We start from the raw sequence: 72,089 nt of genomic DNA, 5'->3' as shown, positions 1-72,089 counted from the left end.
GAGTGACAGTGGTACTAGTAGTAAAGTCCTAGGGCTCTTGAATTAACAAACTCTGTGACAGGCATTTACTTTGGAAAACATTTGGCCTATTGCACGTGAACAAACACAATGACAGTGTTCAGTTAAATGAACTTACTGCAAAACCACCACCCACCAAGCTCAAAAGTAGTAAAAAAACAGGTATGCTCAGATAAAGTTTGAAAAAGTATATTTATATCCCTAACAAAATAATCTCCCGCAAGACCCTCCCTAACCCCAACAAATAAATAGTCCTTCAAAAGTCCCCAAAAAACCCAACTCCCATTTCCCACCCCCCAAAAGTCTCTAAAAAAAGGGGCAAGGGACACTCTAGGGATGCAAGCTGTTAAGTTTGGCCTCCAGGGCATCATGCCTTAGGGCCAGGGCATCATACTTCTCCTGGAGGGTGGCGTGATCTAGGCGGAGGCCCTCCACCACATTCTGATACTCGTTCCATTTCTGGACCTCCGCCTCTAGGTCGGACACTCTGCGGAGTGCACGGCGCAAGCGAGCCTTAACAGTACTGTGAGGTGCAGCCTTTGCTGCTCGGCGGTGGCGTCTTCCAGCACGGCTCCGGTTCGCTGGAGCACTGCGCTTACCGGCAGAACGTGGGGTCACGGAGGAGGATGTTGATGTTAGATTTGATGCACTGGAGTGCGTGTCGTCCCCCTCCAGTTCCACCAGCCGCCGATATTCGGCAACAGTTGCTTCCAGCCTCTGTTGCCGGGCCAGTACAGCCAGCATACTCCTCGTCGGTTTGGAGGTTTTAGTATTGCCAACTATATGAAGAAAGAAAGACATAATATGTAACCAATGCTCTTTAAGAATATGATTAACACAAAATAATTCAGCAGGAAGTTGTGTCACAGTACAACTAGCAACTAGCCAGCGCAGTACAAAACTATTCAGGCCAGTATCATGGGCGTCCGCAGGGAGGGGCAAGGGGGGGCGCTTGAATCACCATTTCCCTTCCCACAACTCACTTGTATCCTTGGTTTTGATGCTCTTTCATATGAGAGAGATCTGGCAGAAGCCCAGGCGATATGTCTGTTTCCCTCTCTCTCTCTCTCTCTGTCTCCCTCTTTATGTCTCCCTGTGTCTCCCTCTAACTCGCTGTCTCTCTCTCTCTGTCTCCCTCCCTCACCCTCCCTCTGGCTCCCTCCCTCTCTCTCTCTCCTTCTGTCTTCCTCTCTCTCTGTCTCTGCCTCTATCTGTCTGTCGGTCCCAGCCTGCTGTAATTACCATATTGTAATTTGTCACTGGGCCACCACTGGATACACATCATATCCTATCTAAGAGTCAGATAGTACCATGATCCAGCTTACCTGTACTCGCCACCGCCACTGTCTCCTTCCTCACAGTCTGTACTTCTTGGTCTGACTCCTCTAGCGCCGCCTCCTCCCCAGAGTGATCCTCGGACTCAGAGTCAATGATCACCACCACATCCGAGCTGGCCCCGCCACCAGATGTTCCACCTACAAAGTAGATTTAAGAATGTTAGATTACACCACTCACTAGTATTTGGTCTATGAATGAAAAAATGTGAAAACAACAGAAAAATTAATTGACTGTCTACTCTAGTCTAAAGTAAAAATGTCCCTCCTTCCAGGGAAGGCTGTTGTCTTGCTTCATTTTTTTGTCACAATTGTTGAATGCTTGCTTAATTTTAACACACACCATTTTTCTCTGAACAGACAGAAACTGGACTTCTAAGGACAAGAGCAACATCAACTTCAAACCAGGTGAAAGCTCGGCTCGACCACAAGAAATGTGTTCCATTACTCATCAACTCAGCACCTAGCACTTTTCCATTTCCGACTAACTTTATTTTAATATATGTGTTTACTTAAACTTTTAATAAAGCTTTTAAACTTGAATAGACTCTGTCGTTTTTGGTCCTCCAGACTAGAGTGACTGAGCGAAAAGTTTTGCAATTTTTGCAAGGAGGAGTCCGTGCCGCTGACACTACCAGGTTTATTTATACAGTGTGCCAAACACGCCACTCTGAAATATTATTACTCTGGTCTTTGGTGTCCATAGTTCGGTTTGTGGAGAATTGTCCCTGCAACAGTAGGATTATTGATTTTGCTCCTATCTAAACACTATTTAGAAACAATTAAATTAGGAACGCTTGGACAACAATAGGTCCTCTATATTTAAATGAAAACTTACTGGGGCCAGCAAAGGAGCACTCGCCGCCCTGGCCTGCATCCTCCTCCTTTGGAGCCACTGCATCCGATTTTTCGGTCCGCTTGCCCCTGGGCGGACCTGACGTACAACATGAGAGAATTAACAGAAAACATTGATGATTGCTGCTTGCCGATGTCCTTGTCAACCAAATCAAACATTTAGAAAGAACAAGAACCAACTATTTCATCCAAAAAGAGGGCTACAAAGGAAGGACTGCACCCGAGCCTCTACTCTAGGGGCAGATTTACAAGCCCCTTGCAGCTCTTATGCTCCATTCTTGCGTCAATTTTGTGACGCAGCGCCACAACAAGAGAGGCGCCATGGTGTGGCGTATATTAACAACGTGACGCATATGGGAGATGCATCCCATTCTAAAACCCTGCGCCATTAGGGAGCGTTCCAGCACAAGGGAGGGCGTTCCTGCGCAGGAACGCATGCTAAAAGTGGCTATGGGGAATATATAAAATTTCAATCAGTCATTTAGGACAATGATGCGTCACTGAAACCCTGCGCCTGCATGAAGCAGACTTACGGCTTGACGCAGCATTGCTGGAGCTGCGCCATCGTTGCAACGCAACTCCATCAATGAGCCGCCTTTACGGCACCGATGCGTAACGCTTCGGTGACGTTTTGGGACCATGGTGTGCAGCATTGTAAATACGGCGCACCATGGGTGGTGCTGGCGTGCCGCACACTTTGCAGGGATGCGCAGGTAATTGCTAATCTGACACTTAGGGGCATACTTACGAGTTCTGAGCTGGACACCTCCAGATGTGCACCAGAACAAATGCGTAACGCAAAACTAACCTTGCGTCACGGCAGATGTGCCGCTATTACAATGCGGCAAACCCTGGCGCAAGGGTAGGCAGATGCGTGACGCATCTCGTGACGAAAGAGGGGCGCATCTCTAGAGTCGCATCGCGGGCGCGATGCAACTATAGCAATGCTCAGGGCTGCCCAATACTCAACATACCGCATCAGTCCTTACGCCTGCTTCAAGCAAGCAGGCATAAAGAATTGACATAGCAGCGTCGCGGAAGTGCCTGCGTTAAATCTTGTAGATTTCACGCAGGCACTTTTGCGAGGCGCACAGCTGCCTGACCACCACCCCCCCCCTTGCATAGGAACGCACCCATTGTGGCGCAGGCCCAGGCCTTCACGTGGCGCATCTCCTTAGATGGATCACGTTGTACATGACTCGCAGGGATGCGCCACGTTTACGTCGCTGTGCGTCAGGTAAGGCAGCGTAAACGTGGAACAAGGGGCTTGTAAATCTGCCCCTTTGTGTCTAGCATTACGCAGTTCTGTAAAATACACTCATACATTACTCAGCCCAATTAAATGAACACAAAATAGAAAACAAATAAGCAGTGGCACCGCCACAGAGAAGGAGAACAGTGCACCTGAAATGCACAGAAGATTTGAAATATTAATTTACCTCTCTTATCAATGTAATCAGCAGCATTATTGCTCTTTGTAAAAAAAATAAAAGCAAACATTTGCAATATAACACAGTCACACAGAGCAGGAGAAAAAACAGAGTAGTGAGTGATGAAAAAATTGCTACTACTACTCACCAAGCCCGGGGACCTCCACTCCCAGCACGTCTAGCAGGTCACGCTCTTGGTCCAGGATATCGGTCCAGCGGTGGGTGACTTGATTGTAGGTGCGCTGGACCCCCGTGATCTTAAAAAGGGCCCGGCACACCTGCCCCCACCGCTTCCGTCGCTCCTGGCTGTTGGTGTAACCAGCAGCGATCCTGCCGCCTTCCGCGATGGTCCTGGGGAGACGGCGCTGCACATAAAAAACAAGTGCGCCCACCTCCTCAGGGCTGAAGATCTCCCGGGGCACCACCATTTCCGCCCTCAAGCGACCACACGGGAGCCGGGCACGGGCTGCGGTGCCCGTCTTGGGCAGCTTGACAGCTGTCTTGACCATGTTCTGGGCAGGTGTTAGCAGTAAAGAAGAGACAAAATGAAAAAGAATAAGAGTAGGGAAGAAGGAAATAAAAGTTTAAAAAAGTAGTTGAAAAGTAAACAAAAGTAGCCTAAAACACAAAAATATAGATCTAGAAAAATAGAGGGATAGAAAATAAGTTAAATAGATCAAAAATATATTAAAACAAGCAAAGGATGGCAGAGATATACAGAGGATAGAAACACCATACCCAGACACACAGGAATGAATGAAAAACAAGATGGCGGCCCGATCACGTGCGCGTAAGTAAGTTCGCACGCGATTTCTCTCGCGAACTCGTGCGAACTTGCATTCGCAAGGCGCTCATTGCGCGAGATTACACATAGCGGGCAGAAACGGAAATACGTCACGCAAACAAAATGGCGGCGCCCATACTCAACCTTGGGGTAACTCGCACGAGTTCGCGGCTTCCACAGTCGAGTTCGCACGACGCCGCGCCTCGCGAATAGGGCGAAATAACCGAAAAACGAGTTTTGCAAAAGCAAAACCAACGAGCAGGTGCAAAAGTTCGAGCTCATCATTTGTAACCATTTACCTGTAGTGCTTCCTGAAGGGGCCCTCCAGAATCCGGTTGCCTACTTGCAACTATTGTGTGACCCTGCTCTGACAGTCACAGAATAGTTACAAGTATGCCATTGCATCCTGTTATTGCAACAAAAAGGAAAGGGAGCAGACAAGCAGGTGCCAGCCTTCATTAATGTCAGTTGGGGCAGGGCAGGTGGTGTTGTTTGCAAAACTTAGTGCAGGTGTGCTTGGCTTTGCCACAATAATGTACACTCACTAGTCAATCAGAGGGTGCTGTGATGACACCGAGGGTGGCATGGGTGTGCCAGCCAGAGGGTGGCATGGGTGAACCAGAGTGCCAGTGTTGACAGAGGATGGCAGTGCTTTGCTTTGCCCCAATAATGTACACTGGTGAACCAGAGGGTGCTGTGATGACACAGAGGGTGACATGGGTGAGCCAGAGGGTGGCATGGGTGACCAAAGAGAGTGCCAGTGGTGACAGAGGGTGGCAGTGATGAAGAAAGCCTTGCAAACAGGCTGGGCACGTAGAAAAAACAAGTTCGCAAAACTGGCGACCCGACAAGTAAGTTCGCAATTTGCAAAATTGTACAAAACCCTTGCGAACTTGCAGAAACCCGTGCGAACACACCACCCCCCCAAAAATACGCAAATCCGCGAGAATTCGCGGATTTTGCGTATTTTCGCAATCCGCAAATACGCAAATCCGCAAATTCGCGGATTGCGAATCCGCAAAATGCGCCCATTTTTAGATTAAATGCATTATGGGATTTTGCTTTTTAATGAATGTTATTATGTTTGCTATGTATTGGTGGCATTGTTATCTGGGGATGGGTTTATTGTTTTTTTTACAGGTGCCTTGTTGGTGTGAATTAGGTTTGTTATTTTTGGATCTGTTTTGTTTTAAAGAAAAAAAGAAAATAAGTATTTGGGGCTATACAATTATTGTTGCCACCTGTCAAGACTCTCTCTCAAAGAGGGTTGTCCTTTTGACTAAAGACCCTCCTGGATGGTGGCAGGAGCTCTTGAGTGAGAAATTGACAGAGACAAAAACGTGTTTTGTACTTTGCTTACAGGGGCTTTCAAATAAATTGAACTATGGGACTCTTATGTACAAATCGGCTGTTGGAAATGGGGTCTTTAGTTGCACCCTGTCCAAGTAGGGACCACTACCCTTGTAAGATGCCCACCATAAAGTAACTTGTGCTCACCCTCTGGTAACTTGGTACAAAGCAGTCAGTCTTAATTAAAGAGGCAACGTGTAAAGCATTTGCACTACACTAAAAACAGTAAAACAGTAAAATCAATACACAAAATTAATCCACAGAGGATAGAAAAATAAAGCCTAATTTAATGACCAAACCAAGATCACAATGTCAAAAATCTGATAAGTAGAACCAGAGTTATGGATTTTTAAAGAATATCTTTCAATTATAGTGCTTAGAGTCATAAAGCATCAACTGAGGCTCTATGGTTGCACAGGACCAGGTCAAATCTGGAAAGTGATGGTGACCGCAATGGAGCACGGGTTGGATACAGAAGCCATGCAGGCCCCACTGAAACAGTACCTTCATGGAGGACAAGCGCCGACGTCAAGGAGCAGCTGCATGGACTGGAGCAGTTGTGGCCTCAATCTACAGGGAAGAGGGTGGGCGTAAAATTTAAAAAAATCAAATGAAACAGAGTCATCTGCACCTGATCTCTTTGTTTCTCCAACTGCAGCCCAGCCACCAGGAAACTCCCTTGACCAATCCTGGTGCTGCTCTCATACAGCATGAAAGCAGTGCACTGATTGAATACAGTGGCCTCACTCGGAGCTCCACAGCGCTCTTGAGGTCTTCAATTGCTCTAACCCAGCTGTCTTAAGATTAGAGATGTGTAAAGTGTACATGCGTGGCTGGCTGTCAAAGACGGCTGCCTAAAAAGACATGTACACTTTAAACTGTGAATACAAAACAGGGAGGCACATAGTCAGAAGAGCAATGTGTGTTGTTGTGGATACAATACGTGGAACAGAAATAACACTAGGCTGAAATATTCCCATCAGCCCTCCAAACGTGGCGGAGGCATCGTCATGTGGGAAGTGGATAGTGTATTCCAAATCTCACCCACCCCATCAAAGATGGTGCAGAGATCGGAAAACTGTGATGACCTTCAAGCCACAGTGTATTTCAGAGTGGTGCTAATGGATGTGCAGTGCTCAAAATAAAGTGAACAAAGGAAATGTTAAAAACAACTACAAGAGCAGAAAATATGTTTATTGGATACTGCTCTGGTGTCGTGGTTAAGAACAAGCGCTTTGTAGTCTGAGATTATAACTACCGTAAGACGCTAAGCAGTGTGGTCAACATGTTTCAGCTGTTATCCAGCTTTCGTCAGGACCAGAAATAGTAAAGATGCGACTGCAATAATGAAACGGCAATTCTAAATTAAAAAAGTAATCCTACCAGTATTTTGGAAGCCCAATATTAGCTGGAGGAGACTCTAAATGAATTGTCCTTTTCCTAAGGAAAAAATGAAGTGAACAACAGATATCCTTAGTGATCCATAATTGACAAACACAACACACACACAATAAATAAGAACATTTTCCTTACTGCAACAGAAGGTCAAAAAGTACTCCTGTGTAATACCAAAAGTGGTTCTAAAAGACTTTTTAATTGAATTAAACTTACCCAGCATTGTGTGGGAAGCAACCTCACCTCACCCGGCACCCGCTCGGGAAAATGAGGCCCCGCTCTGTTGAGATAGAAAAAATAGCCATAAAGTATAGCTTCTACCATGTGAGAAGATTCAACATGTAAAACATGGCTAATACAGAATAATTTCTATCAGTGAAAAAAACTCAATTGTCTCAAGTGGAAGAACACCATACACCAGAACATGGACTAGACTAGTGCCAAAATTTAAATGAACTGTAAGCAAAAAAGCCCAAGCCCTAAGAAGAGAGTATGGGGAGAGGGAGGGAGAGCGCAAACCTACCTGTCCGTCGGTACCTCAAGCAAGCATCCGAGTGGGAGTGGAGGTAGCGGACAGGCAGGGAGCATGCCTTTTATCCCCGTCTTAATTGGCCCATCAGTGCTAATGAGCGTCTAAGAAACGAGCAATCAGATCGTTTTGGCAACCCCAAGTCGAAAAATACATACTGCGCATGCTCGGGATCAAAGCCCTTTTCTTCGAGCATGCGCTGTTGTCAGTGAATAGTGGTTTTTTAGACGTTTTTTAGACCTGCGCGGGAGCCTCGCAGGCAGTGACAACCCCTCGCGCATGCGCAGTCTATAGGTTGTTTCAACACAAAGAGTGTTTTTAAGCTGGGGCATGCGCTAAGGCCCGTAAGCGTAAAAGGAACAATAGCGAAGGCTCGGGGCGTGTGAGGTGTAGCCGCGTAATGCGGAAACTACAGGGCTGCAGGGACCGAGTAGTGCAGTCGCTGCTCGCATGCGCATAGTGCAGCTAAGGCCAGGCACGCGGAGATGTAAAGGTAGACCCAGGATATTAGTTATTACCTAGCGCGAAGCGCAGGGGGGATATACTGAATACAACAGTTACATATACCAAACCACCTCATGACACATGGACACAGTGGTAAATTTGTGTAAAGAGGACATGATACTGGCAGCTTACAATAATAGCTAAGGCCAGACACGTGGAGATGTTAAGTGACGGTAGACCCAGGATATTAGTTATTAAATAGCGCGAAGCGCAGGGGGCAAACTGAATACAGCAGTTACATGTACCAAACCCCCTAATGGCACATGGACACAGTGGTACACTTATGTAGGGAGGACGTGACACTGGCAACTTACATGGGTAAGGGCCTAGGACAGGTGCAACGAAAAGATGATATTCATGAAGAAATATTGCAGAGACGAAAAGAGACTATGGTGAAAAAATGTTCTCATGCATATTTAGTGATTGTTAACATGGCGACAATGACATGTTGCAACCGCCCTGAACATGTTGGTGCGTTGTTGCCAATTAATGTATCACCATCTTACAGTGCCGTCCAGGCAATATCATCATTCAGACCCCTTTTGTCACTATTAAGTGAAAAAATCCATTTCTGCTCTTTCACAAAAAGGAATCTGGTTATGTCACTAATGTGGGATGGAATGAAAGGCTGTTCCAGAATGACCCACCTGAGGTCGTCTGCGGAGTGTTTTTGGGTGAGGAAATGATCAGTAAGTCTGGTCGATTGTTTTTGGCAACGGATGGTGCTCTTATGTTCTCCAATCTTCAATTTTATTTTCCTGGTTGTGAATCCTATGTATCTCAATGAGCAGGGACAGGTGATCATGTATATGACCCTTTCTGTGTTACAATTTGTGTGTTTCTTTAGAAACCATGTTTTTCCAGACCCCAAATCAACTCGTTCAGCTTTAGAGGTTTGTGGGCAAGCGCTACACGAGCCACATGGATAGTGGCCCTGTACAGGTGGTAAATCCCAGAGTGTGTTGGATCTAGCCGATGCTTGGGACCGTGGTCTCGTGTGGACTAGACTATCACGAAGACAGGGTGCTCTTTTAAAAGAGAACAGAGGTAAGGGAATGTTTTCATTGGAAATATTGAGAATATTCCAATGTTTCCTTATTGTCTTTTGGATGCTATTTGAAAGCACACTAAAAGTACTGACAAAGGTTAGACAATCCAGGGTAGGTTTTTGCTGTTGTTTGTCAAGCAAAGAGTCTCGATGATTGTTAGAGGCACGTTTCCAAGCTCTTTTCACAAGGTCTTTAGGATAGTGTCTGGCTTGTAATTGTTGTGACAAGTGGTGGGCATGTTTGTTGAACAGATCTTTGGAAGAGCAGTTCCTTCTCAGCCGGAGGAACTGACCGACTGGCAAATTTGCACGTAATGAGCGCGGATGATGGCTATTGAAAAGTAGAAGGGAATTTCTTGCCATGGGTTTTGTGTAAAGCTCACTTCCTAATTTCCCATCCGCTGGAAAAATGGAGAGATCAAGGAACGAGACTCTCTCATGGCTAACCTCAATAGTGAATTTGAGGTAAGGGTTCCGATCGTTCAGCCATTGGTGAAACATATGTGCCTCATCTGTTGAGCCTCGCCAAACCACAAAAATATCATCTATGTACCTCTTCCATAGCACCAGTTGATGGAAAAAAGGATTGCTATGGTTGAGGACATGATCTTGCTCGAATTGGTGGACATAGAGATTGGCGAGGCTCGGGGCAAAAATACTCCCCATTGAGGTCCCTGAGATTTGGAGGAAGAACTCATCCTCAAATTTGAAAAAAATTTCAGTCATGGCTAACTTTGCGCAATCCATAATAAAATGGATAGGGGTGATAGTGTCGAGGGTGCACTGAGACAACAGCTGTCTGATAGTCTCCAGGGTCTCCAACTGTGGAATACACGTGAAAAGAGACTCAACGTCAAAGCTAACAAGAAGGTCAGTCTCCACGTTGAACTGCACATCTGGCAATAGTCGCAAGACGTCAGCAGTATCCTGTAAAAATGTGGGCATGGCCTTTACGATAGGTTGGAGAAAATGATCCACAAAGGTGGATAGGGGCTCCAAAAGAGACCCGATGCCCGAAATAATCGGGCGTCCCGGTGGTGGTCTAGTGGCTTTGTGAATTTTAGGCAAGCAGTAGAATCCTGGAATGACTGGATGCTCTGTGACCAAGAATCTTGCTTCATGTGGTGTGATCCACCCCTCGGCAGAGGCTTCATCCACTAAAGTCTTGATTGCAACAAGAAGGCGGGGTGTAGGGTCTACAGTGAGACGACGATAAAATAGTGAGTTGTTTAATTGTCTAAGGCATTCTTGTCGATATTGGGTGGTGTCAAGAATAACTGTTGCACCACCTTTATCTGCTTGTTTGATCGTGATAGATGTATCTTTGGACAGCGTGGTCAAAGCACTTCTTTCTCTCATGGGGAGATTTTGTAAGCCTTCAAATCTCTCTTCATGAAGCCCCATGATGTCATGAGTGACTGCTAGCTCAAAGGTCATTACCTGGGAAGGGACCTGATGGCTGAGAGGGGTAAAAGTAGATTTCGGGCGTAGCCCAGTATTGGTTTCAGTCTGTTCTGAACTGACTTCTGAGTCAGATTTGTTCTTAAAGAAAAAGGTGCAGCGAAAGATGATTGGCCGACCCTACTTAATCTTAAAAAAGCGCAGTCCCGGATTATTGTCCATGGACTTATCATGGCAGAGTATTTAAGAGGAAAGTGCACTCCAACAGGGCTGATTGTGACCAATGCCCCTAGGCTTTTTCTGAACGATAAAGAATTTATTCGAGCTTGGGCCCTAATAGCATGGAGATGCACACGGGATTGGTTAATCCTGATTGTGAGCTCTGCCAAGAGGTTAGCTGACAACATGCTTATTGAAATTCAGACTTTGGAAGGCCAGATTAAGGCCACCTGTAGTACTCTCTTTAAGAAACGTCTTGACGAGACGAACAAAACCAACAAAGATTACAAGGACAATATACTTGCAACCAAAATTGACAAATTTAAAAAAGATCTCGCCCGCTTTTCCATGGTAAAAATCTACCCCTATACTAGTGAGAATTACGCGGCTCCAGCATCCAATGATAGAGGGAGACGTCATGGCTCTAACTATTCAACTTCAGCCTCTGACTCTAGTGACTCCGACAGCACTAATTTCACCTGTCCACAAACTCGGGGTGGCGGACAGCAACGGTCCTCAAGGAGGGCTTTCAGGCAGAGAGGTGGCATGCAGGGTAACCACCAAGGCAATTACCAGAATTCGGGCCCGTGGTGGCCCCCCGGTCCTTGGGACTTTCAACCACCGCAATTCGGACCACATATGAACCCTTACATGCAGCCCCCCCAGTTTTTTCCTGATCCGTCTTTTTTAGGACGTGGCAAAAGGAGAGGACAACAGACGGTACAGTGGGAGGCCGACCCCACTTTTCCGAACACACGGAGCAGGAGGGCTGCTCAACAGAGTACCAGCGCAGAAGCGAGCAACACCTAACTGTTAACTTGAGCTCGCGAGTTCTAACTACTGATGAGCTCACAGTTCTCGAGAGAGGTCTAGGATTTGTTCCTACTAACAAAGGTGATCCCTTTCTATCCAGACTTGAACTTGAAAAGTTTTTTCAGAAAGGTACGCCTACACTTTTTCTTTAAGAACAAATCTGACTCAGAAGTCAGTTCAGAACAGACTGAAACCAATACTGGGCTACGCCCGAAATCTACTTTTACCCCTCTCAGCCATCAGGTCCCTTCCCAGGTAATGACCTTTGAGCTAGCAGTCACTCATGACATCATGAGGCTTCATGAAGAGAGATTTGAAGGCTTCCAAAATCTCCCCATGAGAAAAAGAAGTGCATTGACCACGCTGTCCAAAGATACATCTATCACGATCAAACAAGCAGATAAAGGTGGTGCAACAGTTATTCTTGACACCACCCAATATCGACAAGAATGCCTTAGACAATTAAACAACTCACTATTTTATCGTCGTCTCACTGTAGACCCTACACCCCGCCTTCTTGTTGCAATCAAGACTTTAGTGGATGAAGCCTCTGCCGAGGGGTGGATCACACCACATGCGGCAAGATTCTTGGTCACAGAGCATCCAGTCATTCCAGGATTCTACTGCTTGCCCAAAATTCACAAAGCCACTAGACCACCACCGGGACGCCCGATTATTTCGGGCATCGGGTCTCTTTTGGAGCCCCTATCCACCTTTGTGGATCATTTTCTCCAACCTATCGTTAAGGCCATGCCCACATTTTTACAGGATACTGCTGACGTCTTGCGACTATTGCCAGATGTGCAGTTCAACGTGGAGACTGACCTTCTTGTCAGCTTTGACGTTGAGTCTCTTTTCACGTGTATTCCACAGTTGGAGACCCTGGAGACTATCAGACAGCTGTTGTCTCAGTGCACCCTCGACACTATCACCCCTATCCATTTTATTATGGATTGCGCAAAGTTAGCCATGACTGAAATTTTTTTCACATTTGAGGATGAGTTCTTCCTCCAAATCTCAGGGACCTCAATGGGGAGTATTTTTGCCCCGAGCCTCGCCAATCTCTATGTCCACCAATTCGAGCAAGATCATGTCCTCAACCATAGCAATCCTTTTTTCCATCAACTGGTGCTATGGAAGAGGTACATAGATGATATTTTTGTGGTTTGGCGAGGCTCAACAGATGAGGCACATATGTTTCACCAATGGCTGAACGATCGGAACCCTTACCTCAAATTCACTATTGAGGTTAGCCATGAGAGACTCTCGTTCCTTGATCTCTCCATTTTTCCAGCGGATGGGAAATTAGGAAGTGAGCTTTACACAAAACCCATGGCAAGAAATTCCCTTCTACTTTTCAATAGCCATCATCCGCGCTCATTACGTGCAAATTTGCCAGTCGGTCAGTTTCTCCGGCTGAGAAGGAACTGCTCTTCCAAAGATCTGTTCAACAAACATGCCCACCACTTGTCACAACAATTACAAGCCAGACACTATCCTAAAGACCTTGTGAAAAGAGCTTGGAAACGTGCCTCTAACAATAATCGAGACTCTTTGCTTGACAAACAACAGCAAAAACCTACCCTGGATTGTCTAACCTTTGTCAGTACTTTTAGTGTGCTTTCAAATAGCATCCAAAAGACAATAAGGAAACATTGGAATATTCTCAATATTTCCAATGAAAACATTCCCTTACCTCTGTTCTCTTTTAAAAGAGCACCCTGTCTTCATGATAGTCTAGTCCACACGAGACCACGGTCCCGAGCATCGGCTAGATCCAACACACTCTGGGATTTACCACCTGTACAGGGCCACTATCCATGTGGCTCGTGTAGCGCTTGCCCACAAACCTCTAAAGCTGAACGAGTTGATTTGGGGTCTGGAAAAACATGGTTTCTAAAGAAACACTCAAATTGTAACACAGAAAGGGTCATATACATGATCACCTGTCCCTGCTCATTGAGATACATAGGATTCACAACCAGGAAAATAAAATTGAGGATTGGAGAACATAAGAGCACCATCCGTTGCCAAAAACAATCGACCAGACTTACTGATCATTTCCTCACCCAAAAACACTCCGCAGACGACCTCAGGTGGGTCATTCTGGAACAGCCTTTCATTCCATCCCACATTAGTGACATAACCAGATTCCTTTTTGTGAAAGAGCAGAAATGGATTTTTTCACTTAATAGTGACAAAAGGGGTCTGAATGATGATATTGCCTGGACGGCACTGTAAGATGGTGATACATTAATTGGCAACAACGCACCAACATGTTCAGGGCGGTTGCAACATGTCATTGTCGCCATGTTAACAATCACTAAATATGCATGAGAACATTTTTTCACCATAGTCTCTTTTCGTCTCTGCAATATTTCTTCATGAATATCATCTTTTCGTTGCACCTGTCCTAGGCCCTTACCCATGTAAGTTGCCAGTGTCACGTCCTCCCTACATAAGTGTACCACTGTGTCCATGTGCCATTAGGGGGTTTGGTACATGTAACTGCTGTATTCAGTTTGCCCCCTGCGCTTTGCGCTATTTAATAACTAATATCCTGGGTCTACCGTCACTTAACATCTCCACGTGTCTGGCCTTAGCTATGATTGTAAGCTGCCAGTATCATGTCCTCTTTACACAAATTTACCACTGTGTCCATGTGTCATGAGGTGGTTTGGTATATGTAACTGTTGTATTCAGTATATCCCCCCTGCGCTTCGCGCTAGGTAATAACTAATATCCTGGGTCTACCTTTACATCTCCGGGGGCCTGGCCTTAGCTGCACTATGCGCATGCGAGCAGCGACTGCACTACTCGGTCCCTGCAGCCCCGTAGTTTCCGCATTACGCGGCTACACCTCACACGCCCCCGAGCCTTCGCTATTGTTCCTTTTACGCTTACGGGCCTTAGCGCATGCCCCAGCTTAAAAACACTCTTTGTGTTGAAACAACCTATAGACTGCGCATGCACGAGGGGTTGTCACCGCCTGCGAGGCTCCCGCGCAGGTCTAAAAAACGTCTAAAAAACCACTACTCACTGACAACAGCGCATGCTCGAAGAAAAGGGCTTTCATCCCGAGCATGCGCAGTATGTATTTTTCGACTTGGGATTGCCAAAACGATCTGATTGCTCGTTTCTTAGACGCTCATTAGCACTGATGGGCCAATTAAGACGGGGATAAAAGGCATTCTCCCTGCCTGTCCGCTACCTCCACTCCCACTCGGATGCTTGCTTGAGGTACCGACGGACAGGTAGGTTTGCGCTCTCCCTCCCTCTCCCCATACTCTCTTCTTAGGGCTTGGGCTTTTTTGCTTACAGTTCATTTAAATTTTGGCACTAGTCTAGTCCATGTTCTGGTGTATGGTGTTCTTCCACTTGAGACAATTGTGTTTTTTTCACTGATAGAAATTATTCTGTATTAGCCATCTTTTACATGTTGAATCTTCTCACATGGTAGAAGCTATACTTTATGGCTATTTTTTCTATCTCAACAGAGCGGGGCCTCATTTTCCCAAGCGGGTGCCGGGTGAGGTGAGGTTGCTTCCCACACAATGCTGGGTAAGTTTAATTCAATTAAAAAGTCTTTTAGAACCACTTTTGGTATTACACAGGAGTACTTTTTGACCTTCTGTTGCAGTAAGGAAAATGTTCTTATTTATTGTGTGTGTGTTGTGTTTGTCAATTATGGATCACTAAGGATATCTGTTGTTCACTTCATTTTTTCCTTAGGAAAAGGACAATTCATTTAGAGTCTCCTCCAGCTAATATTGGGCTTCCAAAATACTGGTAGGATTACTTTTTTCATTTAGAATTGCCGTTTCATTATTGCAGTCGCATCTTTACTATTTCTGGTCCTGACGAAAGCTGGATAACAGCTGAAACATGTTGACCACACTGCTTAGCGTCTTACGGTAGTTATAATCTCAGACTACAAAGCGCTTGTTCTTAACCACGACACCAGAGCAGTATCCAATAAACATATTTTCTGCTCTTGTAGTTGTTTTTAACATTTCCTTTGTTCACTTTATTTTGAGCACTGCACATCCATTAGCACCACTCTGAAATACACTGTGGCTTGAAGGTCATCACAGTTGTCCGATCTCTGCACCATCTTTGATGGGGTGGGTGAGATTTGGAATACACTATCCACTTCCCACATGACGATGCCTCCGCCACGTTTGGTGGGCTGATGGGAATATTTCAGCCTAGTGTTATTTCTGTTCCACGTATTGTATCCACAACAACACACATTGCTCTTCTGACTATGTGCCTCCCTGTTTTGTATTCATAGTTTCTAGGGTTGTGAGGTTCTATGGTCATTAAACCAACCCATACTGACCCCCTTCAAATTTTTTTTATATTTTGGCACTTTAAACTGTGCACATACATCCCACCCTCCTCCCTGTTGCTGTTACTCAGGAGGCCCCACCCCGTCCTGACATTCTGTTCGGGATGGGTGACGAAAAATAAAATGGTAATGAATTACCAATTTTTTTTACCTCTGGGCCTAATTTAAGTAGGGCAATGCTCCTCCGCACCAACAGAGAAACCACCCCTGAAGTGGAGGAGGTGATGCATCATTGTCAATTGGAAGGAATGTAGGTGATGCGTGAGTTTTGAGTTGCACAGTTGGGACCCACGTTGTCGTAGAGCTCCAGGCGATAAAGGTAATTTGTCATCTTTGAGCCTTGTAGTGGGATCCTGCATTGTTGTCAAGTTGCGCTGTCGATGCTGTGGAGTCCTCGAAGTAATGATGTGTGAGTGTCAAAGTTGAATGTTGGTTCCGACCAGCGCAAAGCAGGCAATGTCTGGATTTATGAAGCGACATCCGAAAAAAACACTTCCATGGGCCCAGCACTGGATTGGCCCCACTTGGCAGGGCAATACTCACACTTGGCAGAGCCCAGAGGCTGTAGCAGGTTTGAATGGAGTCTTTGATGTCTCTGCTACTTCTGGACAGGATGCACGTCAGCAAGCCTCTGGAGTCACTTGGTTACGGGATGTAGAGATGCAGGTTCTGTCCTTTTCATCACCAGGCAAGGGGCAGCTGGGCAGGCACAGCAGATCAGGAATCCAGCAAATCCAGCAGAGTGTCAGTCTTTTCAGCAGCACAGCAGTCCTTCCTGGCAGTGTTCTCAGGTCCAGAGTGTACTGAGTTCATGGTGCCAGAGGTCCAGTACTTATACCCAAATGCGTGCCTCTAAAGTGGGAGATACGTCAAATAGAGGGTTTTGATGTACAAAAAGGTCCCTGCCCTTCCTGCCCTGACTTCAGATTCACTACAGGGGAGCATGCAGCTCCTTGTGTAGGCACAGGCACAACCCTACTCAGATGCAAGTGATGGGCAATTAGGATGTGAATATCAAACACCAGCTCCCTTTGTGAGTGACTGTCTAGAGGGAATGCACAAAGCCCAGCTGTCACCCACCCCAGACATGTAGTCAGAGACAGGCAGAGGCACAGAATGGTTAAAGTAAGAAAATGCCAACTTTCTAAAAGTAGCATTTTCAGACTTACAACTTAAAATCCAACTTTACCATAAGTTGTGATTTTAAATTGAGACGCGAAACAGCCATGTTTTCCCAGTTTAAAATTACACTTACAAAATATAATAATTGAATCCAAATGTTAACTTTTGGGAGAGATAGACCGTGCATTAGTGAAAAACGCACATGAACATATAAAGCTTAACGTACATGTCCAACTTTTTAAATACAATGCCCCCTTTCCTTGAGGTTGTCCAGGGCCTACCGTAGGGGGGACATATATATTAAAAAGGATGTTTTGGGCCTGGCAAGAGGGTTAACTTGCCAAGTCGACATGGTAGTTAAAAACTGCACACACAGGCTCTGAAATGGCAGGCCTGAGACATCTTTACATGGCTAATTAAGTGGGTGGCACAATTGTTGCTGCAAGCCCACTAGTGGAAGCCAATGTTCCCATGTTTTATGCAGAGAGCACATGCACTTTTGCACCAGTTAGCAGTGATAAAGTGCCTAGAGTCCTAGATCCAACAAAAACGAATTTAGCAAAAAGGGGTGGAGGAAGGGAAAAATATGGGGGTCACCCTGCAAAAAGGGACAGGTCCAGAACTCGCACTTATCAAAACATGCATCAAAAAATCCTGATGGGAAAGTTCTCTCTGTAGAGTACACTAAAACAATAATAGCAAAAGTATGGGCAAGATTTTAGCTCTTAAAATCAAAGAGCAAGTCGCAAAAAAACAGCATTTTTGAGACTGGAAATGCACAACGTATAGTCAACCATGATAAGCAGCAAATGAAGTAAAGGTTTTGTGAATTATACATTCAAGGTGAACAACCATAGACAACCTGCTATTAAAAAAATCATTATGAGATGCCAAACTTTCCAAAATATCTGAAGTACAAGGGAAGGCTTTAGAAATATCAATGACAATAGAGCAGTTGGAAAAGGCTGTTATGAGGCTTCTTGTGAGGAAAGCCACAGAGCCAAACTTAGTTATATTATTTAATTAAATTTACTTGATGTGCCTTCATCTTGGCAAGAAGCCAATATTGCTGTACATCTTAAAAAAGATTAAAACCTGCTAAGCTGCAGCTCGTACCAACCTATATCATGTATTAATTGTGATTCTAACATCTATGCAAAGATTCTGCGTATCATTTTCCCCCCTGGATTGAACACTGAGTTAATCCTAATGGCTAGAGCGGTCAAATTTGAAGCTGGGAAACCAGGTTCGAGTCTCGGCAGGGACGTTCAACATCCTGTTATTCTGAGCAAATCACTTAACCTCCCAATGCCTAACAAAATACATGTGTCAGTCTGTAACGCAACTGGTGCTCACATAGAGCACTCTGATACCTTTGGGTTGAGTTTGCGCTATGTAAAACTAAATACAAAAAATGTGGTTTCTTCACAGGGATATTACCCTTCACACCAATGTAGACATCTCTCTACTCAAGATTGCCTCTGCTCAAGAGGTAGATAGTAGCATGATACTGCTCGACTCCATAAAGGTGTTTGACCAATTTTCATGCTCATTCTTTGGCAAGCTATGGACCACCTCTGGATTTCTTCCTTTCATTTTAAACAGGACAAAAGCCCTTCACACGAGTCGTAAAGCAAGAATAATTATTTGTGGTGCCAAATCAGAAAGCTTCACATTAAATAGAGGTACTCATCAAGGGTGCCCCTTTTCTCCTTTGCTCTGTATCTTGAACCTTACTTGCGTCACGTAGGACATTCCATTGCTATTCTTCCTCTTTTTTTTTATAGTCCTCATCACCATCAAATGTGATGTTCATTGCACTATAACTGTCCAAGATGGGCGATCCCATCTCCTGCAATCTCATCACAGTTCGAGTTCCATGGTCCATGGGGCGAGGGGACCTCCTATTTCCCGAGTACACCAAGCCCATGGTGGGACTCAAGACCAAAAAGCTGATAATCATTGGACCAGCCCCTCAGATTTCAACCATTCCATCACTGGCAACCATAACCTTTTCTTCTCTTTGAAACTTTCACAGTCTAATAAATTGAATCTCCTGATAGTATTCATTCAGTCCTTGACTACCGGTAGATTTGGGTCTAACCATTTCTTACAGATTAAATGTCTAACATACAGAATTAAATAAAACAGCAGCTTGCTACTGTTCCGGCCATTCCTATGTGGAGGCCCCAAAAAAAGTGATGGTAGAGATTACCTCAAGATCCTTCCCACAACTTCACAGAGGATTTTACTAACTTCATTCCAAGTATATTGAAATGCTGGACATTCAGTAACCATATGAAGATCATCTGCTCTTTGCAATCCATATTTTGTGCAGCTTGGCACCAGTAAATTCTTCCATTCATCCATATTTTGGGGATATACTATGCCCTCTAGAACATAAAATGCTAGTTCCTTTTCAGTGTTGCTGAGGCAACAATGTAGTGTAACAAAGTAAAGGATGCTTGCCATAACTCTGAAATATCCTCCTCCACTGGGAGACCACACCATACTTTGTGCACACCTACTCTCTACTTGTCATCAGCATCACAGAAGTATCCAAACAACTAGGCCACCTCATTCTTTATTACGAGTTGCAAATGCACAACAACCTTCACAAAATCATCACCCTCACTGTTCTCCTATCTGTTGAACATATACCATGAAATAACTGTAAATACTAAGACCTAGAAAGGTTCCCTTGGGACTTAGTAGACAAATGAATCCAGGACTCAAAGTCATCTTCTCCAAACAGGTCGCCCTATTTATTTTTGTTGGCAATACTAAATGGTAAATTCAGTGTGTCTTTCATACACTCCGAGGTACTAGGCAAATTCCATATTTGGGCATACGCATTAAGATATGGAGTCCCAAGCTTAAGCCAGATTTTGTCTCAAAGCCTTGTAACATCCTGGTGGCCGACGGCACTGGGGGCAGCTCCGACACCCACCGACCACGCACGCAACCTGGGAATCATCCTCGACTCAATGCTCTCAATGACCAAGCAAGTCAACGCTGTCTCCTCCTCCTGCTTCAACTTCCTCCGCATGCTCCGCAAGACCTAATGATGGATCCCGACAGATAGAAGAAAGACAGTCACCGAGGCCCTCGTCAGCAGCAGACTCGACTACGGAAACGCCCTCTATGGGGGAGCCCAGACCAAGCTCATCAAATGACTACAATGCTTCCAAAATGCCTCGGTACGACTGATCCTCGATGTACCACGCCACGGCCACATCACCCCCACCTGAGAAACCTGCATTGGCTTCCCGTCAACAAGAGGATATCCTTCAAGCTCCTCACCCATGCACACAAGGAACTCCACAAGACCGGCCCAGCCTACCTCAACAGATGGCTCTCCTTATACATCCCCAACTGCCAGCTACGCTCCACCGACCTCTCACTCGCCAAGGTCCCGCGCATCTGAAGTACAACCACCGGTGGGAGATCCTTCTCCCACCTCGCCGCCAAGACATGGAACACCCTCCCACTGAGCCTATGACAGACCCAAGACGAGCTGACCTTCAGGAGGATACTGAAGACCTAGCTGTTCAATCAGTAGCGCCCCCCCCCCCAACGCCTTGAGACCCTCGCGGGTATGTAGTGCGCTTTACGAATGATTGATTGATTGATCCTAATTTAATTTATTTAATTTTAATTTAATTTAATTGCGGGTTTATATAGCGCTAGGAATCGACTCCCGGAGGAGTATCTCCACGCTTCGACCGCTGGGGAACCCGTCCTGGCTCACCCTGAGAGATGGTCCCTGATGGGTATCTCTAAGGTGCGACCAAGCATCCCCGGCGGTCTGGGGGGCCGTTGTGAAGATGAGGCAAGCTGATGCCCAGAGTTGCCGAGTGCGGTTTCTGACTAGAGTAGGCACCGAGGCGAGAATTATCGAATCCGCTGACCCTGGTCCACGACCCTGCCGCGTCGGGAATCGAACCCTGGTCCCGGGCCGTTCTCTGCTTACGGGTCTGCCGCCTCTAACCAGTGAGCCACACTTCTCCTATACCACCTTAAGCCAGATTTTTTTCAAAAACCTGGGGTACCCAAATTTGTGAAGAACCATTCACCCATACACACATTTGACAGTATTTATCACTGCCTGAAACAAAGTATCCCTATCTGAGGAGTCCAGGGCACCAAGCAACATACGAAAGGCGTTAATTTGGAAGGCCTATTTGTAAAGATGTATATCTAGGAGTTGTAGGCCTCCTTTATGCAATTTACCTTTCAGCTTTCTCCAAGTAATCCTCTGCCCTTTAGAGGACCAAATAAAGCTAGTTATATTCTCCTGGATCCTCTCATTGGCTGCTTGGTTGAAGGTTAGTGGTATATTTTTGGATAAGAAGGTTAATTTTGAAAGTATGGACATCTTAACTAAGTGAACACACAGAGATGACGGACAGAGCACTGAAACATTTGATACACACACCCTCAGTCACAGATCTGGGTTGAATCCATCATCATTAAATTAGCTCACTTCGCCACCCCAGTTCAGACCCAGCTATATGCAAATCAGTCTTGACCCTGTGCCTCATGGGAAGAGTTCATCCCGAACTGCCAAGCCAGGTCTTCCCTGGACTGGAAACAAGCATCCTGGGATTGGTTTCGGGGTAACACCCCTCATCAGTGAGGCTAGCTTGAATCCAGTGGCAAAGTAAGCTAGAGAGCCACGTCTCGGTATACTCTGCCAACTCTGGGCATGCTCCAGGCAGCGACATGCTCATAAGCTAGTGTAGCGGGAGTACGAGACCAGACAGGAGACGCAGCCTGCATTGATTCTAGCACAATATAGGTCCACGGGAGAAAACACAGTAACAGGTAAGGAGTAATCTTGCTATGCTCACATCTGATCAGTTTGGACCAGTTACTCAAGTTACTCGTACGTACTGCTGTTCACCCCTATCCATTGACCCGACACCTTCACCCAGGAGAATCGTGGAGGAGCGGGCAGCTGCGGCAGTGTCTCAGCATGCCGACATGTTCCCATTCAAATGAGCCTATCCGTTCTTCTTGGTTTTTGCTTAAAAGGAGATATTCTTCCTCTTGTCATTAATGGTGAGTCCTGTAAACTTGCTGCATACATGGACAATATACACATTTTTATGTATCATCTGCCTAATCTACTTTCAGCAATTGCAGCGTTAGCAGCAAAAGAATTGGAGAAGTCTCTGGGTATGTTTTCAATTCAAACAAGACACAAGTTCCTTTTAATAATAAGCAGAACTGCCCAAGCGACCCCCCTGGTATAGCATATCGACTACCTATCTGGAAGTCAACGTATCAATCAACACTTTCTGGTTCCACTATGATATGTTAGGGAGTATAGATAAATGGAATAGACTTCCCCTAAGCATTCAGGGACACTGAAATATCATCAAACTAAGGAATCTTCTAAAATTCTTGTTTTTATTTGAGCACTACCCATTTTGGTACTTAGGGGCTCATTAGGATCGCGGTTTTCCCACATCCTCCGGGCTGGCGGAAGCCACCGCCGGCCCAGAGGATGCGGGAAAACCGGCGCGGAGCCTCCAAAGACCCACCGCCAAATTAGGATGGCTGGTGGGTCTTGGTTTATGTCCGCCGCGGTTGGCTTACAACCGTGGCGGAAAAGCTCTTATATGGTGCGGTGTCTCTCAGACACCGCCAGCCATATTAGGATTGCGTATTTGCGTATCTGATATGCTTTTCCGCGGCGGGTTCTCCGCCGTGGAAAAGCATATGGATGAGCACTTCGGGGGCCAGTTGCGGGCCCCCAGGGTGAAGGGGGGCGGGGGGTGCACATGGGGGGTACCTATGGTACCCCCCTGCATTTACATGCAGACAGCGGCAGGCACCGCCCGGTGCCTGCAGCTTTCTGCATGTAAATGCAATGCGTGCTTTTTTACCATTGCGCGGACGCAGCTTGAAGCCGCACCCGCCGCAATGTTAAAAATAGAGGATGTGACCGCCAGGGTGGCGGTCACATCCTAATTGCAGAGGAGGGAACGCCGCAGCCCATGAGGACGTTCCCTCCTCCTCAAGGGTCGCGGACGGACTCAAGTCCGTCCGCGATCTTAATGGGCTCCCAAATTTACTGTGCTTCATTCGAAGAGCTTGCCATGCAGTGACACAGGCAAGGGGTCGCTGACCCATAACAAAAATATTTTTATTTGGCTTCTTTTTCATTAAGATTTTATCTAGCTATGGGTATTTGCTTTTATTTTTTTTTAGAGTTTTAAATAGTGCAAACTAGACCTGAAGATATCGCGTATCTGAACGCTTTACATCGCACCAGTTTTGTTACATGAGGACACATTCATTTTTGTTAGGCGTGGGGAGGTTAAGGGCCATATGTATGACCACATTTTCCCATTGACACAGAATGGGTGAAACCCTTTAATACATCTGGCCCTAAGTGATTTGCCCAGAATCACAGAAGTTTCATTGGCGAGACTCGAACCCCATCTTCGACGTTGACCGCTCTAGCCGTAAGGCTGCATTCTCTCCCATTTATAACACCTCAAGGCCTCTTCATAGTTTTTATCTTCGATCCATTCTAATTTTAAAAGACCAGATTCAGAACGTTATCCATCTGTGTTCATATTTGGGAACTAATGTCCAAACAAAAAAATGCAAAAAGTGGAAATATCTGTTCTTTATTGAGGTACTGAAGAATCACCACATGATCACTGGCTGATATACATAGACGAGAAACATGGTGACACTTTCTAGAACTAATCTTCCACAAAACTTATAAGGACCATTATATCTTTAACTAAGCGCCACATCTCTTAATTAGGTAAGCGAGCTCATTCATTAAATAATTTGACCCTGAACATCTCTTAACTTATTTTAAACCCACTTTCCTTCACCACTCTAAACACACCACTCGAGCCCACACACCCTCACTTCATCAAACGACTACTAGAAAAGATCACTGGCAAAGAGCCCCCTAGTGGGTACCTGTCGGGGATGGCAACACCGGCCCAATGAGAAGCTAGCCCAGTAATGATGCAGGACACCCGTCTTGGTGTGCGAGGGCCCTTGCTCCTAAGGGAGCACCGCCCTGGAACAATAAATACAACTCCTCTTCTCTTGTTAGCTTTCCTTAAGGAACTGCTCACCCTATTTACCCCCTCCCCGCATGCATTCACCACAGTTCCTGCAGGACATGCTGTGAAGAAGTACATCTGAAATGAAGGATGATAAAAGGGTTTCTTTATTCTTATCACAAGAAGAAAGGATCTCATCCACAGGAGGCACAGGCTGGCAGTAACTGACTCTGTCCTAGCCTCAATTGGAATCTTCACATAACTACATCATACATTCTAAGGATAACATTCTGTAATCACTTTAAACATATTAAAGAAGGATACCACACATCTCCCCCTGTAACATAAAACTGTGTTACTTTAAAACATAGTCATTAAGAGCTGCAGGAGTACAGACTTGACGTGTACTTTTTCTGACAGGCACATCAGACATGACATTTTCCTTTTTATTAACCAAATGGTTATTCGCTAAAGTGTTTTCAGCAGAAACATTACTACTATTCGACCCTCTGTCTTTTGAAAGAGAACCTGAAAAGGAAGCAGCGCGATTCAGATTCCAAATCCTGCCATCATTTAGTTTAACCGCATTGCGAAAGAGTTTCGTGACACAAAAAGGAGGAGAGTATTTTGGTCCTGAAGATCTAAGTGGAAGACGTATCCTCACCCAATCTCCTACACACACATTGGAATGAGCAACTGCATGTCTGCAATCAAAGTTCTTTTTCCTCAGCTTAGATTTCACCTCCTGCCTCAATGAACTTAGGCCCCTGTTATGATTCACTGTTTCCACCCCTAATTTTCTCATCCAAGTCTGAAATATCGATGTGTTTGGAGTGCGACCTCGGAAAAGTTCAAAAGGAATCTCCCCCGTAGTAGAATGTGGTGTAACCCTATATACCATTACTCTTTCCATCAAGTTATTTTTCCAATCTGAGCCTTGATCTTTAGAAATTCGGATAGACTCCTTAAGCACCCGGTTGAACCTCTCCACCATTCCGTTGCTTTCCGGATGGTAAAGAGAACAACGCTTGTGTTTGATACCTTTATTCACTAAGAAATCCTCCATCTCTTTTGATACCAGTTGTACACCATTATCTGTAAGGATTGTTTCTGGGAAACCTTCCCTAGCAAAAATATCACGTAAAAATTTGACCACATCCTTGGTCTCAATGTTTTGGGTGATTTTTATCTCTGGCCAACGTGAGAACATGTCAATCAGGACTAACACATATCTTTGACTAATCCCAGAAGAAATTGGACCTAGAATGTCTAAGGCTACTTCTTGCCAACACCGTACAGGTAGTTCCCTAATGACCATTGGTTGCGTCCTTGTCTTGCATACTTTATCCGAAGAGTTACATTCAACACAATCACGAATCATTCGTTCTACAAAAATATCTATACCAGGCCACCAGAAATGCAACCGTATTCTTTCCTTAGTTTTGGATATGCCTTAGTGACCCTGGTGAGCTAAATGAAGAATCTTCTCCCTCATTAGAGAAGGTGGGATAAGTCTAGTGCCTCTCCACAACAAATCATCCTTTAAAGATAACTCATCCCTAACATTCCAGTATCTTTTGGCAGCAACACTCAAATTCTTAAGACAAGGCCATCCTTTGTTCAATAAATCACAAATTTCCTGTAATTCAGAATCTGTACTCATGGCATCTCTCCAATCACACTCCTGAACAATTCCTTCTACAATCTCACATACCTTGAATTCATCTACTTCCCATGAATCTTCTGAAGATAAAGAAATTTGGCCATTCTGTTCCACAACTAATCTAGATAAACAATCAGCAACTTTGTTATTTACTCCTGGTAAATACTTCACATCAATTTCAAAATCTTGGAGTGCAATAACCCATTTACAAATACGAGAAGAAATGGCATCTAGACCTTTCTTACAAAAGATTTCCTTCAATGGTTTGTGATCAGTATGAACCACAAACGAATTACCCCAGAGGAACTTCTTCAATTTCCTAATTGCCCAATAAATGCAAAGAGCCTCCTTTGCGATTACAGAATATGATAACTCAGGGCCCACTAAAGATCTGGACAGAAACAAGATAGTGATCTCTTTTCCATCTCTCATTTGTTTGAGCACAGCTCCTAAGCCCCGAGAACTAGCATCAGTGACCAAAATTGAATCATTACTTACATCAAAACTCTGTAAAGAAGGAGCTAGACTTAAATCTTGTTTGATGAGTTCATACTCTTTCTGACACACCTGAGACCAGGAAAATTTGGCTCCTTTTTTTAACAGTTCTCTCATGTTAGATGTCTTGTTCGCAAAATGAGGCACAAACTTGTTATAATATTCTGCCATACCTAAAAAGGTAATCAATTCCTCCCTAGATTTTGGCGTAGGCAAACTGTGTATGGTCTTCACTAATTTATCCTTAGGTTTTACACCATCAGGAGTCAAACAGTGACCTAAATAATCAATCTCGGTCAAGTTAAATCTACACTTATTTTCCCTCAAAGTCAATCCTCTGTCCTCAAAACGTTCCAGAACAGATCTAACTCTAAGATCATGTTCACTTTGTGACGAACCAAAAACAAGCACATCATCTTGATAAATTTTAACTCCAGTAATACCCCTCAAAACATCATCCATTACTCTCTGGAAAACAGAGGCTGCAGAGACTAAGCCAAAAGGTAGACGAGTAAACTTATAAGTGCCAAAGGGTGTGATAAAAGTTGTGAGACCCATGGATATGTCATCAATCCTGACTTGATGGTATGCAGCCCTAAGGTCCAGTGTGGAAAACATGCAGGCACCCCCAAGTTGAGTTAACATGGTATTGATATTGGGAAGAGGGTACCTATCTGCTACAACCTCCCTATTAAGACCCCTAAGGTCAACACAAAAACGAATTTCGCCTGAGGGTTTGCGTGCTAAAACAACAGGCGAAACCCACTCACTTGCTTCAGATTTCACAATGATCCCATCACCTAAGAGTTTCTCCAATTCCTGCCGCATAGGTTCCTGCATAGCTAGAGGAACATTACGCACTTTACATGTCACAGGAATTGCATTCGTCTTCAGGGTAATATTATGAACATAATCAGAAAGACAACCCAATTTGTCACTAAAGACCTTTTTAAATTGACCTCGCCAGTCAGGATAAGATACCTTATTCGTATTTAGATCAGTGACTTTTCTCACGCTCACAACATTACAGCTAGTTGGGCATTGGAACACATCCTTTGAATTCACGTTTACAACATCACAGCTAGTAGAGCATTGGGACACATCACTTGAGACACCATCATCTTTCCCGGAGTGAGATATTATGTCCCTCAGAACAATACAGGGGTTTTCACCAGGAATTAAAGCAACGTGTAAGTCTGCCTGATGGAACCAACTCAGAATGCTGTCTCCTCTGCAGGAGATGTAAATTTTCCCCGCAGGGAATCGTCCTTTATAATCAATTTGACCATTGAAATAACCCACAAGTTTAATAGGCTTTCTCCCATAGGCTAGTGGTTTTATGTCAGGTTTAAAAACTTTTACCTTTCCAAGAAGTTTTTCTTCAAAGAAAACTTCGGGTATCAAAGTAATTTTTGCCCCAGAGTCAAATAACATTTTGACTTCACAATTATCAATGCGCACAACGTCAACAGCACCTTTATAGTTTTTTTTTTTAGATAAGGAAATTTCATGACAAAATACGTCATTTGAATTAGAATTAGAGTCTTCATCAAATAAGGAAATCTCACCACAATGTAACTCATCTGAATCAGAATCCGAGTCTTCATCAATTATCACTTCCTTCACTTGTTTTTTTCTTCCATTAGTTTGAGACCTGCAAGCCTTCGAATAATGTCCAACCTTACCACAATTATTACATTTAGAAGATAAAGCCGGGCAGGACCTATCATTGGCCAGATGATCAGAGGCATTGCAACGAAAGCACTTTAGTTTGGAACTAGGGGAGGATCTGTAAGACTTAGAAGATGAAGGAGTGAAGTTGGTAATTTTCTTAATATTTCTAGTTATAGTTTTATGGTCTGTCTTTTCCAGGGACTTATTCTTACTAACAACTAGGACCTTTTCCTCAGCCGTTTCTTTTTCCTTTTTAAAAACTTTTACGCATGCAAGAGAGTGTTCTAACCTTTTGGCTATGGAGATGACTTCATCTAAATCGGGATCATCTTTTTGCCAAAGCTCGTCCTTAATTTTTTCCAAGCAACATCCTAACATGAACTGATCTCTTATTCTTTCCTCTAAAGTACCTTCAAATTTACAGGTGGCAGCCAATTTGCGTAAAGCTGTAACGTAAGTTTCAACAGACTCCTCATCTTTCTGCATACGCCTACCAAAGTGGTATCTTTCTAAGATGGTACTCACTTTTGGCAAGTAGTGTTTATCTAGTTTTTTTATGTTGACCTCAAATTCGTTCAAATTGTTTGCTTCTTCAGTACTCAGTTCAGGCAAATGCTCGAACACCTCTTGCCCTTCGGAACCTAAGCAGTGCATTAGAAGTGCAGACTTCCTTTCCGCGGAAAGAGAAGTGCCACATACCCTCGCATAATTCAGAAACACTTTTTTCCACTTTGACCAGCGAATGGGAGGATCCCCTGGTTTTGATAGGAAAAAAGGAGCAGCAGTAACGTTCTGCATAACTCACCGATAGAATGGACGAAAATTGGTTTGAAGGCAGAAATAAATCAACAATTGAATAATATGCGTAAAGTATGGAAGTAAAGGTAAGTGACATAAAATATCAGCATATGAATAAACTTATCAGTAAAAGTAAGTGACATAAAATATCAGCATATGAATAAACTCATCAGTAAAATATGCGAGATTATGCCAATGAACCTCTAAAATAATAGGAGTGAGTGGCATAAAATACTAACATATGAAAAAATTTCTTGTTAGAAATATGAGATCATCATTAAAACCTGTGAAAGAAAATTTGGTTAAAAGAGAGTATATTATGTTTATAATAAATACATTCCAATAAGGCTGAGTGCGTCAGCGTAAATGAAGTCTTTGAAACCACACACACTATAAAAGCTGAGTGTGTCAGCGAAGAGAAGTCCCTTCCTTTTTTTTTTTTTTTTTTTAAATTAAAACTTAAATCCCACAAGGTAGAGTTGAGTATTGAAGTGTGCTTGTTGTTAAAGATGTTACCGTAGTACAAGATCGTCAGCTAGTTCTTCACTGTCGGTAAATGAAGCGTAGTTCCTGAAGCGCCGTAAATGAAGCGCAGTTCGTGAAATGCCTCTGTGACAGAAGGTGAAAGGTCACTGTGAGCCGCTGTCCCGGCGCGGCGTTGTCAAGGAAGTTGTCGGGCGTTACCAAGAGTCACAGAAGGTTCGCCTTCGTCAAAGAATGACGCACAAGAAAGGCCACGTAGAGAGGCTTGACACGCAGCGTCAGGAGCATGTGCACATGATGCGAGTAACGAGTTTGGAGCGTGGCGGCTGGAGACAGAGGTAATTGTTTACTTCTAAATAAATCTCGTTGCAGCCTTTCGAACGTCCATATGTTTACTTGCAAAGTTATTTTGGTTGTAGCCTCGCAATCAACAAAGCGCACATTTTAAAATCTATTAAGGGAATGCCGTTTACTTTAACAACTCGGCAGGCAGTTTTATTAGTCAATCCCTTAGAAACAAGTGACAACTCGGCAGGCAGTCGTAGAAAAATCGATAAATAACGACTGTTCTCCGTGAGGCTAACTTTCCACAATTTCAGGGATGTAAATATTTCTAATGTCAGTAGGTTAGAGATATGAGAAAGTAAAGCCAGGGAAATCTGCCATTTGAAACGTGTGATAAATGGACAGAAATGCTTAAGCCTCAAAGGGAATGTAATGGTAGAAAATTTAAAGGAAATTATAAATTGATGTAAAATTATTTCTAAAGCCCAACAGGAAAATGGATTTAGCATAAAGTACCTTAAGTTGAGGCTTGGTGTTGAGATCCTTTTGAGAATTTCTTCCTTTTGAAAGGGAGAGAAAAAAATTATTCTTCTTTTGAATGTTAGTTGGAAGAAATCTTCATCCCAGAAATCTTCATCCCGTCCTCGTCGCCAATGTGAAGAAGAACATCTCAAATGAAGGATGATAAAAGGGTTTCTTTATTCTTATCACAAGAAGAAAGGATCTCATCCACAGGAGGCACAGGCTGGCAGTAACTGACTCTGTCCTAGCCTCAATTGGAATCTTCACATAACTACATCATACATTCTAAGGATAACATTTTGTAATCACTTTAAACATATTAAAGAAGGATACCACACATGCACATTTCAGTCTATAGCATGCAGGAATTGTTTTTGACGTTCCCATTGTGGTGCCCATTTTCTGGGGAACCCAGAGGAAAACTCTGAATCCGGTGGGAGGTATGACCATGGCTTTGGCCATGCAGCAGAGGGGTGGACCCGGTGGCACACCGCCAAAGTCTTAATCGGGCCCTTAGTGTTGATTTTGGGAGGTTTTTCCAAACGCTTTGTTTGAAATGGTAATAGCAGCCTTGTATGGCTGATGTGTTGGTAGATTTTTAATATTGTGCTTATTATTACATGTTCCAAATCTATGATAACTTCTTAGGGTAGTAGTTGATAGCTTTGCCTTTAATTTGGGTAATTAGTTCACAGTATATGGCACTTTGCTTGTTAGGAAGCAGTGCTTATACTAAATATATGTTTGTGTTATAATATCCATTATATATGGTGTAGTTCTGTGTCAGTAGTGGAGAGTACAATTTAGAAGTGCTATCCATTACCATTGTTTGGCTTTGGGTTAGTCTAAGAAGGTTATTTTTTGTTTGCATAGATTATTATTCTCCTTTCATTATCATTGTCATCATACATGAGGAAAGGTTTGTCACTATGTATGGTGGTTGGTTTATCTGGCATATATATGTCTTCGAACCTTTTTGGAGCAGCAGTGGTTTCTGCTGTAGGCCATTTGAGGCAAGCTATTACTCGCTTTAAAGGTGGGATCACCGACAATTGCCCTGTAGTGTAGTCGGGGACTTTTGGGTGTACGTTTTTAAAATGGTTCCTGTAGGTTTTTGGAAACTAGTGCTTGCTTTTCTAAGACCTTGCAAAAACGTTCTCACTTCTCTTTCTGTCACAATTCTGGAGTGATTGTTCTCTCTAATATTAATTACAACAGAATTTCTGGTAGTAACCCTCCAATTATCAGAATACTTTAAGTTTCCAACGTATATTTTCTGTGCTTGTGCTCTCTTGAATGTAAGTATATCCTGTATGTGACAATAACTGTTTCCTTTTTGGTAGGGGATGTAAGTGGTTCTTTCTTCCAATATCTCTATGAATAGTAGAGTTATATTCTTATTAAGTGATTGTAAAATTGTAGTTTTAATTATTGTTAACATTTTTCATGCATTAAAATTCTTGCGTGTTATATATGTTTGCTGTCTTTTTTCATGTGTATGCTTCTTTCTTCAGGATTCCTTTAATTGTGTTGAGATGCGGGGTTGGTGGTAACTTTTTGCCAGTTGGAAATATGACATTTGTTTTTATTACATTTTAAAAAAAAGTTGTTTACTTTTAGGGCTACGTTTCTGTTAGTGTTATGTTTAATGTTTACAGGTTTTTAGTAACCTAGCGCCTCATAAGTCTCTCACTGCAAATTTTTGTGAGTGGCCCTTGAGGCTTACATATCTCACCGAAATACATAGGTAAAGCCTTATGCTGCATGGGGGCCCATGAAGGTTGAAGGCCCCTGAAGATTGAGGCTCTCCCTGTGCCACCAAAGCAGCAGGGACCTGTGTTACACCCGCAGGTAAAAGTAATAGAAGTTGAAAGGTTCCATATAGACAAAGTGAGATCTCGTCCAATCAATAACGGATCGGAAATAAGCATAATTCACCTGAATCAAAAGTCAATAGTTGGGAAGGTTTGGGGAAAATTAGCAGTGTTTTGAATCACACAAAATGATACATCACTCACCAGCCGAGATACCCCGATATCGCTGTACCTTGTCAGTGACAACGTAATACCGCAATTGTCACACAAATAATACAGTAATATCCTCTAATGGTCTGTTTAACATAAGGACTACAGTATCCAAGTAAGAACAATAGGTCCTGCTTTCACATTATGCATTTATTCATTGGATATATGGTGGTGTCTGCAGCCAGTTGGAACAGACGCTTCAAAGCGTTAATGAAATGTAAACATTTGCTTCAACATAAGCGATATTAAGAAAGATGTTAATATTCTGTAACGAGATTAGCACATTTATATTTTGCAATACAAAGTGATTTGCCGTTGCTCGGCTCATTATACAAATATCATCTACCAGTCCAAGTATAAATGTACTGAAAAGGTTCTAGGCCAAGACACCGGTTTCGCCTTCTCACAATATGGTTCACAGGTTTAAATTTCATTATGCAGTTCCTTGCATGGCATCTTTGTGATATAAATTACACACGGATTTGTACTCAGCTGCGAACTATAAATCCAGTGTCCTGAGACTACTATAGAGATTGAGCATTGTTTCTGTCTGCATACATCAGGCGAGGGATTACAGTGTGCAATTTGTTCTGGCAGGCTGGCAACTATAATGGGACATGGCTGATAGTGTTCAAAGGCTTTGATTAGGAGCAGTCTATAGTGCTGTTCTTTCAACTTGAATCTCCAAAGCAAAAGACTTAATTTTCAACAAATCATTTTCTCTACAGTTCCAAATATTCAGATACTTTGAAAACTTGCTGGCATAGATGTATCAAAGGAACGGCTTGTTTGCCGAAAGCCCAGTAAAAAAAAATGCATTTTTTCTTCTTCTTTTTTCTGATGTGTCACTAATCTTTTTCAGCAACTCGTTATGAAGGAATATATTTCCAAACAGTAATGAGTTGCAAAGCAGCGACCGTGAGAAACAATGGTTTACCATATGAGCAGAAATGATAACTTTACACTAGAACTTCACGTCATCTGCAACAAAACATTTCTGCTTCGACAGAAAGGATAAGGGGGGATTTCTTGTCTTTGTTTCGACCCCCTCTGCTTCCTGCTGGCTGAGAGGAAATGTTGTAGTCAGGCAAGCTTGGGATCATCTGTAGCCTTTCCCTCAGGCATTGGCTTTCTGTCAGATGCATTGTTTGCCGCCATTATGGGCTGAAAGTTGCAGTTATGCTTCACCTGAGCAAATTATGGCATTAAGATGGCTTCCTGTCCGTCATCTCAGCATGGCGAAGGTATTAGAGTACATTAGGGCCTCCAGATCGAAATAGGGTACACAGTTATGCTGTTACAGCTATCATTAATCTTCCCCATACATCCTTTTCCCAGGGAGCTAAATCGGAACATACAGCTGTTCAAAATAACTATGGAAGAATATTATCTCATTGATTTTTTTGAAGCGAGCCTCTGTTTTCAGGAAGGCTTTTGCTGTGTACATTTATGATTGTGATGTTACAGTTAATTCATGGTCAAATAAGAGTGCAGATGTGAGGTGCTACAAACAGAGATATGGGCTTTCAGAACTTCACACCAATTAATTTGAAAACATTTAATTTGGGCACTTTGTAAGTAAAATACGTGTAATCAATGTGCTACTGGTGTGCGCTAGTTGCAAATTACCCCAGAATTTAATAATGGCAATTCGCTTTTTAGCAAGAAAAATTTAGTTCTCTGACACGACATTAATAAGACAATTTTTTTTGTGAACACATAAAATCGAGAAGCAGAAATAATTGTAATGGATAGCCAAATGGCTAGTCCAGTGGTAGAATAATGATGGCACTTCACGATGGTGGAGTAATACAAAATGATGGGGCCCCCTGCAGTATGTGGTGAGGGACCCCAGAGTCTCCCATATCTAACAGATATTCATTGGGCGTGGGCTGAGTGAGGGCCCTCTTGAAGGGTAAGGTCCCCCCTGAACTGCAGGGGCTGCAGTGGCCTGCTTTATGCCCCTACTTCACGATGGTGCTAACCTTTTGCCCAATAATGCCATTTACAAATATTTTTAATAAGAAAAAAGACCGTGATGTTGAAAATTCTCCTTAAAAAAAGTCAGTTATCGGATTTGGTTTTCTGCAAAACAAGTGGAAAAAAATCTAAGGCTTTCTTTTTATGTAGTTGAAAAATAGATTTTCAAAATTGGAACTACATAGTTTTTCACTTGCAACCCTTATGTTTTACATTTTGTGCGGTTCCCATTTTTTCACTGAAGCAACTTTGCGCAGATCATTAATATTGTGCGACGATAAATACATGCATCCCAAAATATTTCTTCATCAATCTTCTCAAAATAGACTGCTAAACACTGAAAGTTTGTTGGAGATTGTTCAGAAAGGAAATCTTAAACAGTCGATTACCAATTTACCAATTGTGAATGTAGGTTTCAATCAATTTCTAAGTCTAAGCATAATGTGTTTATTGAATTTGTCATAACATTGGCCATGGTTGATGAATCTGCCCTAAACTTTCCTCAACTGAAAGCGAGCATGCAATTTTTATCTTGGTAGGAATCATGCATATTGGTTAATAAGAGAGGAAAAGTCATATGAAAGATCCAATTCAAAATTACACAGATACGTTTTTTATATCTACAATGTTATCATACTAAACCTTTCATGAATGTATGGGTTAACCGTAAGGCAGTTTCTTGTTTTGATAAAATACTATAAAGAATATTTGAAAAATCAAAATTTCAAACAATTTGCATTCATTTTGGCTTCTGAGTTATATATATATATATTGCAAGCCCTACTAGGTTATGTAGTTCTTATTATTGCCTCTCTAGTAACAGCACATACCAAAGAATTATAATCAGTGGAGAAAAACACTCTGTCCTCAAAGTGAAGTACTTGAGCAGAAATAAAGGGCCAAATTAGACCAAAATGCAGTAAATCGCACCTGTGAGACATCTAAAAGAAATCATAAATTTAACTACAGTGTTTTGAAATGACTCCACCAAAAATATGTTTGGAAACTCAAGAAATGCTTAGGCTCCAGAAATCCCTGGCTGAAGTTGATAAGACAAGAGATGGGTATTTTTTTCTTATAAATGATGTCAGGTTTGTTGAGCAAGTGCGGTAAATATATTAAATCACTAAGAAATATCCTGAATCTACACAGGACTGCCAGCCCAGAATGAACGGAGCATCAGGCTGCTGAAATCTATGTGTCAAGAATCGAGGGCAAGAAGACATTGTTACCTATCAATTTGAAGGTGCTACCTCAACAGTCAGGAGAAAATGGAGTTTAATCTCCGCCAACACGCAGAAGAAATCACAAAATCTATCTTGGACCGTGTTAGTGAAATTGCGGTTTCCCAAAATGGCAGCTAACTAGAGGTTGAGGGCGCGAGGAGCAGTGTGAAGCTCGCGCGCATCCTCAGATCTGTGCACTTCACCACGAATCTTCCAAGGAATAGCTGTGTCACTAAGTTTCTGCGTATTGAGTTTATTCAGAGTAGTTTAGTATCGTTGCGCATGCCTGGCGGTCGTGTAGTTTATTCTTTCCGCTACTCGTCGGGAGCGTGTGTATTCTAGGAGGAGTTTGGAGTTCCAAAAAGAATGTTCAGCTGAAGTACTTGAAGAGAAAATCCAAAACCCAGAGGCTATAACTGCTTCAACCAGAGTCGCATATTCACGCAACTACCCTTAGCGAAAAAAAGTGTCAACGTTTTAAAAGAATTGGAAATAGTTGGAAAAGGAAAATTTACCTGCATGTCGAACCACTGAGGGGAAGTTAGTTGTTCCTTCAACTCCTGTAAGAAAAAGAAAGACAAAAGTGTTGTAAGTTCATTTGTTAAATGCGTAGCTCTCCTAAGAGATAGTAGAGTTTTGTCAAGAAAAGATACCTAAGTACATCTTCTCTTTCCCTATGTTAATCACACTGTCTTTCAGTAGGAGCTTCATCTACATATAAAGTTACGTCCGGGGCAGAGCGTCCGGGGGGAACCCTGAACTCCACGGGCTCCCCAAAGTACCACAAGGGGCCCCCAGCCTAGAGTTTGGCTCCCATGCCCAATCAGGCAACACAGGCAGGCCACAGTTCAGCCCCCAACACGCCGGGGCCCCAGACACAGGTACCAGTGAAAGGAGCTCCACCACGCCAGGAAGCGCGCTGCCCCTGCAAGTCCAAATACCGGGTTACGTGGGGGCCAGTGAGGGGGGAGGGCCGACCAGCAAGTGTGGGGAAGGAGGCAGGGTGTTTACGGGGCCGAGCCGAGGAACCTCCGGTTCCGACCCCGATGTCGTCTCACTGTGGCCGGGGTCTAGCCGGTACTCGAGTCCCCGGCTTTTATTCAACTAGGTCGCAAACTTCCGGGTCTCTTTGCGGCAGTTAACGGCGGCTGATCGGGACGCAGGTTTCAGCGCCCGGGACCGCTTCTCGCCATTGACCGAATTCTTCGGTCCAGCAACAGGATTATAGGCAGGATTTATCCGGGGACAGCAGGGGTCTTGGGAGCCTCGAGCCTACACGGCAATTTTGGACACGCTCAGGCTCCTCCTCCTATTCTGCAGGTTCTTAGCCTCCTTGCTACTCGAATTTTTAATCCCACATTTTTCCCTTCTACAATCATCTTTGTTCTGCTCCTTATCCATTTCATTTCACAAAATAAAACAATAAATTCATGATTGATCAAAATTCATAAAGACTCAACTTGGTACGCATAAAGTACATCCTTTGTTAACATTATTTGAAAAATAGATCCTAATACAGCCTTCTTACTAATACGCAAGTTTGAGTGGTCCCATATGTTTCTAAAACCCCATGTATTTAAGGAGCCTTCTCCTTAAATACAATCAATTCTAACATTTATTGACATCAGAGGGTTATGAATTGATCCACTACTAGGCACTACAAAGATGAACTATTGTAATAGAAATATATCTTGTCTGCTGATGAGAAACATGATACATTTTAGCTGTACCCAGCATTATACTTTGTGCCCTTCAATGATGTTAGACCAAACATTATTGAGTTCCCGACATCTCACAACCACATGTAGAACATCAGCAGTAGGCATTCCACATTGTAAACAGCAACATTTCAACCTTTCCCCTTCTTAAATGATTTAATAGGTGCATGGTATAATCAATTAATAATTTTAAAATGCTGTCATTTTTAAGGGAGGTTTTTAAAGGTCTCATTAGGTAATGATTACGAATGCAAAATCTCCTCTTTGGAGATCTTGATCCCACATTTCTCAGACCATTTATCGGTGGTAGTCTCAAATGGGCCCATTTTTTACTAGCTAGATCTTGCAAAATATCCGGTAATAAATACTGCCTCGTGACAAGTTAAGCATAGTAATTATGAGAATGTGCCACTTTTAGAATATGCGTCCTTGCCAAGTCATGTATTAAAAGTGTTAGAATGAAGATATTGATTATTCGGATTGAGATAAAACTGCAAAAATGACAATGAAGTTTAAATGTGAACCTTGCACATGTGTAGAAAAACAATACTGAAAATGAGTTAAGTTGAACCATCACTCACCATGAAAGTGTGCTTAGTGAGTGGTAGGATCAATAAACATAGTACTTTTGAGATTAATTTGATAACTAATTACTTATATTTCTAACAAAGATGTCATGTAAATAAAATTGAAACTTATAATTTCTTGCAGAGGGACTTGACAACATATATCGATGCAAAAAGTTTATGTTACATGTCAGAGCTTTGAAATGTATAATATAGATGCCTAATATTATGTATATTATAGGTTTATGAAAAATATTTTAGCCAAATGATTTAAATAAAATATTTTTCATGTTACTACTTTGAGAATGCAGTAGAAGGCCATAATCACAGTTGTGCATTTATACGTATTAATCACTGACAAACATTACAGAACCATTATATATGTATATATAATATTGAGTGATATTTTAATGTTTTTTTAACATAAACTAGGAGTTTTACACTAAATGAAGTATGAGTTTAAAAGAGGTTTGAATTAACTTTTCTCTTTAGGCTGTGTCTTTTCGCGGTGTGATGAAAACATGTCAAACTCCATTGCAAATGTTGCTTATTTGTTCCGAACATGCCACATTCCCTAAAGAACAACCCAGATACTTTTCCGTAATTCTCTTTTGTGTGGATGTCATGGGAACCTAACCTTTTGATGGTGTCCATAGACAAGCAACAATGTTAAAGCTTTGGTGACAAACCTGTGAGAATGTAATGTACTGTTCCTCTCATGTTTCGTATGGGAAATATACTGGAGAATCAATTTGTACCTGCTCAATGGAAGACTGATCACATGGACTGACAACAATGTCATGATGACAAATATGCACTATAAATATTATTAGGCTTAGGAGGAGTCATCCATTCTTTTTGAGCTGTTTTTCTTGGTCCATTCTTTTGAGCCATTCTTTGCACTTAACTGTTCATAAGGAATGTTTGGCGATGCTCTTGAGAACTTTGGCCATTGTCATTGTTCTATCACTTCTTTGACTTTATCCTACCTCACGATCTATCTTGTTTATGCCATTTCCTTATGCTAATGAACTTATTAGATGAACTATATGGAGCTGTCAGGTGAGAATCCCTATCTGAACTTTTGATTAAATGCTCCATCCCCCTTTGCCTATATTTATGGACTTTTCCCTAGCGAACTTTAACATGAATCATCTGTCCCTATTGAGAGAATTCTATTGAACGATCCTTTGCTTTGGAAACCATCTTTTGCATTCTTTGATTTGATTGACAACATTTTTAGATTTTTGCTGCATGCATTAGTATGCATGACAGAAGTGCTAACAATATTACTTACTTGTTTTTTGTTTTTTTTGGTTTTTTTTCAGTGAAAACACAAACTATACATTCTCTCTCAAATCATGCCAAAAATACCTTACCTACTAATTATTCTTATGACATGCATGTTTGATTCTCTTTAGCCCCACTAATGATCGAACCTATCTCTAATTAATTTAATCCATCACAAAGAAAATGGAGTAAATGCCCGGAATGGTTTTCTTTTTTGTAATTTTTTTTTAATTGTATTGTTTTCTTGCAAGGAAATTCAGCTTGAATACATACAAAGTACAAGACTTGAAAAATCAAACAGGATGATCAAATCCAGTCAGCAATTGGTGCCCAGATTTTCTCCCCCAAAGCTCTTCTTTTGATCCTTTTTAACTTATAGATAGCAGACTCAATATTATACATAAACAATCATTTTTCATGCCAAGTAAAAAAAGAAGGGGGGTCTGAGTTAATCCACTCCCTAGTGATACAAGCTCTTGCTACTGCCATAAAAATAAATAAAAAGTAGGTTACTGGCTTTGATCTAGAAGTAGAGGACTCCATACCCAGTAACACCATCTCGGCGGTTACCGTGATATCACATTTAAGGACAGCAGCGAGGAAACTTTCAATTTGTTGAAAAAAAATCCTGAGTTTAGGGCAGTGAAAAAACATATGCAAATCATTAGCTGCATGCAACCCGCAGCGACTGCAATTCGTTCCAATGGTCGTACTCCACTTAACAACCTTACTTGGAGTGTAATAGAGGTCATGTATGCACATAAAATGCTGAGATTTCATCATCCCTGTAATCAAACATTCTGAGGCACACTTAACGGAAGACAGAATATCAATACCGGGGATACCTAATTTAATAGCCCATTTCGACTGGCACTGTTCCATATCATCCCCACATTCTTGGATCAAACTTAGATAGAGAGAACCTATAGGGGCTTTTTTCTGCAGTAATTCCAGTAAAGAAATTCTAGTCATTCTAGCTAAAGTAGTAAATGGAGAACTCTGTAATAAACTACGGATCTGAAGAAATTTAAAAAAATAATTTCTTGCCAAAGAAAATTTATTCTCTAATTCCTGGAATGAAGCAATTTGGCCATTAATAAATAAATCACCCAAATATCGTAGTCCTTTCTGCTCCCACCTATAAACCATTAAATCACAAAAAATAGATGGCAAGAGACCAGGCGAAGCTAAGGGGGTATAAAAATTTAATTTGGATACGCCCAGGTGTTTCCGTACTTTTTGCCAAACTCCAAAAGCTGCCTTCAACGTCTTAAACTTTGTTTTCTTATGGTAACTGGGTTCAACAACCTTAAAAAAACTACCTTTCACTTTCTCGCCCATAATCATTTCAAAAATAGTTGGAGTTTGACAAACAGGCATATTTACTCTATCTCCAATTATAAGAGGACTAATAAATTGGAGCGTTGCTGCTAAATAATAAAATAAAAAATAAGGGACATTCCATCCCCCACATTCCTTACTCAGTATCATTTTTTAAGAGCTTTCCGATGGCGTTTGTAGCCCCACAAAAACCTGGAAGTAGTCCTTTCTAAAGTTTTAAAATAGGAAGAATGGAATTCCAGCGGTATAGTGCGATACATATACAGCACTTTTGGTAAGATCAGCATTTTTAAATTGTTAGGTCTACCATATAAAGATAAATGTATATGATCTAAGCGCTGTAGCATAGTGTTAATTTGGCTTATCAAGGAGTTTATGTTAAGTTCCGGTATTTTCTCTATGGGCAATGATATCTTGATTCCCAAGTATGTAACCTCTGAGATGGTAGGAATATTCCAGGGTGGATTATCTCCAGAGCATAGGATCTGCGTTTTCTCCAGATTAAGTTTATAACCGGAGAATGACCCAAATTGTTTAGCAAGCTCGTTGATTACCGGAAGAGGAGTCTGGACATCTGTGGTGGTTATCACAATGTCGTCAGCATAAGCCAATGCTCGGTAGTTAGTATTGGCTAAATAAATAGGGCTAATCTTTTGTTCCGAAATAAAACGATTAATTAGGGGGTCAATATAAAGTGCAAAAAGTAAAGGTGAACTGGGGCATCCTTGACGGGTGCCCCTAGTGATTGAAAAAAAAGAGGAAAGTTGGCCATTAATTCGAATACAAGCTTTTGGAGCGATATACATGGTTTTTAGTGCCGTTAGAAAACCTGGGCCTAGTCCCTTCCTAGCTAGCACATCCCACAGATAGCCCCAGGCAACCCGGTCAAAGGCTTTTTCAGCATCTAGAAATACGAGTCCAACATTAGACCGGGTTGCCTGGGACCAATCAAGAAACGTGATCACCCGTCGAATATGGTCCGCGGTGTCACGGGCAGGGATAAAGCCATGTTGGTATTTGGAAACTAACGGAGAAATAATATTAGATAATCGTGAGGCAAGAATTTTAGAAAAAATGTTACTATCGGCGCTTATGAGTGAAATGGGACAAAAAGATGACGGTAACAGAGGAGGTTTGCCCTTTTTAAGAAACACAGTTATTATAGAGTCATGCCATGACTGAGTGGCAATGCCTTGTTGGGCTCTTAGAAATAAATCCACCAGTTCTAATCTTAGGACACCACGAAAATGCTTAAAAAACTCCAGGGGAATGACATCAGGGCCTGCAGCTTTGCCAGAAGCTAAAGACAACAATGACAACTCAATCTCCTCCCAAGTAATAGGCAGATCCAGCTTCTCCCTCTCCTGTGTAGATAGAATACCATTCAAGGCCTGTTCAGTAAATTGAGTTATCCGGTCTGTGCAATCTCCTGCCATAAAATCCTCAGCATACAATTTTAAGTAAAAATCACAGAAAACTTTAAGTGTATCAGCTGTATTATTGACAGTCACCCTTGCAGTATTATTAATTTTATCAATACTAGCAAACACAGCTTTCTGCCTCGTCCTCTTGGCCAGATGTTTTCCTGAGTTTTCTCCTACTTCGTAAACCTCCGTTCGGAAAGCTGCAAGTTGCTGAGCAAACTTTGAAGCAAATCCTTGATGGATCTTGACCTTATGAGCCAATAGTTCCTTAATGATGTTATCTGTAGCTAAGCCCTTGTTACAAGCCTGCATGAGGTGAATCTCTGGAAGTCTCAGTTTATTAATCTCTACTTCCTCCTTATTTCGTGTCTCCCTCTGTTTTTTTATTGAATAGCACAAGGTTTCTCCTCGAACCCCGCACTTAAATGTGTCCCAAACTACCTCAGCCGAAGCGGATCCCCTGTTATTGGCAAAAAAGTCAGGAATCCAAGTATTCATATGCCCAACATAGGATACATTGAACAGAAGCTTGCGATCAAAAGACCACGACCGCGGGTTAAATAGAATATTTAAGTCAAAACTAAGAATAATAGGATTGTGATCCGATATAATTTTAGGTAACACCCTATATTCCATTTGAGCCAGTTCATGAACTAAAGTCCTAGCAACAAAAAAGTAGTCCAACCAAAAGTGTCTTTGATGGGGGGGGCGGAAAAAAAAGTATAGCCGTAAGTTCCCCCCCTTCACTCATACCCCACACCTATCAATCGATATTCTTGAACAATCCCCTTTACTGCCTTAAATACATTCTTTTTTCTCCCTGCATATGCAATATTTCCACAGATGTCAAAAGTTTCATCCAGATGCAGGTTGAGGTCCCCACATAATATTAACCATGGTGGCCATAAAGCTAGTTCCACACTTAATTGATGTAAAACTGTGGGGTCATCAATAGTAGAAGCATAAACTGAACAAATAGTAGTGGTTGAGCCCCCAAGTTTAAGCTCAGCAATAACCCATCGTCCCAATGGGTCTTCTTTAACTCTCTTAACTTCCCCCAACCCAAACCTCTTTAAAATGGCCACCCCCCCTTATGGTAGAACCTTGACGAGAACACCCCACAACCTCCAATCCGAGATCCTTGAGCCATCCTCTGTTTGTCCAAGAAACATGGGTCTCCTGTATACATATTAAATCTGCCCGCATAGCTTTAAACACCAGAGCCGTTATACCCCTTTTTCTTTTGTCATTTAAGCCACAAACATTAATGGAACACATCGAGTATTTAACCATTTTCTTGTATTAGTACAATTCTGCAGTTAAGCTTACATTTACAATAACAGAAGATTTCCAAATTTGGCACCAACCACGCAAAAACCCCAAACTCAAAAACTGAATATCTTTCCGCTGTACTTCCTTGCACCCAACATAACACCCTTTCCCACCCACATCCCCTCCCACAGTCCACCCCACCCAACCCACCCTCCTCCCAGAACCCCACCACCGGAAGCTTAGGGGCAAATGCCCTCATTGATGGAAAGTGAGAATAAGCTATGTGATTCTACCCGAGTCAACCAGACCCATATTGTACTTTGCCCACAACAGTCCTAAAAGAGGAAATCACAAAAACCACAACAAGCGTGAGGAAAGTATATGACCCTTATCCTATCTCTACTACATTGTATCAGAGGATTGCTGTGCCTTAACCTCGGACACAAAGAAAATAGTTTTCCCCTTATGCACCACCTTAAGTTTTGCAGGGTTTAGTAAAAATACTTGCCCCCCCTTAGACTGAATTGGAGCCATTAACTGTTTAAGCCTCCAGCGTTGCTGCACTGTTGCTGGGCAAAAATCAGGCCGTACAAAGAACTCATGCCCCATTCCCTTTCTAGTCTTTAAAGGTCTAGCCAAGTCGTACAGGATCTCACGAAGCAAATAGTTTTGTAAGCATATAAGAATAGCTCTTGGGTTCTTATTTTCACCCCCCTGATCACGTTTTTGATTGAAAGGAAAACGATGAGCTCTTATAATTTCTTTATCCCAGACCCATCCTTGGAGATCTGGAAAAGCGTCCGAGAACAAGCCCACAACAAAACGGCAAGTGTCTCTTCCCTCTGATTGTTCAGCAATCCCCAATATGCGCAAATTATTGCGCCGTGCGCGATTCTCCAGGTCGGTCAATTTCCAGTCGATATCTTGTCTAGTGTTCTCCAGGTCCTTAATTGACTTTTTCTGTGTGGAGAGTTCATCTTCCACAACAGAAATCCGAACCTCTGTCTCCTGTACTCTTGAAATAGTTTCATTGCTGGATTTAGCTAAGCGACGAACAACGTTCTGCAGTTTACGAACGGCTCCTTGGGTGCGGAGCCCTTCTGCCTTAGTCTCCTCTCTGTGCGCCATAATTAATCTGTAAATCGAGGTTTGCAAGTTATAAATAGATTTTAATGTAATTTCAGAGTTCAGCCTGAGTTTCAGATGCCGCACTAGCCCCTTCCCATTGCGGTTGGTCTATCACACCTAAATTATCACATGCGAGGGGGTTCTGCACCTCCGCAACCTTACGTACTGTGTTAGGAATTCCCTCATTCACCAAATATTCGGGACCAAGAAATTCTTCCTCGGAAGTTTGATTACAGTCTTCAGCCCAGTCTTTTGAAAACGAATGACCTTCATTAATCACCTCCTCGCCAATCTCACTGTCAGATCCTAGCGAGACATCGGACATGGAGTAAAATTGGCCCCCCGATTCAATAGATTCTGCATCATTTATAGTTAAGACTACTCCATCTTTCTCTCTAGTGCCCCCTTCATTGACCCGTGGCGAGACTCTGACCTCCCCCACCGCTTGACAGAGTTCAGCTAAGTCTTTATCAATATCTTTTTCAAGGGGGGGAGGCCCTCCATCCTCGGTTGTAGACAAAATTGAATTTGTAGGGGTCAGTAAGTCAGTAAGAGATTGGCACCCTGGTTTTTAGATACAGCACCAGACGGGTCAGCAACTCCTTGCACATTTCCTTGAGTGAGACCTCAGGGTGTCTGAGTAGTGCTCTTAGATGAAGTAGTTATATTCTTCTTTTTAAATAAACCAGGTATTACTGGCTCCTTAATGACCTCATTCTGCTGACAAGCTCGAGTCTTAGGAATAGCTCTATTGAGCGAATTAAGCTCTGTCGCTGGCGTTACTACAGAATTGTCCACATTGTTAAGCGACGTACTAGCCGCATTAGCTGAGTTAGTAGCAGCTTTTGTTTTTGTCCCTCTGCCTTTAGGCGCCATGATTATCGCATAGGCTGTTGCAGGGCTGAGAAATTGATAGGGTGCAAACAGGTAGCTGTATAAAATGCCCTTATACTGGCATGAATAAGTTAATCACTAAACTATAACGGTACTTAGTGACAATAAATCACAATATCAGTCAATTTCCAAAACAGCTTACTGCTATTAATAATGTCCCAAACAATTGTGCTTTCGGTGAGGAAAGTAGGAGCAAACCTGCTCGACTACCGCAGATGCCTGGAACTTTGCAACATTGTAACCACTCCCGGGCTTTCGTCTCACCTCCCAGTCACAGACCTCTCAGGTGCTCCGTAACCGTTCTGACCTCTGCCGGAGAATAGGCAGTTTCTCAGAGCCGAACACCGGTGATCCAGCGTCTTTCCCCCTTCTGCACGCCTCCGCTCTTTCACGCCCTCCGCCTTCCACTGCGGGCCGGGGCTGCCACGACTTTCACCAACTCTCCGTAGCGCCGCAGCTCTGGCCACAGCCGAGCCGAGTCCAGCCGGGGAAAGCACGCCGTCCCCAAAACGCTGCTCCTAACGGGACCGAACAACATCAAATGTCCCAGGGGCAGGGTGGCAACGTAGCAAGAGGACCCACTCAGCAAAGGGCAGTAGAGAACAGTAGCATCAAGCAACGAGCCCAGTCGGACATCAGGTAGGATGCCACACAGCTCCTCACTCGGCTGCAGTAGCGGCCGCCATCTTGCTTCCCCCCCGTGGAATGAATATTACTTACTTGTAATAAATTTGAATCTTAAATACAATAATTAATTTATTTCAAAGATCTGTTGTTAGTCATGTATGTGAAATTTAATGTTCTTCCTTAGACAGTTTGCTTGGGAGTTGGCTACCAATTAATTGCCCTTACTGGGTAGACCAGCACTGGGTTATCCTAGATTCCACCCTTACTCTGACGAATAAAGGTCCTTCAGAGGAGCAATGCGTCTGTAGTAAAGTATAGCAATAGATTCTGAAATGTTAGCACTCTTATTGGTCCAGTGCTAGATGACTATTTAAAAAGTGCTTCCACAGCTGCATAAGTCATTCTGATCCATGGTTGGGTGCCGCCATTGAAGAAGAAAAACTTGGAGGGTAAGGGAAAAGAGTCCAACCAGTGTATTACTTGCCATGCATATTTTTGTCTACATTTTCTACTTGCATTTGATAAGGTGAAAAACAACAGCTGACAGAACACAACAAATGTCTATCAGATCTTTTATTCACTAAATGATTTAAGCGAAATAAGATTGGAAAATAGACTTCCATTTTACTACACATATTTAGTATGGCTGAATCTGCAGCTTGTGCGATGTTTGAAAAAAAGCCTAGTATTCCAACTTATCATGGTTCTGAATTCATGTTACATTTGACAAAACATGTGTTGTCTTTTCCATGCACATATGATAATGGAAAAAGAGAATGAACCTCATAAAAGGTCAAGTATTCAAATTTATCAACTCAAATCAATAAAAAAGAATAGAATTGGGCATGCCATTAATTAAAAGAAGTAGTCAAAGCAGTATTTAAGATAATTAGAGTGCCAAGCAAGTTCATAGGCAGGTTAAATATGTGTTATGTGATGTTCCCTGCTCTAGGAGAAAGGTAGGGATAGTGATATTTGAGGAATCTATAATGCAACAATATTGACATAAGCTAATAGTGTTACCTGAATATTACTTGGAAATGTTGAAGACTAAAGTATTTGCCCACAAGCCTTGACACTGAAGTGCACTTCTTTTTATTTGAAAAGATATGGGATCAGGCTAAATTTAATAACTTACATTGCAAAAGAGCCAGTGGCCGAAGTGAGTCGTCCCAATCTTGAAGATGTGGTGAATTGAAGCAAAATTTGAATCACAGATGAACAGAAAATGGATGAAGGTGGCATACAAAACACATTTCTCTGTATCTATTTATGTGCATTTATTTATGTGTTTATTTCTTTGATTGTAGGAGGGCTGTTAGACATCTAAAGCTATCTTAGGACAGATGGTATTTAACATACCTCAGTGGGGCTTCATCAGAGTGAGATTAGTAATGGAAAATAAAATTACGTTTATTTCTTTGGGCTCCTAACTAGCAAATCAATGCCTCCTTCTGTAATTGCAAATGTGAGTAATGAAAAAGTGGACTGGAAAGAAGGTTAACAAAAAGGATCACAATGCTTTCCTGTTGAATTGGCAGTGGTGCAAGTATTTACTAAGCATTCATATCAGTCATTTTCTGGTTACCTCATCCAACTCTCCTAAAATTTTTATTAGTGTGTCAGCTCACCTTTAAACACGATTTCTAGCTTGTTCTCTCAGTAGTTTTCTGATAGGCAGACTAATTTACTTGAGTCTCAAATAAGGCATTTATCCCTCCTTCAAATGAAATGTCATCTAACAGGATTGTATCTCCTTTACTGACTGAGGTAATGTACATCTCTAAATTACCCTTTTTGGAAGGTTTCAGTTCTTGGGAGAGAGAAAGCCCTCTTTTTCATGCACTGGATTCAGCTATTGCAGAATGAGATACAATGAAATTGCTGTCTATGAGATGAAAGAGTGTTAAATCTTTGTTTACTTCTCATTCTCCTTCTTCATTTTGAGATTCACTGCTAAGTGCACAGGGCCTTATAAAGTTTAGTTTGGCAAGACCTGAAAATCCTCAAACTTTTGGAGGAAGCTCTAAGAACAAAACTGCAATCCATCTGCTCACTTTCATTCCTCATTTGGATATTATTCCTCAAACTCTACATGAGACTCTTAATTTGTAAAAAAAACAAAAATAACAATAACATAAGTGAACCAGCCAAAAGCTTTTCATAGTGTCCATCGCCAGAGTAAATGAATACCACATGTGTTTACTCTTCATTATGATGAAATGGTTATTTAAAGCACGGGGGTTCTGTCAAGCAAAATAAAGCATCCTGCTGAAGATAAGTAGTTATGTATTATAAATGCTATGTGTATACAGCGTTCCTACAAGCAAAAATATCTTGGAGAACCCTTAAGTGGTGGTAGAGGATTTCATTGTTTGCCTAAAATATGCTGCAGTAGCCAGAACCTTTACTCCCGAGCAAAAGAGTTCTGTTAGAAAATTAAGGACTTTATTTTGGATGTATGTAGGGTCTTGTTGGTAAAAAGCCAAATTGAAAATACAGAGGCTTTTGAATATATTTTGTTTGTTTACCAGGAGTCAATGGAGCTTGGCTAAAACAGGAGCCATCTGAATATATCTGTTTACTCCTAGCAATAAGCAAGCTGCCAGGTTTTCTAAAAACTGCATTTTATGTATGTCCCCTTTAGCCAAACGTTGAGGGAATGCATTAAACTGTCTAATAGAGAAAGGATAGCAGCCTATAATATTTAGGTAGATCTTGATAAGAAATTTTCCTATGTTCCTAACAGAATTAACTATATGGGAAGAACCTAATTCAGGTCCACCAGGTTGTATCATAAATCATGTACATCAAAGATAATAATATCAGTCTTATCTGTATTAAGTTGATACATTATTTTCATCCATTTGACTACTTCTATAGAACAAGTTTTAAACTTTGATTTTGAATCTCTCAGCGTAAGATTGAGTCCTATGGTGAGCTGAGTTTCGTTCACGTGGGTCATAAATACGATTCTATAGTATCTAACCAAATAAGTATTAAATAAGGATTATGGATGATCTCTGCAGTGCTTCTTAATTACATGGCTTGAAAACCAATTGAAAATTTGATATTTTAACTATATGACACATTATAATTCATAATCTAATCCATTTCAGTGGCGAGCCATAAATTCACACTGATGTAATCCAGGATGTCATGAGAGATGGTGTGAAATATGGCAGGGTGATCCAAATGATCAGCGCAGCTCTGCCTCCATCATCTAGCATCCAACGGCTATTATCAACAACTGAAATTATTTTAGTTTCTCTTCGCTGCATAGCTCTAATACCTGATAGTCCTGGGTCAAAATTGCTTCATTTATCAATAACGTATTGATTTCGCATCTACTATGTTTTTCTAAAATTCATATTGCAGCTGGCAATGTTAGATGGAACAGACAAAATGTTCTCACACTCAACAGACCAGATTTTTATTTTTTTCAGTAAATGGGTGACTATCACCTGTTTTCACATTGATAGCTGAGGCTGTGTCCAATTAAGCAGTTAAGTGACGAGTCGGGATGTAGATAAAATAGTCTATTGACAGTTTTAACATTTTTGGAAAACAAACATCTAGAGGAGAACTTAATTTAATCACTTGCAAAAAAAGATTGTTAGATGTGTGATCAGTGGTTGAAATGAAATTTGATTCAGAATGAGATCGTCCTTTTTAATATCACCTTTGGGTTTAGCTAATGCAGAATTATAGCAAAGAGTAGAAGGTCCATCGCAACTAGAGGAACGAGTTTTAACCGGCGCAATCAGATCTAATTTATTTGTAATCCAGAGTTCATATTCCATGTGCATCTGTTCTACATTTTGGGGCTCATTATGATGCCGGGTGGAAAGCCTCCACCCGACACCGACTCGGACCAACCGGCTTGCACTCGGCGGTTCCAACCACCGGATTACGATGCGAACAAGCACTGTTCGGTCAGAGTCCCATTGTTTCTTATGGGAGCTCGTGTTACGCCCGACAACCGGCCAAAAGACAGGCTCCTATGGGGAAATAGGGTGTTTGCGGAAAACCAAGCACCCTGTCGCAGGTACCCCACAGTGCCTGCCACAAAGTGCATGGTTTTACAGCGGGGTCCCTTAGATACCCCCTTGGACATCAGCCGGAGACTGCGGGCCTGGGAAGCCCTGCCTAAGACCACTAAAATCAGCTTCTGACAGGCTTTCAGTGTCGGACAGGCCGACATGGAAAGGCTGTTGTAAATCGCCGTCATAATCCAGAGGGCGTAAACGCTGTCCATAGGGGTGTACGAAGTGGTTCTGACTGACACAAATACTCCACGAGCCGCTCAGAACCGATAAGGAATGATCGCGCAGTTTACATTGTGACCGCGAACATTGCAATCAGGTGGATGGAATGTAAACCAACAGAGTTGGTCGGAAGGGCTCTGATGCAGTCGAGTAATTTCCGACTGTCTGGAGGAGGCTTTCTGCCTGACATCCTAATGAGCCCCTTTGTGTATTAGCAAACATGAGAGACCCTTATTTCAGAAATATTATTTTTGCTTGTGTGTTTCTCCCAGAAACAACCTCTGTAAGACACCTGGTTATTGCTCTCTTGGCAAAAGCTATTTATCTATATGTTAAATAATGCTACAAAACGGTCTGTCCATGGGATAGGCAGGTTGGTAAGCGATATAATATTATGATATGTTAAAAAAACTCAAGTCTACCAAATGGCCAGGGTGGCGAGTTGGACTTGTGTAATCCCTGTGTGGTGCAGCCATCAGCTTTCTCATCAATGTTGTCCCCATATGGACAATAAAATCCCCTAACAAAAGTAGGTTGGCTGGAGAAAGCAGCAGCAGTGCAAGGAATTCTGGGTAGCTGGGAGTAAACTTACTACCCAACCCAAGAGAATGATGTAAAATAACACTATAAGTGATAGAAGGAGATTGAGTTAATTTAGATCCTAAACATTTCCTGAGTCTTAAATTAATAGCAAGACATCCTCCCTTTTATTGGAGCAACTCACTCTCGGTACCCTTTAGCTAAGTGCAATTGCTACAGCCAAGTCCATGTTTGATGCATTGTACATAAGTGTCTCCATTACTACTAGAGCATTCCATTTATCTCACAGATCTATTCTATGTTTAGAGAGAGGCCAGGTAGTAAGTAGTGCACACCTGAGGATGGTAATAAAACTGCCTTTTTTTATTGAACACCCTTCAGTTTCTGTCTCTTTGTCTCACTCGTGCGACTTCTTTATCAGCCCAGCTTTCTTCTTGTGTCACTGCTTTCTGTCTTTTTCTCTTTGTTTTTCTCTTTTGTTTCTTTCTCTTTCTAAAGCCTAATGATGGAAAATTGGTCCCAGTCCCCAAATATCAGTGCCAGTGATCATCGCCTTCATACAGTGAACCAAGTAAGTACTGCAGGTGTTGCTGTGAGAAAATCTGAATTTTCAATCTGAATTGTCATCGTACCTTGCCAGCTCTGTCATATTTGTCAGTTTTCCATCGCTCACATCATCACAATGGGACATTTCTTGCACTCCTTTGAATTTCTACCCAAGCTGCACATTCAGTAAATCGAAAGTTAAACAAAACTACACATGGACCGTAAATGTATTCAAGTATTGCCTGGGGTTGTTTGTGAAAATAGATTGTAATGGTAAACGCAACCTGCTTTAATAGGCTGTCAAATCATGGCATAAGGTTGTTCCAGTCTATTTTTAAAGAAATCTGGATTTAGAAAAGCTGTTGCGTAAAAGTGCATTGTTGCAGTAAAAGATGTTTTCCTGGCTTTTTTTTGTACACAAAAAACACGAAGAGTGGAACAGGTCACGATAGTGGTGTGTGACTATAACAGTAACTGGGGTCCAGCCGGTTGCATTTGCGAACCAGTGCTCGTTGGGAAACAAACAGAGCTAGTACCAATCCCATCAGACCACCCCTTCGGTGGAATATGCATCATGTGGGAATTGCTGATCATTCCATATCTTGGCTGGCCATGCAGTGCCAGTTTTTGAAGTGGATGTCAGAAGACTAGTCAAAATGTTTGCCATACTATGGACTAGATAGTGCGCAGTGCTCAAGTGAAAGTGATAAATAAAATGACTACACTGGCTCTGGAAGGGCATGTGTATAACAGTCCGTGTGTCAAGGGATAAAAACGGCGCTAGGTAGTATGACTACCCTCTGGCGCTAGTGAAATACGGTCGACATGTTTCTGCCCAAGGGGAATTTCCCCGGCATTCTTCAGGACCTCGAAAGTAAATAGGCTACTGCCGCTGTGACTGCAACAGTCACAAGGAATGATAACTAGCGAAACAGTTACTAGTAAATGGATACATGTCTACCAGGAACATTCATGGTTAGACGTCCACTAAAGGGAGAGAAGCATTTCTTCTTCCTATTAATAAAGACAAACAAAACAAGAAAATGTTAGCCAACAACACTGAATAGCACATCCGCAACCCCCTTAATCCAGAAAGCCAGTATAGACCAGACACACCAGCAGAGTAATTGACATTCTGCATATGAAAAATAAGCATAATAGCTTCATCACTTAGAGGCATTTCCTCACAGCGATACTCACCCAGCATTATGTGGGTGAAGACCTCACCTCACCCGGCAACCGCTCGGGAGCATGAGGCCCCGCTCTGTGGTGTAGAAAAAGGAACACAATGAGCTCACAGCCCTATAGTGCCCAAGCCAATCGCTCTACACACAAACCCAACAGACGTGTGATAAGTACCCAGTTGGTCTACCAAAGTACACATATAGCAACAAATCCCGTGTGTTACATAAGGGATAGCACAGTATAGACATTCAAAAATTGCCTCCAAATCACCCACAGATGATGTTTAGACCTATCATGTAGATAGGTACCCTTATTACAATCAATTAAGTGGCGCTAATTCGTAGTGCCTCAAGAAACGTCCTATGAATGTGCCTGAACCTTTCATTCAGATAAAAAATACTCAGTGTTTGTGTGGTAGCGCTGGTAAAAGAGGACTGATCAAGAATCACATTCAAGACTAACTGGGCTGACCTGAATGAAGGATACCTTTGATATCAAGGATCCGTTTTGTATTACTATAACAAATCAGTCTCTTGGCGCTAGTGAGAGGGGTTTATCAAGGTTCATATTAAGATCATATCACTAGGCTGACCTCAATGCGGACCCCTGAGTGATCAAGGGGCCAGAGACCTCAGAGACATAACTTTACCCCCTCTATCACAAAGAAAACCAGTCAGGACTGATCTACTTGTAAAGTGTAGCTAGATTGCAGAGAGTCCGTGAGGACACTCACCTGTCCGTCGGTACCTCAGTAAGTAAGCCAAGCGGAAGTGGAGGCACCCGTAGGTCCGCCCTCTGCTCTTAAGTAACCGCCAAACGGAAGCGGCATCCAGAGCCTTTCCCGGAACATAGACCTTTCTGTAGTAGACGCGAGGTGAGCTGCTACTCCATTGCGCATGCGCATACACTGCATGGCGCACCGACAGCGGTTATGTTCTTAAAAACCCAAAAACTCCATTCATGAGGCAAAACAAACAATCGAACCTCCTCTGAAACAATATGGAGATACGATTTTGTATTTACACAAGCTTAGCCCCAACAAAACTGTAAGTGCAGACGCCAGAGAAACACTGTTCCATAGCGCATGCGCACACAGTAAGGAGGCATGGAAACACAATCGTGTGTTTATAAACACATTTGCATTTGTATCGCCGCAGGTAAAGGCACTCAGGATCTGAACGCATGAGCAACCTTACCTCGCTTTAATATAGATAGAAACCGTCTTACGGCCTGTCCGCTCCTTAGCAAAAAGCACTCTTAGCTTAAATGGAAAACACTATCGCTCATCCCTGGCACTGGGCGGGTGGCATAAAACCAAACTCACAGTGGACAAGATAAAAATCAGTCACAGACATGTTTATTACAATAAGAGAACTACCATAGGACAGACAGCGATCTTGTTATAATTGTAACAAGTGGACAATGTATCGTGTGCTCTCCTCACTTGTGTGTTAAAAGAGGAGTATATGCTGGTGACTAGGTGACCAGAAGGATCACGCACACAAGCAAGTTAGGTGAGCTATTCATGGTGCAAACTAGTTGTGTTTGCATCCTTTGTACACACCAAAGCCATCTGACTGGGAAAGTGCCAAGACTGGTTATTATATTTCTTCCATAGTCCTTAATTAAACAGTAAGGGGCATATTCACAAGGATTCATCTCCGAAATATCCCCAATTTAACGTATCAAAAGTAGTGATAGTTCAAGTTCAAGTTCAAAAAGCTTTTATTCGATTTGTACATACAAATCATACAAGCAAAAATACATGATTAAAATGTTTGGAATCACCATATGTACATTTATAAGAAAGGTGATAAAAAGATGTGCAGAGGCTGGAGTGCAACGATTAAAAAGTAATCTTGCCATTTTAAGTCAACGTACTATTATAAAAATGCAAGACAGTCATAACTGAACAGACAGGAAATCAATAAGGATTACTCGATAGACCTTTCCTGGCAGCTGTACATAACAATTTTAAATAATCATAGTATACTGTGGACATCAACAAATAAGAATAGTACCTTAATTACAAAAATTGGTATAAAACTTAAAGGCATATATATATATATATACAGACAGGAATGTAAAAAGTAATAGCAACATAATACAATCCCTGGCAGCTGTATAATAAGTAGTGATAGAATTAACACCCCATTCACAAGCTGGTGCAAACTACAGACATCGCCAGAATTCCTGCGATAACATCCCCAAAACCTAACACCACGGCGGACACCACCAACTAACGCTAATGAGATGCAGAGTAGGCGTTCCCATGCAGAAACACACACTGAAACAGCAACACCACATTCACAACAAACTGACAGATTCGCAAAGCGAACCGAAAACACGCGATAAGCCACGTTAGCCACAGGTATTTAACACCTGCCTCAAGTAGGCATCAAGATGGGTGACTACCTGCAATAGTCAACCAAGCCCCACACAGCCACACCTGAAGAACGAACAACACCATGGAGCTACTCATCTAGCAGCTTGGAGCCCCAACAGGGCCACAACACCCACCGCCACCACCCCCAGCACCTGGACCTGCCCCCCCCCCCAGCCACTACAGAGCCAGCGCAGAGTAAGACAGCAGACCTACCGAAAATGCACCACTCTCACAAACCTAACTCCCAAGGAAGTCAATGCCCACTACAGGGTCAAAAGTACAACCATTCACCGCATCCTGACCCACATCGCCCACAGGCTGACGGTCCCAACACAGCGGAGAACCACCATCTCTCCGCAGACAAAGCTGCTGGCTGTGCTGCGCTTGTTGGCCTCTGGTACCTTCCAACCAACAACAGCTATAGCCGGAGGGGTCTCACAGCCAACCCTATCTAACTCCATCACACCTGTCCTGGATACCATCCGAAGCTTCATACCCCAGTACCTTTACTCCCCCAACACTGCGCAGGAGCAGCTGGAGACCAAGCAAGGCTTCTACACCATAGCTGGATTCTCGGCCATGTTGGGATCAATCGACTGCACACATGTCCCACTTGTGCCCCCTGTGGATACTGCACACCACTACCGCAACAAAAAGCACACTCATTCCATCAATGTGCAGGCAATAGTGGACCACCGGGGACTCTTTACCAATGTTGTCGCCAACTACCCAGACTGTGTGCATGATTTCTTCATCTTCCAACAGTCCATCATCAACCAGCACTTCCAGGATGGCACATATGGGATGGGACTGCTCGTTGGTAAATACCAAGTCAACGCACCACACATCACAATACCTCCACAGCACACTGCACAACTGTGGGGTTATGCACATGACCAAACCATATTCAACATGTCAAACTATATGTACACCTACCAGCCATGACCACAACACTCCATTGTCATCCTGGCCTACCCCAGCACCCTATACAGACTGGCGGTGTCGTTGCCAGCATCAGCTCATCCCTGTGGGCTGGCGAACACTCACCCCACACACAGCCAGCACAGGTGTTACTCGATTGGTGGACCTGTTATCACAAAGTGCTGAAACAAGTATTGACTCTTTCCTCCCTGCACTGTCACAGGTGACCAAGGATATGCACTCTGCCCTTGGATGATGACACCCCTCCGAGATACGAACACGCCTGCCCAGAAGCTGTAAAATGCAGCCCACATACGCACCAGGGGCTTAGTGGAACACACATTTGGCATGTTGAAGTCACTTTTCAGTGCCTTGATTGCACAAGTGGGAAGCTCCTGTACAGGCTTGACATCGTGCGCAAGCTGATCGTTGCATGTTGTGTGTTGCACAATATTTGTGTTCGCACCAGGGCCCCATGGATCCCAATTCCAGAGGTACCAGCCGATGATGGTGGTAATGGGGCAGGTGCCCCACACCCCACTGCAGCAGCGGCAGGAATAGTCCATAGGAATTCCATCATTGACACTTACTTCTCATGAGCACGTCCCATTGTGACCGTCCATGACAATCATGCAACTGTAGATAATGTCCAAATGCACTGCATGTGTGAATAAAAATTTTTGCAGGTCTAAGCTTGTACTTGTACATTTTGATGTTATGTTTCCCTGCATTCTGGATGTGATTTGGCAGGTTGTGCACATTTGAACCAGCTGTGTTCAAATGTGGTGGGGTGCTGTTTGACCCGGTATGTTGTCACTGCCGGGGTGCACTCCTGATTGTGTGCGTATGCTGCATGGTGGGTGTGTCACTCATGATGCTCTGCTCTGTCTGACACTGGTCTCTTCCATGCTGTGTGCCTGTCGGTTCTGTCCTTCCATGGTGTTTGGATGTTGTGGTGTACATGTTGTCCTCTGCAGTTGGCCAGGGTGCTTTCGTCGTACTCCGTTGTCAATGATTTTTGTTCAGTGGCATTTTCGGTGTGCTCGTCCTGTACTGTTTTCCCGCATTGTGAGTGAGTATTGCTGCCCTCACGCTGGTTGTCACTGTTTTCTCATCTCGCTTGTGACTATCGCAGGTTTTGTCACGTTGGGGAATGTATTTCACGGTGGTTGTTTTGCGGACATTGTCCGCGGTGTCGGCAAAAAATTGCATGCTACCGCCGTGTTGTGAATTCCACGTTGTCACAGGATTATTTTCCCACAATGTACTGCAATGCTGAAATTTGCGTTACGCTACTCTTGCGGTAGTTATCACACATTCTTGTGAATATACCCCTAAGTCTTGGTCTGCAGATCCACACCTGACAGTAACCCCAGCGGGACAAACATTTATAGATCACATTCTCTAATTAGCCATTTGCATCATTATTAATGGTCCAATGTAGGTATTGTAAGCTCCTTATGGTATATTTGTGAGATCTTAAAAATGGACAAGGGGATTTGGATATTAAAAAAACCTAAAAGTTGATTTTCTTTAGAGCATTCTGTTAGCAAACACAAAATACTTTTGGAATTATGTGAGGTACTCCTGGACCAATGGCTCATGGTGTCATTGATGTCATTGGTGCGTGTCAAAAGAAGCAATTGTTTAATGACCTCATATGGCATCTGAGTCTGAAATGTACTCCAGTAATTAACATGCTATGGGTGGTCCCAAACACATGCAATTATATGACCTTCAAATATCTCCTTTATATATGGATTCAAGAATGATGCTCCTCTTACTATTTGTTTATTTCAACCCTTGAAATAATGTTAAATATTCATAAAACAAAATGTGAGACACACATACATACACACATAGAGCAGCTTTGAGCCATCCCTCTTCATATTTAACTCACATTTTGCATTACTAATCTCATTCTGACTAATTCTTATTGAACTCTAATGAATTTGCTTTCAGGTCTGGCCTCTAGATAGATTTAGCTGCCTCTCCATAACTGTTATACATACATTGAGAGGCTTTGAGTTAGCCCTCTTCATCCACTGGTCTATTCAACTGTAATTTACTTTTTGATTCCAACACAGCAAACAGCATGGGACTATGGGTCTGCAAATTTCAGCCATTGGCTCTCATGCACAAGCAGTTATGGCACTTGTCCTGATCACATGTTCACATCCTCCTTAGAGAAGTGCACTTCAGTTACAAAGCTGGTGGGCCATTACCTTATTCCTCACCATTCATCCATATTGTTCAGGTACACATTAGATAGGCAACACTCGTAGACTATACCGATAATGCCACCTTCCTAAAAAAAAAATAAGTGAACTTCAATGTAAGGGCTTGTGAGGCAACACTTTACTTTCCAAGGCATTTTGAGCGATGCAAAAAGGAAAAATAAAATGCTAATAACACTATGTTATGATCAGTTTCTTTTTCCGTTGTCTATCAGGTTTAAGGGGCGGGTGTGCTTGGCTGTCATCACATCCAGTAAGGAGAGGAGTGGTGGGCACTTAAGTGAGCATGACAGTCATTTACACTTTACATGTTCCCAACCAGGCTGTAATCCACAGCCTGGTGAGGAACATGCACATGTTCCCACAGCCTGTCTGAGCACCCAACCTTGGCACTCAAACCAATCACAACGCTGCATTGCAGCATTGTTATTGGCTTAAGGGAGCCTGTTTGTGTTCCCTGCTTCAAGCTGGAACAGAAAAGGACGACGCAAGGTGGCGGTCGGGCAGCAAGGTAAGTCATTTTTTTATTTATTTTTCTATCCCACCTGCCCCCGTGACACCCGTACTACTCGGTGGCAGCCGCCACTGCACGTTAATTTAATTCATTACCAATGGTAAGAATCACATCTTCCAGTGATGTCCATTGCAAAAAATTATATGCAGTAATCATTTCTTTGAATTTACAGTTTTTACTATAAGTATTTGGCCCTCAGGTTTAGGTGCTGTCATGATTTTTTTCATTTTTTCTCCTTCTTTTTATTTGTGAAGCATGTGCTTTCATAATTAAAAAATATATATACATTGCACCAGCTTGCCAATGCCTAACTGTTGGCTTTGCCAGCACGTGTTACACCATAAGACAAAAAAAACGTGTTTTTAAGGTTCAAAATGATATTACAGAAAACCACAAGAAAACATTGCACCATTGATACTCCCCCAGAAAAAGAAAAAGGCTAAGTAATAATGCTGAAATTCTGATAAGCTAACAAACCACGGTATGAAAAAACAAGCTACATAATAAATTATAATAAAGAAAAGGGAATTGTGTTTGCTAATGCAGCCACAACGTTCGAGAAAGTTATGCAAAAATAAATGCTCTGTCGAATGAAGATCATCTGAAAAGACTTATGTTCACCAAATAAAGGATAGATGGGAGAATTATACGCCAGAAACAATAAAAAGCATATTTCAGTTCAGCATACTTTAATTTTACTGAATTAAGGATTCAAAATTATTTCACTTGCAAGAAAATATTGTAATAAGAAACTGTTATTGTGATAATCAGAAAATGGCTGTTGTCTCATGTTCTATACTAATCTATCCCTGCTGGGCTTACTGAGGCAAGTATTATCCTTGTCTTCAACCACAATGAACATCTTGCACTTCCACACCCCAACAGAGCTGCGTATTTATAATTTAGAAATATCTAGCCTCATTTGCATACATCTGGCTTTTTGCTGACTTTCATCTTCTTGGTGAAGGGATTGGTAATCAAATAACAATCGTTCTCTTCATGTAATGAAATGTGACGCTAAAGTAATCTCGTTAGACTATAAAAAAATTAATAATAAATATAGAAAAGGTGATAGCACTTTTATTTTGTGATTCTTTATTTTGTTTTCATTTTTTCTGAAAGACTCATCTAGTGCTTTTATACAGTAAGGAAACTGCATGAATTCCAGACTTTCCGAACTAAATCGAACAAAAGAATACGTGGAACACCCGCACACACACAAATACACACAATGCATTATGTGTGTGCGTTATGGTTTGCACGGAATGTGCGCAAGTTATGGTTGCAGAGCTAAACCCTACTCTGGGGAACTTCAAGGTTTGTTGATTTGGTGAATTTCAGAGATATTCTTAAACATACAATGAGGTGTTAAGGCCAAATCAAACTGTAACTTCATATTAACTGTGCTATTTTTAGATGGAATGTTAAAAGCGTTTTACTAGTAGTTCTTTAAATATATGTAGAGTTGTGTGATAGGTGTGGTGATGAATGATAATATTTCTGTAGCATGTAGCAGCCTACCATTGCAAAAGGTATGCAAATGCATTAAACAGCACCAAGGTTATCACAAGATGGGACCGTTTTTGGTCTTCCCTTCTTAATTTTGCCCCTTTGATGGCTCTGCACATAACCTATTCTTGTCACAGAAGACTAAGCAGGTCTAATTTAATATGACTTTGTCAAATGATGCCAAAATTGTTACCAAAATAATACTTTTTAGAGTACCCTTTTTGAATGTGCCTCCCTAGTGGATCAACACAATAAAAAAAAATCAAAACTATGATTCACTGAACCTGCATTCAGCCAAATTTCATTCAATTTCAATAAAACGTGCTCGGTTTTAAGTAAATCATAAACAAACCTTCTCAACTCTCAAGATAGCTTGATAATTTGAACCTTGAACGCCTGCCCAACACATTTTTTAAATATTAATGTCTCAAAAAAGTCTTAATAGATTTACAGCAAACCAAGCAAGACAATGAGAAACGTTTTTCGTTGCATGCCAAGTTTGATGTCATTTCATTCAGCTTATTCGTAGTCTCTATAAACCATAACTTGCAAAACAGCCATACAAACCATAACTCACAGACCAAATGCAAAGCTTAAGACCTCATACAATGTATACCAATAAGTACCAATATACCAAAGATCTACACCAATAAATACCAACACATAGACAAAACAACAAATAGTACTATATTCACTGTTATGTCCTTAACAGTGGTAGTGGTAATGTGATGCATAATCTTTCATAACGATCATTTTTGTGATTTATAATTGCATTTGTCACATCAAGGGTGAGGTCATGAGCACTGCTTATGGAGTGCAAGTTATGGTTTGCATGGCTGGTATGTGAGTTATGTTCTCGGGTACTAAATTTCAGTGTTTGTTTGCAGTTTAAATTGCAACCAAAACTGGATATTAACTAAGTTTTTATGGGAATGTAAGCATTTTCTTAAAACACACAATAAGGTATTCTAAACAGTCCTAACCATGACTTCACTTTAACTTTGAAACTGGGAATTTATTTTATTGTTTTACACCCTAATTCCAACCTGCACAAATAGTCAAATTAATCAAAGCCATCATGGATGACTAACCCCTACTGCTCATGGTCTACAGTATGGATTGCCCACCAGACAAGGCCTATTGCAGTGGTACACCGAGCATCTGTTATTCTTCACCTGATACTCACTTATATATTCGAGTTCTCTATTTGAAATGTGATAGACTGAAAATAATAAATGCATTGATGGGTGTTGAAATAGTCTATTTTTTAGAACGAAAGATGGCTCTAAAAAGAACTCTTTCTGAAGGGATTTAACTTTTAAGCATATTTGGGCTATTTAAGCTTTTTTGTGGCAAACAACAATTTTAAATTGAAACAAAACCCAGGAGAAAAAATAAAGGAGAACAAAACATTTAATAGAGGAGCGTTGGTGTGTAACCACAGCGGTTTCATTCCATATAGAGGGTTTCTGCTTCGGGGATCACAAAAAATGCCACACTAGCCATATCTGAATTAACTTTTAATTCTTCGTCCTGCTGTATCACAGGAAGAACAGGACTACGTCCCTAGTTACTAGTAGCCTATGTTTTTTTAGCCTCCCTCTCCCATTATGGGTGGTGTCATGATTTCGGTCCAGATGGCAAGAGATGGGGGGCTTATTTACAAGAGGCCTAAGCTGCTGGAGCGTCTCTTTTTTTGACAATTCGGTAGCGCAAGCCTCTCAATGATATGTATGAAGTGATGCAAAGCCACCCTGCACTGTGTTGCCTTACACTGCATCAAGAAGGTGATCTATTGGCATTGTGGTGAGTGTTCCCATGCAATACCCATGGATTTTGAGGCTGCCCCATAACCTGAGTCAGCGTCAAAACCCTACACCTCCCCAAAGCAGGTGTACGAGGAGAGATTTTTTTTAATTCTTCTTGTTTTTTCCTCTTTCCATGCATGCTGCATTCTGCAGCACACATAGAGTGAGGAAAATGCCACTCGAGATTGATTTTGTGCAGGAAGGTGCTCCTTCCTGCACAAAAACAATACTGCTAACAGCGCAGGGGTGACTGCATTGGCGCCAGTCACCAAATTGTGTGCCAATGCTGGCTGAAATGTCAGGAGTGCACCGTATCTCATAAATATGGTAAATTTCTGCCCTTTGAAATTGGCCTAGAGCATCACAGCTTAAATACTTGCAGTGCTGCCCCATGGAAATTTTTTGTAAATGAGACACAGCTTTTTTATCCCAAAGGTATTGCCAGTATTTCCAGCACCGTTCTTCTTCCTCCTTCTCCCCAGATGTCTGCTTTCATGTCAGCACCCCCTCTTTCCCTTTTATAGATGTCATGTGTGTTGTCTACTTAAGAAAACAAATTTCTCTTATTGTTCAAAGACACAGCCTTTTCCTTTGGCAATTTCTTTATGGGTAAAAATATTGAAAAATCAAATTAAATCTTTCCTTTCATGCAATTTACTGAGCTCGCAAATCTAAATATGAAAGCTACAAGCCTATGGCATGACGTTTTTAGGCTGGCCTTCCTATTTCTTTCTAGTGGGCCTCCAGCCTGTGAGCTACTCTGTCTTTGTGGGCACTTCTTCGACCATAATTGCCATAATTACATAATTGTTGGGATGTAGCTATGAAGCAATGGATGAAATTAACATTGTCCCTTGCATGACAATTTAGGGCCCTATTATGATGAGGCCCGGAAGGCCTATAATTGGAGACTTTCAAAGCCTCATCAAGGCTTCAATTCCGACCACTTCGTTACAATCTAGGCAGTCAGAATTGAAACCAGCTTGTCATTCTGGATTCCGATGGGCTCAAGGAGCCCATCAGCCAGTCGGAGATCGCCACGTAATCCAACACAACAGCGTTTCTTCCGTTGGGATTAAGATGCTCGGTTTCCGACAGGCTTTCCATGCTGGGATTTCTGACATGAAAAGCCGGTCAGAAAGCGAGTTTGGGGACCCCCAGCAGGGCCCCTTTGCCCTGTGGTCTCCAACTGGGGACCACAGGCGTACCTATTATGCTCCCCTGTTAATCCCTGCACCGTGTGGCAGGCACTTTAAGGTGCCTGTTACGCAGTGCAGGGATGAACAGAACCTCTTATTTCTCCATGGGAGCTTGTGCTGCAGCTGACAACCGCACAATGTGGTGTCAGGACCACAGACCGGAGGTCGGTCTGTCCCAAGACCGTGAAGGTGTTGGTCAGAGGCCACTCTGACCGACATCCTAATCAAGCCCTAATTATCACAAACATCTTTTTTAGCAGTGGTATTCTAATGTAATGTAAAATGTTGGAGTGAGGACAGGGATTTGATACTGAAGGAGGTTGGAAGAGGAGCAATTTGTTGTATGTGCTCTCAACTGTGCCGGGGCATGAATTGGATAATACGGCAAAATAAATGTACACTGTCCAAATGTCCATTACTACAATTTGGCATAATTGGCCCTGGCTCAGAAGCTGAGTGTTCTCATTGTGCTAGGGAGAAAACACACACCTCATGAGGATGAGGTCTATGTGTCTTCAAGACGGTATACAGTCAAAATATCGAGTTAAACATATAGAATTGCATTATTATCGAGTTCAAAATATAGAATGTACTAAATATCGAATGGACAGAATATAGACAACAAAAATATCGAATGTAATGGACAAAATATCGAATGGACAGAATATATACAACAAAAATATCGATTTTGACGTAAGTAAGTTAATATCGATTTACATAAATATAGAAAGTCAAAATATCGAAGTATATAATATGATGTATCGAATTTTTTAAAGTTTTTTTATGCTAGTATATGTGTGAAAAGTGTATATTTATTTTATGATTTATTTTAAGTAATGAATTTTATGGTATTTAATTTTTGCGTAATTTGATTCTGTAGCTGGTTGTGGGTTTATAGGAGAATAGGGTGGGAAGTAATTTCATTATAATTGATTAAATATTTTAATTTATTTATTGGTATTTATCTTGAATTATTTTTTAATTAATTTTTAATTGGTAATTAATTAAATTATAATTGGTAATTATTTTGTATTAATTGATTAATTGATAATTATGTTAATTTTAATAATTTGTTTTCTGTAGCGGGTTGTGGGTTTATGGGGGAATAGGTTGGGAAGTAATTTAATTATAATTGATTCAATTTTTAATTTATTTATTGGTATTTATCTTGAATTAATTGTTAATTAGATTTTAATTGATAATTAATTAATTTATAATTGGTAATTATTTTTTATTAATGGATAAATTGATAATTATGTTAATTTTGTTAATTTATTTACTGTAGCGGGTTGTGGGTTTATAGGGGAATAGGGTGGGAAGTAATTTAATTGTAATTACACAAATTTTTTAATTTATTTATTGCTATTTATTTTTAATTATTTGGTAATTATTTTTCAATTGGTAATTAATTAATTGTAATTTGGTAATTAATTTGTATTATTAGGTAATGCTTTTTAATAAATATTTTTTATTTGTATTTTTAATTGATTAATTACTATATTATATTGGTAATTATTTTTAAATAATTTGCAATTGGTATTAATATATATATATTTTAATTAATATATGAAGTATTTACTTTCCCTACTGTTGCAGTCACTGGAGTAGTAATAGTCATTTTTACCCCTACGCTATCCAACGTTTTCCCTACTGTTGCACTCACTGGAGTGGGAATAGTAATTTTTACCCTTACGCTATCCAACGCTTTCCCTACTGTTGCACTCCCTGGAGTGGGAATAGTAATTTTTACCCCTACGCTATCCATCGCTTTCCCTACTATTGCACTCTCTGGAGTGGGAATAGTAATTTTTACCCCTAAGCTATCCACTGCTTTCCCTACTGTTGCAGTCTCTGGAGTGGGAACAGTAATTTTTACCCCTACGCTATCCAACGCTTTCCCTACTGTTGCACTCTCTGGAGTGGGAATAGTAATTTTCTACCCCTACGCTATCCAATGCTTTCCCTACTGTTGCACTCACTGGAGTGGGAATAGTAATTTTTACCACTACGCTATCCAACGCTTTATCTACTGTTGCACTCACTGGAGTGGGAATAGTAATTTAAACCCCTACGCTATCCAACGCTTTCCCTACTGTTGCGCTATCTGGTGATGGAATAGTAATTTTTACCCCTACTCTATCCAGCACTTTCCCTACTATTGCAGTCACTGGAGTGGGAATAGTAATGTTTACCCTCCCACTATCCAACACCTTCCCTACTGTTGCACTCTCTGGAGTGTGAATACTAATTTTTACCCCTACGCTATCCAACGCTTTCCCTACTGTTGCACTCTCTGGAGTGGGAATAGTGATTTTTACCCCTACGCTATGCAACTCTTTCCCTACTGTTGCACTCTCTGGAGTGGGAATAGTAATTTTTACCCCTACGCTATCCAACGCTTTCCCTACTGTTGCACTCACTGGAGTGGGAATAGTAATTTTTACCCCTATGCTATCCAACGCTTTCCCTACTGTTGCACTCTCTGGAGTGGGAATAGTAATTTTTACCCTCCCGCTATCCAACGCTTTCCCTACTGTTGCACTCACTGGAGTGGGAATAGTAATTTTTACCCCTACGCTATCCAACGCTTTCTCTACTGTTGCACTCACTGGAGTGGTAATAGTAAATTTACCCTTTCCGCTATCCTATGGTAAAAATATTGAATAATTTTTATTAATATTACGTTCATATATGTATATGTATTAACAAATCAATTTGTATGGTTTTTTAACTTACATTAATTACTTATTAATTTTAAGGTTATTTAAGTATTTTAAGTATGTTTAAGTTCATTATATTTATTATTTCATTAATTTTTAATTACTTTAAAGCATTTTTAAAAAATCGATATTTTGACTAACTATATTTTTTACAACGATATTTTTAATTCAATATTTTTGTACTTACCTGTTTGGAAATAGGAAATCGATATTTTGGCATTCTATATTTTTTACTTGATATTATGGTAGTTCTATATTTTTAATGTAAGTGCTACCAGTGGATCACTGGGAGCATCCACATGTGCAAACCATCATTCTCCTCCTGATCAACCCAGTTCTACCAGTGATCCACTGGTAGCACTTACTTTAATTCTTTACTTGACGCCCTAGTTTGGAGGACGCCACCCACGGAGCACCCTAAGCAATTGGTTGAACCAAAAAACGTATACAATAAGGCTGTGAATCTTAGTGAAATTCTATTAGTTCTATATTTTTGTCATCGATATTGTTTCAGTGATCCCTTCAAGACTACTAAGGAAACGGAAGAAAAAAGGAAGATGAAACTATGGCAACCGAATGGTTCTGTGATCTTTACAACTTGTGTGTGAGCTTTTTACAACATGTTCAAGTGTGATTACAAATACGGTAACTTTAACCGTCAAACTGCTATCGTGTTCAACTTACTGGAGGGTTCTATTTTGCACATTGAATATGCTCATTCCTTTACCTGCTCTCATACTCCTCTGACTCTTTACGCTGATGCAGGTATGCATACAATGTATTTGGCCATATTGGAAATACCAGTGCAACTAAACATTTTCTGCTGGTGCATGTACTCTCACTTCAATGCAAGCACACGTACAGGGTGAGTGACCAATGTGGAGGCATTATTGTGCTATTTTTAAAACTCAAGTTTGTTTGTCTCTTTACCACTATCTTGTTTCACTGTGCTATTCCAAGTGTGCACGCATGGTCCCAACAGCATTCGTGAGGAAAATACTTTGAAGTCTCTAAGGTAAAGCTGAACATTTTTAAAAAAAAGTAATCTACAACTTGTATAAAAAGCGAAAAGTTGATACATAGGAAGTGGTTATGGCATCAGCTAATGCATTAAGTTCAAGGCCACTCCAACAATTGGTGCCGTCATCTGGTGAGAACTCTCTAAAATAGCAGGAATGGAGGGAACATTTTATAAATTTGATTTCAACATTAGATGAGGATGGTAATTTTACAATAGAAAAAAAGTAAAAAGGATCTTTGCAACCTGTAGGATTGCGGATGTAAAATTGTATTGGGAGAAAACCAAGACCAGCTGACCAGGGTGATGTTTTTACCCATGCAGTGGTATAGTTGGATGTATATTATCAACCTACTATTTGTATAGGAATAGACAGATATACATTTTACCATAGGAAACAATCTACAGAGGAAACTATTGAAGACTGTGTTTCTTCATTGAAGAACTTGGCTTTGACTTGTCACTTTGGAGTGTTGCATGATGAACTCCTTAGACATCAAATTGTCATCATGAAGCCAATAGTTCCATGCAAGATAACTTGTGGGCCAAAGGAGAGTCTCCCCTGTAGGAGGTTATTGATATAGTAAAGCTAGCAGAATTATCAGGAAGACGCACAAAAGCAGTTTTGGCAGATCACAAGAAAGAGCCTGGAGGTGATGCTATACAGGATAGTACAGATTTGGTCAACAGAGTGCATTCAGGGAAAAAGGTTATATCCTCCTTGAGAGAAGAAGCCAAGTCTAGCAAAACATGACTTCAAGAAGAAACAATCGGAGTATATTACTTACTTGAAGTGCTACAGATGTGGGTTTGCAGGGCATTTTGACAATGACAAAAAATGTCCAACCTGTAACCAGAGATGCTCAGTGTGTGGGATCAAAGGGAATTTTCTAAATGTATATAAGAACAAAAGGAGTAGGAAAGTATATGGGAAGGTACTAGAAGGAGTTTCGAATTCTGATTCACAAGAAAAACCTAGATGTGAAATAGTGGAGTGACCATTAGTGTCACTGCTGACTTAGGGTCACCATACACTCTAGTCAATGTAAAAATATTAAATGAGAAATGTATGCCTGTTTTAGGGATGTATGACGTTACAATGCAGGCTATTACAACGCCTGCCTTTACAACGCGGTTTTTACATCGCAATCCATTACAACGCATAGTGCTTTTGGGTGTTGGATAGTGAATAGTTTAATTTACTATTCCAACTCCAGTCCCCGTGGACACTAGGGAAGGTGTTGGATAGTAAATTAAACTCATTCCCTTTCCTAGAGCGCCCCCCAGCGCAATGCGTTGTAATGGTTTGCGTTGTAATGACCGCGTTGTAATGGTAGTGCGTTGTAAAAGTTTCGTTGTAAAGGTTGTTTACCCTGTTTTAGGGGCAATTTGGTGCCTCCTGATATCTCTCCCAATACTTTGACAGGAGAACCCATTGTTCTTAAAGGGTACAGGAAATTAGTGTTTGCATTTAAAAATTGTGTAAGCTATATGTTTCCAAAGCAGGTCCATCTATTTTAGGATGGTAGGATCAGGGTGATTCAGAGATTATCCTTGATCCCAACAGCTCTGAACCGGTGTTAGCGGTCCAAGATGAAATCGAAGAGGAAAAGAAAGTAATAGTAGAATCCCCTAGGGTATTTTCTGGCAGCTTTGGGGAACTCAAGGGGTTCCAGCATAAAATGTTTTAAAGGATGATACTGTACCCTGTGTGCACAAGGCTAGAAACTGAATAAGATAATATAATCAGTTGAGTCCTCAAATTGGGTTGCTCCATTTATTGTGGCATGATGAGCTCATGGAAAACTTAGATTATGTGTGGATCTTAAAGATCTGAACAAAAATGTACCAGTGGACCAATGTCCCCTTAACAAAATGTTATCAGCAGCAAAGGATGTTAAGTGGTTAACAACCATAAATGTGACCATAGCCTACCACCAGGTGCTTTTGCATCCTGTAAGTCACCGGTTAACAGCAGTCATTATGCAGTTTGGGTGCTTTCAGTTTGTCCGAGTACCATTTGGCTCTGCATTGGCAGCTGCAATGTTACAACGACTGATGTTCAGATTGTTTAAAGATGAAGAAAAATATAATGTTTTTCCAGGATGATATCCTATTGATAGGGAAAACGAGGGAGGAATATGAATCTAAGCTAAGGGTGGTTTTGAAGATATTACAAGAGAAGGGTTTCACCACAGAGCGTGTTAAGTGCAAGCTTGCAAAAAAAAAAAGTACTGTATCTAGGGCACGAAATAAGTCATAAGGAAGAGGAACCGAAAACATCTTTGGTTAATGTAAAAACGGGTGCTCCTACACCATCCAACAAAGATGAGGTAAGAGCGTTCTTAGGAATGGTGGAATTTTATTCCAAGTTAATAATAAACTTTCCAAGTAAAACATTTCCTATCAATCAGTTGTTGAAAAGTAGGTGTGGATTCGTATGGTCAAAGGATTGTCAAAATGCATTTCAGGATATTAAAAATGAGATTTGTTGTGCACCAGTCTTGCACAAATCTGGCTCAAAGTTAAGATAGTTAGGGCCATATTATCAAGAACGGCGATAACATTATCGCCGCTTTAGCGACAGGAAACTGCCCCTAAAGCGGTTATAAGAGGCTTGATAATATGCCCCTGTGAATTCCCATTGAAGCCCAGGTTATTATTATTATTATTAGTAAATTAGTTTTTTAACATGCGCAGCTACCCAAAAAGGGTTTTGCAGCGCCTAGCACACAAATTGCTAGAAAAGGAGCAGCTAAGAACCATTTGATACTAAAAGAGCCAAGTTTTAAGATTTCTTCGAAAGCTGAAATAGGACGGGTCATTCTTCAAGGACACCGGAAGAGAATTCCAGATTTGCGGCCAAGACAATAAAAGGAGCGGCCTCCCATTCTTGCATGTTTAAATCTGGGAATCACAAAGGCAAGAGAAGGAATGTAAGGATGGATGAGCTCTTGCAGATACGCTGGTGCCACACCTTGTTTGATTTTAAGGATGTAACACAGGGTTTTAAATGTAATTCTTTGATGAATTCGAAGCCAGTGAAGGTCACGTAAATACGGCGAGATGGAAGCCTGTCTAGAAACTTGACAAAGAAGGCATACTGCAGAGTTCTGAACTACCTGTAGCTTTCTCAATAATGTTTGGCAGCTACTGAGATAGAGAACATTGCCGTAATCGAGGCGAGAGGTGATGAGTGCCTGGACTACCATGCATTGGTTTGAGGCAGGAAGCATCCAAATGATCTTATGAAGCCACCTCAAAATCGTGAAACAGATGGCAGCAACACTCGCCGCCTGTTGTCTTATAGAGAGACTATCATCAGAAATGATGCCCAGATCACGGACGTGGGTGACAGGTAGGGGAAAGGAACCCATTTCCTGAGGCCAATGGTGAGGGCCCCATAGGTCCTTGTGCTTGCCCAGGATAAGGACCTCAGTCTTATCCCCATTTAACTTCAAAAGGTTAAGGCGGATTCACTCTGTCACTTGCCGTAGGCCACACTGAAGGGCATATGTCGTAGCGTCTTTAGTGATGGAAAGCGAAAAGACAATCTGCGTGTCATCCGCATACGAATATAGGGAAAGATCCGCCTCTTCCACAATCTCTGCCAGAGGTCTGACATAGATGTTGAAGAGCAGGGGGATTAAAATGGATCCCTGTGGGACTCCATGTGCTGATACGCAGATCTTGGATGATGCCTTAGCAGAAAAGACTTGAAAAGTGCGACCATCAAGGAATGAAGCAAACCAGGATAGGGCAATGCCGTCCAGCCCAAGAGACCTAAGGGCGTTAAGCAAGATGTTATGCGATACAGTGTCGATTGCGGCACTCAAATCTAATAGAATGAGTGCCGCAGTTTCCCCTTGATCTAAATGTTGGCGCAGTTTCTCAGTAACCCCAAGCAGAGCGGTTTGAGTTGAGAAGTTGGCTCTGAACCCGGATTGCGAATAATGAAGAAAGCCAACCTTTGCCGACCTCTGCACAGACTGACTACGGGCTCGCTGCCTGTATCCTGTTGGCAGCGCACCCTTGCCCAGACGCTATCCTGCCACCGGATCCTCCTACCTGCCTCCCGCTGCCTCGTTAGCTTTACCAACACGCTAGCGCGGCCGCCGAGTGGAGAGCGGGCTGTGGACTACACCTCCCATCAGCCCATGCAGGCCACGCATCAGCAAACCGCGCCAGGAGGCGCTTAAAAACTGTGTAAGCCCCGCCTCGCGGGACGCCGGGCGAAGCCCGGGTAAAGGGCGGGCCGTCTACGGCCGTCCAAGGCCAAACAAGGCCAGGCTGGGCCTCCTCTCTTGGATCTATATTTCTGACCTACCCATACTATTATAGTAAGGAGGATACCGTGAGAAGAGGACTCGTGCGTTGGTAATTAGATCTTTAATTTATTTGTCGTGTATTTGGCGGTGTCCTACTTACGCTGAACAACCAGAAAATGGTTGTTAAATTGGCCAAAGGGAATACATCCCATGAGGGGAAGGGCACGAAAGGGACTTTGGACGATTATCTCATTAAGGCTGTTACTAATCTGGACCATGAGATCTCCATTGCAGAGCGTTGTTTATCCATGGAGCTTGAACTATGTAATCAGCTATGTAATGAGCGTTCTTCATTAGCCCCACCGCTATCACCTATTGCTCTTACTGCAAATAGCCCTTATAGTATGGGGAACACTTCTACGGCAGATAATAGTATTCCTTTACTTCTCCAGGATATATCGCAATTTACATCCCAAGTATCAAATATGACAACTGAAGATATTACTGTTGATTTAGAACATTCTATAGATTCCTTTTTGTCGAAAATAGTCAATCATATCTCTGTTAATAAAAATAACAAAATACCAGCTGTAGGGTTGGGGAAAGAAGTAATAAGGAAGAGGAAGAGGAGGGGCCTTTCTCACTGGGGTAGGAGATTCAAGATATCTAGAACAGCTACAAGATTGCCTCCCGACACAACTTCTACTGCTCAAACTTTGTCTGACAGTCAGAAAGAAATTCCCCTACCTGAATTAACTGGTCAGGATAATAACATAAGGGAATACACACAAGGGTGTCGATTCCGATCCGGTAAAAAGCGCTCCGAATTGCAGTTCGGAGCGTTTTTCCCCGTACGAATCGCACCCGTAGGCGTCCCCTTACGATTCAGCAAGTACGATCACAAATTAATGCGTGACTCCGTACGACTCGTAAAAAACACCGTACAAATCGAAAATCCATACGAATTGCAGTCGGCTGACGCACCACGCAGCGTCCGTACGTAAATAGACCGCGCCTTCCGACCCAGGAAGTACGATCCGTGTCGAACACACACCGTACGGCTCTTTTGCTACGAGAGCTCTAAACTACCGTAAACCCACACTCCGGCAAACCCGGCACCCGGTACACGACAAGCAAGACATGAACGCCATCGTCCGTGTCATCCCTCTCCTGTACGCCCACCACCTCGTATATAGAAACCGACGACGGCGCAGAAGGTGAGTACAACGAACTCCAACATACCTGTACGTGTTGCCACACGGGCACATCTCCATTGCACGACTGTCATGTCTGGGTACGTTGCACCACGCACTCCCGCACATCACTAGTGTCATACGGATAGAGGCCGCACCAACGTCATTGACCAC

This window comes from Lissotriton helveticus, chromosome 9 (assembly GCF_964261635.1).
Source record: "Lissotriton helveticus chromosome 9, aLisHel1.1, whole genome shotgun sequence".
Classification (NCBI taxonomy): Eukaryota; Metazoa; Chordata; class Amphibia; order Caudata; family Salamandridae; genus Lissotriton; species Lissotriton helveticus.
Note: the sequence above shows the minus strand (reverse complement) of the source record.